Raw genomic sequence first — 72,089 nt, forward strand, 5'->3', positions numbered from 1 at the left:
GAGCTCCAGAGGCGGCTTACGACTTTACTTTTGTATTATCAGAAGGCGACAAACTCCAGAGGCCGTCCTGATGACGTCACTTTCGTACTATCGTAAAACAACCGATATCTCTAGTGGCCTTTTTCCCAGTCTTTCCTTCCGTGATCGGAAGGAAAGACAAACTCCCGAGGTCGCTCTCTGTGTGACGCAACTTCCTTAAAAACTCCCCTGCTGCTGACCAAGTTCCTCGTTGCCCCACTTTCGCATGCAAACATTTCTTTATTGATCTGCGAGCACCTATGCCGTGAACATGCCGTACACCTGGAGGTTTGCCGACGGGGAGCTGCCGGGGTCCAGCGGCTGCAGCCGAGGACATCGGTCCCCCAAGGGCTGCCCGGGCGTGTAGACGTACTGGTACGAATCCGTGCCTCCCATCCACGTGGGCAGCTTATCGCAGTCGATGTAGCGCGTGGCGTCGCCGGCCGTCACGTTGCGCACCCTCTCAACAGCCTCGACGGGCAGGAGACTCCGGCAGATCCGCCACAGGCCGAGCAGGAGCCTCGGAGGCTCCCAGAACAGGACATAGCCCAGGGACCTGGGACGATGGAGGAAGCGAACTAACCTCTGCACTTTGGTCGCCCGTTGATCGAGCGTTCTGTGCTCCTTTTCACGTAGATCGAGGAGAGGGTCCGTCTTAAAACCATGGGAAAGTTTGCATTTTAATGGCAGACACCTTCTGCGGCGATCGGTCGCAAGTGCGCATGCTCTGCATTTTCGCGTAGAGAGGAGAAAAGCAGAAGGAAAGGCGGAGACGTTAGCAGACGATCAAAGCTGACGACCCGCTCACAGCTCGTACTGCAAATGCGGCCCATAAACAGGCTCTCTAGAGATCGCACTGGCACGCTGGTGCCATCTATGTGCTGTCCACTGCATTTCACTAGATTTATAACCTCGTCAGAAATTCTTCAAGCGAAAAGCAAAAAAAAAAAAAAAGAAAAAAAAAATGAACCGCGAAAATAATGCGGGCAGACACTGAAAATGTACCGCGTGGGGACGCCGGAAAACCAAGCTCTGACTGGAACGATTATTGGGTAGAGGCAAAGCTAGCTGCATTTGTCTCCAAAACGAGCGCAGCGGAGACAGCCAGGGATGGTGAACCGAAATTTGGATTAAAAAAAAACAACAATGCTAGAGATGTAGGCGGGACGCAACAATCCTTACAACACTACTACTAAGACGATATCTCAAATGGACGGCCGTATTTTTGGAAAAAGAAGGCGATATTGAACCAGGCCGACGAGGCGCGTGACGTCAAGATACCTAGCTTCCTCCTCTCTTCGCTTCGCTCCCTCAAGGCCGCGAGGCGGAGAAGACGCGAGGCCGTTCCTTCTCCTTCTCGGAGAAACATGACGTAAACATTCCTGCAAAATGCGCCTCTTTTTTTGAAAAATATGATCATTCGTTCGAGATATCGCTGTATGAGGTATGTTTTGGAGTTTGTAGCATCCCGTTGCACGCTTTTGCCGCATGTTTTGGGGAATCCAGATTTCGGTTCAGCATCCCTTTAACCACTAATAGTTCCAGTCAGAGCTCGGCGTTCTGGCTCTCGTTTCCTCCTCTGCTTGAGTTTCATTCCCGCACGAGATAAATACCGGAATGAGCGCACTACATTATACCCCTGTCAGACGGGCTAATTTAGTTCACCTCAACCAAGCGCCCTTCAGCTCGCTGAATGTAGTGTTTCGGGGACACACGGGATAAATTAGTATCGGTCGCAAAAGATGGCAATAACGATGTTTAAAGTACTATAAGACAGCTCAGGTGTTAAAGTTAAGGTATACATGTCTCAGCACTGCAGTATTTAGTCTGTTTAATAAAGACCCGTTTCAAGACAACGTTCCGTTCATCGACGATATTACCCAATTGTATAATCTGCACTTGCTCTTTGTGTGTGTGCCTATTTTGTCGTATGTTTATGTCTTTGTAGTCACTTATCTTTATATTTATCTAGTTCTGTGGTTTTTTTTTTTTTCACGCTGCATTTCATTTTGCTAACTGCAATGGGGCAGAGACATTGTCAAGTCGCTGCAGCGGCTTTCTTCTCTGTCTCCTACTCTGTTGGAGAAAATAAGAGAAAAAATAACAGCAAAACGCCAATTGAATGATTCTGGTCAATCATCACGTTTTAAGATAGAGAAGAAGCTAACTCACTTGAAGTAGAGTGTGTTCTTCACTCAGGAATAAGCCGTGTGGCACCCTACACAAATGACACTATAAAGGCGAAATGCACTCCGTTGAAGTGCAATAAAAAAGAAAAAGTGAAAAACTCGAGGTGCATTTACTGGCCTAAAGTCTGCGCGTCCTCAGAAAGTAGCTCAACTTGCCATTCAAATCTGCGAAGCTTCGAAAGGGTCGTTCTGAAAGAGTCGTTCGATAGCAACATCTCGGTGGGTATATGAGGTACGCCTCGATAAAGCTACCCATCAGCGGCGAATTTTGATCGGCGTACCAAGGAAGGAGAGGTCAAGAAGAAATGCGGAACGGAAATTCGCCTACTTCTTTTACAGGGGTTCTGGTGACGTTTGTGTGTAGAGCTCTGATTGAAGGATAATGGGTAGACCTCAAGGCAACTTGCTTTCAGTTACGCTCACCATCTTGGAGTCAAAGTCAATCAGAACCTGGCGTCATTCTAACGTCACTGCAACCTCTGTGAAAGAGGCAGACGACTTGCTCTCCGCATCGATCATTCCATGAACCGAAATGGCGACCACACGGGGACGAATAAACGTTCCCAGCATCCAGTGACTTTATTTAGACGGGGATAAGATATGCGAACAAAGAAAACGAGCGTTGTGACTACGCATTTTGACAACCGTTTGATTGGCTCTGTCCGATGTAGCGTTGATTGCGTTTAAACCAGATTTATTGCCACACTTCATTAGATTATTTATTTGATTAATCGGCCTCGTTCATTTACACGCATAATACGCTTTTTTTAAAGTCGAAATTACATATTTTTTGTCTCGTTTTTGCATTTGCCGAATATGGGATAAACGGCGTGGCGACACCCTAAAGGGGGCGCGCCGATCCAACTAATGTTAAAGCCCCTGTATACGGAAAAGTAGCGACATCCTTTGAAGAATGCCGCCTGCTATCTTGGAGCGATCCAGGCGGCGCTAGCGTCGACGCGCGAGCGCGAAATAGCAAAATATAACAATAAGAGTGTGCCTGAGGCACAGGGACGGAGAAGGAATGGCTATGCTGTCGGAGTGCAGTGCATGCTAGGAGCTCATCTCGCCAATCAAATAACGCCGACTGTGTAACGTCACGGCTTTCATCGTCTTTCTTTGAGCACATACTTCGAGGCTGGTAGACCGTGACAGTGCGTTTTTGAGCCTGTGTGTATGTATTTTTCGTGTCTCTCAGACTTTGACTGTGCTCTGACTCAAGTATAGGAAGGCCGTCTGATATGTTGGAGCGATCCAGGCGGCGCTACAACCGACGCGTGGGTGTAAAAGAGCAAAGTACAAAGATAAAAAAAAGTGTGCGCGTCAGAGGAGGAGGGAGAAGATGTCCTTATCTTTCTTATTCAGGGACATTAACCAATGTTCCCGCCAAAGAACCCTGTTGGGAGCCACACCGCGGCGCGACTGTCTTGTCGCACGCTTCTCATTATCACTTCGCAGCCAATCAGATTCTGACGTTACTCATTGCGAAGGCCGAAGAAGGAATCGGGCAGCGCATGAACATAATAAGCCCTGCAATTCTTTGTCAGTGAGAACGGCAGGGCATATTACATGTTCATGCCCTCCTCGATTCCTTCTTCGGACTTCATTATTAGTAACGCAGCAATCTGCATTGGCTGCGGAGTGATAATAGGGAGCGTGCGACAAAGGCGCAGCAATCTCATTGGCTGCGGAGTGATAATAGGGAGCGTGCGACAAAGACGCAGCAATCTGATTGGCTGCGGAGTGATAATAGGGAGCGTGCGACAAAGACGCAGCAATCTGATTGGCTGCGGAGTGATAATAGGGAGCGTGCGACAAAGACGCAGTAATCTGATTGGCTGCGGAGTGATAATAGGGAGCGTGCGACAAAGACGCAGCAATCTGATTGGCTGCGGAGTGATAATAGGGAGCGTGCGACAAAGACGCAGCAATCTGATTGGCTGCGGAGTGATAATAGGGAGCGTGCGACAAAGACGCAGCAATCTGATTGGCTGCGGAGTGATAATAGGGAGCGTGCGACAAAGACGCAGCAATCTGATTGGCTGCGGAGTGATAATAGGGAGCGTGCGACAAAGACGCAGCAATCTGATTGGCTGCGGAGTGATAATAGGGAGCGTGCGACAAAGACGCAGCAATCTGATTGGCTGCGGAGTGATAATAGGGAGCGTGCGACAAAGACGCAGCAATCTGATTGGCTGCGGAGTAATAATAGGGAGCGTGCGACAAAGACGCAGTAATCTGATTGGCTGCGGAGTGATAATAGGGAGCGTGTGACAAAGACGCAGCAATCTGATTGGCTGCGGAGTGATAATAGGGAGCGTGCGACAAAGACGCAGCAATCTGATTGGCTGCGGAGTGATAATAGGGAGCGTGCGACAAAGACGCAGCAATCTGATTGGCTGCGGAGTGATAATAGGGAGCGTGCGAGAAAGACGAAGGAATCTGATTGGCTGCGGAGTGATAATAGGGAGCGTGTGACAAAGTCGCAGCAATCTGATTGGCTGCGGAGTGATAATAGGGAGCGTGCGACAAAGACGCAGTAATCTGATTGGCTGCGGAGTGATAATAGGGAGCGTGTGACAAAGACGCAGCAATCTGATTGGCTGCGGAGTGATAATAGGGAGCGTGCGACAAAGACGCAGCAATCTGATTGGCTGCGGAGTGATAATAGGGAGCGTGCGACAAAGACGCAGCAATCTGATTGGCTGCGGAGTGATAATAGGGAGCGTGCGACAAAGACGCAGCAATCTGATTGGCTGCGGAGTGATAATAGGGAGCGTGCGACAAAGACGCAGCAATCTGATTGGCTGCGGAGTGATAATAGGGAGCGTGCGACAAAGACGCAGCAATCTGATTGGCTGCGGAGTGATAATAGGGAGCGTGCGACAAAGACGCAGTAATCTGATTGGCTGCGGAGTGATAATAGGGAGCGTGTGACAAAGACGCAGCAATCTGATTAACTGCGGAGTGATAATAGGGAGCGTGCGGCACCTAAGGGGGTGCGGCGATCCAACTGATGTTTTCGCCAAACAACTCAGCTGGGAGCCGCACCGCGACGCCATTGTCTTGTCGCACGCTTCCCATATACGATTTTGATTTTTAAATCAACTCCGATACGTAGTTGAGAACAGTTTAAGACAAGCACACTCGCAGATTATTAGTTCAGCTGCATGAGGCAAAGAGCTTTGTGGATACTCTCCGGCAAGAGCGGCCTCCTTTAATCGTTCACGATAGTGTCTGCTGCGCTGAACGGACATTCGTGAGGCGTTGAAGTGGTCGGGACATGTGTGGCTTCTGCACTTGTCTGGATTTACAAGCCACGCCCTTAGAGTTTAATTTGGGTTAAAATTTCGCCTAATATTTGTCTTTCGTATCGGTGTACTCATCCATGCCTGCGTGGGTTAAAGCATTTAATTTTTACTTGTCAAAAATTCAAAGATTAAAACGGGCTAAAAAAATTAATCGCGATTAAAGCATTCATCGATTCATCGGTGGGTTAATCGATCAATTGCCCATTATATAGGATCAAATCAAATAAATGTCTTCCTCAACAAAAAAAAAAAGGAAAAAAAAAGGCACTATGTTTGTCGCGTCGGACGTGTTATAGGGCAGATGGACTGCACATCGGGATAAACAACGTCTGGGCACTTGGATGTCCGCCCAGATGGCACACGAAACCTCAACGCCATCAACAGCTGCACGTAATCAACGGAAACACGCACAACTTGGTCCAGAAAATGCATCTCTCGTAATTCTATCATGAAGTGGCTCCATACTGAGGACAACAAGGAGACAATCCTAGTCATAAAAACGAAGGTGGCCAATGTGCCTTTAGAAAAGTCGTATAAGCTTGCGCTAAACCCTTTCAATACACGACATGCGAAATGCACAGCGTCATCTAGTGGGGCGCCGAAGAACATGCTCCGTCTACCCGTGGGCTCCGAGACCCCGAAGCGCGCGCGCGAAGGCTTCGGCGCTGGCAAAAGCTAAGGCGCGAAATCGTAGTTGTGAAGAATTCTTTGCTCGTACAAGCACTCGAGCAGAGAAAGCGCTTTTAAAATCCAGGCGTTCGTGCCTTTGCCGGCACTCAGAGCCAAATTTCGAATTGTAGTGTATGTCAGACAAGCTGTCGTGGGTGAGCAAAGAACCCTCCCCTTTATTCAGACACCAGTGAATATATACAGATGATTGGGGTCATGTGACCAGTGATCAACAGTTCGCGAGGAATCGGCCCGTCGGCGCGTTATCAGGATGACACCACATCTTCCCCTTTTCTTTAGGTAGAAAAACATAACAAATCGGTCTTTGTCGTAAACAAACTAGTCATTAATTCCAAGTATTTTAGGAATCTTTATAACACGCCCGGATCGCGTCGTTACACCGTGTGACGCGGTTTCACCCGCTGGGGCAGTCTGTTGAGTGCTGGTCGACGAATGATCGGACGTGCAAGGCTCGCTTGGCGGTGTGGTCTCCCCAGACTTGCTTGCATCATTGGTGGTGTTGTCCGCGGGCTCGGCAGGTTGTTGACACTCAGGCTCTGCAGCAGGATCGTTGTCCGGCAGCAGAAACAGATGACGGCGGTTCCTACGGAAGGTGCCGTCGTTTGTCCTGACCCAGTAGGACCTTGGTGTGTCCCCGGGGCGAAGAATGGTACCCGTAGCGCATCTGTCTGCAGAAAGACTGCGCAAAAGTCTGGCCGCGTGACGCTTGTCAAAATACCTTTTTTTTTTGTTTCCGCCTATACTCCTCATCTCTATTCTTTTTAGAAGAGTTTACCGTGCGAGGTTTGAGTAAAGATGGAGCGCAAGGCACTCTTTAGCGAAGTCGTCGGCTCATGAGAAGTTGTGTTGGACTAAAACCTGTAGGCCTAGGGGTGTTCCTGTAGTTCAGCAGCGCAAGGTAAGGGTCTTCTGTTTTCTTGAGCAGCAGTTTTAGAGTCTTTACCATACGTTCAACCTCACCGTTTGCGTGCGGGTAGCGAGGGCTGGTCGTCACGTGCTTGAACCCGTACGCCCTCGCAAAGTCTTGAAACAAACCCGATGCAAACTGGGGCCCGTTGCCCGAACGCACGGTCTTCGGAATCCCGTGTCGGGCGAAGATACTTTTCAGGTGTTGAATGACGGCCACAGATGACTGAATCTGTCCAGCAACGCCATTTCCGGGTACCTGGAGTGAAAGTCAACAACAACAACGTACACCGCTCCTTTTACTTCAAATAAATCGACTCCTAGTTTCTCCCATGGTAGTTCTGGTGTTTCGGAAGGGATCATCGGTTCCGAGAATTGCACGCGTTCAGTGGCGAATTCTCGGCATTCGGACACAACTCTAGCTATATCTTCGCTGAGACCCGGCCACCAAACAGATTCTTTGGCTTTTTCTCAGCAGCGAACGATGCCTTGATGGCCTTCATGTAGCCTTTGAAGCATTTCCCTCCGTAGACTTCTTAACATGACAATTCTGGTGTCCTTTATGAGCAAGTCGTTGCAAACAGTAACGTTGCCACGCTGTGCCCAGTACTGCACGAGAACTGGTGGTAGCTTGTGCTTGTCTGGCCACCCTTATCGGCAGGCTTGAAGCAGCAATGATCATTTCTGGTCATTCTTCTGCTCCATACGTATTCGGTCTATCAGACTGTCTGATGCTGGCAGCCCCCGGATGATTGCGTCAACGTGTGCCGAGACGTCCCTCTCCAAGAGCATTCCCTGTGACGGTGCCAAACAGTTGCTTCTTGCTCGTGACAGTGTGTCTGCCGTGGCAATGGTTTTACCGGGAACGTGCGTGAGAGTGAAGGAGTACCTCATCAGGCGCATTCGGAAGCTTTGAATCCTTGGGGGTAGGGAGTCCAGTGGGTGGCGGCCCAGCAACGGAAGTAGGGGTTTATGATCAGTCTCGAACAAAAACGTGAGACCTCGCAGAAACTCGTCAAAGCGTTCTACAGCCCATGTTAGAGCAAGGGCTTCCTTCTCTATCTGAGAGTACCTCTGTTCCGTCTTCGTCAGCGACCTGGAGGCGTATGCAACAGGACGTCGCTCCCCGGATGGCCGATCCTGGAGCAGTACGGCGCCGAGGCCGTGCGACGAGGCCTCTGCAGAGACAGTTGTTGGGTAACTTGGATTGTACCGCGCAAGGCACCTTTCCGAGCTTAAGGTGTCTTTGATTTTGGCGAATGCTTGTTCTTGCTGAAGACCCCATGACCAGTCGTTATCCTTGCATAGAAGGCTGCGAAGAGGCGCTGTGCTAGATGCTACATCTGGGAGGAATCTAGCAAGGTGGTTAACCATGCCCAGAAGAGAACGAACTTCGACGGCATTTTGAGGCCGGGGGAGCTCTTTGATGGCCCGAACTTTCTCTGGATCAGGTCTCACTCCACTGGCGTCGAAGACCATTCCCAGGAACGACACTCTCCCAACAGAGAAGCAGCATTTTTCTTTATTTAGCGTCACGCCCTTCTGCTGTAGCCTCTCCAGTACCTTGTGCAGGCGACTGTCGTGTTCGGTCTTGTTCGCTCCGTGCACCAATACATCATCCATGTAGTTCAGGACGCTTTCTGAGCCTTCCAAAACTTGCGTGAATTTTCTTTGGAAAATTTCTGGTGCCGAAGTCACGCCGAAAGGTAGTCTCCGGTAGCAATACCTTCCATACGGCGTTATGAAAGCTCTTGACATGGTTTCGAAAGGTGAATCTGGTAGAATCCAGAGCTCGCATCCAGTTTGGAAAAGACACGGGCTTCATGGAAGTTGCCCATGATTTCTTCTACCGTTGGAAGCTGGTGACGTTCCCGCCGTACAAACTTGTTTAGGTGGGTCAGGTCGACACAGATTCTGACGTCACCTGAAGGCTTCTGCACTGGCACGATTGGGGCGCACCCCTCTGTTGGTTCTTCTACCTTTCGAATCATTCCTTAGAGCTCTAGCTTGTCTAGCTCTTTCGTTACTGCTTCTTTCATCGGTGTGGGAATCCGACGAGGAGTAGACACCACGTACGGGACGGCATCCGGTACTAAGCGTATCGTGTGTTCACCGGCCAGGGATCTCGTACCTTTGAACAGTTTGGGACACTTCGCTTCAACGTCTTTGACGCTCTCAATTTCGTCCAAGAATCGAACGATGCCTAAGGCATTAGAGAGTTTTAGTAATACGTATAGGACCAAACGCAGACCCCACACGTTAACGTTGCGTCCTCCACACTGCGCATGCGCCATACGTACGTACTGCGGCGAGCCTTGCGTACGTACGCTCGCTATCGATTTTTGCGAACGTACGTAGCGCTCCCCTGCGTGCCATCTCGTTGCTCTCGTCGCGCACGGGAGAGCGCGAGACTAGTGCAGTTTGAAAAATGGCGGCGGTGAGGCAAACCAGCGGAAGTGCTTCGCCCATTGTATGGGTTCGCTTTACCATTGAAGATGACATTAAAGGGACCATGAAATGACTTTTTTACTTTTTCCAGATAACTTTTACATTAAACCGTCAATGTTCACTGAATGCCGAACAGGCATCCGTTTTCGTCTCGGTTTATTAACTTCTACACAAAAAATTAATGAAATATCGACTTTTTCTTGACCGCAAAACAAGCCGTGACGTACGCTGCTTCCGGAACCGGAAGTTCTCTCGGCAGTTGGAGATGGGAGCGTTAGCGGCGACGAGTTGGGGTGTGCCGGTAGGTTTTACTGCGCCGATGTCACCGACGTATTTTCTGAATCGGCGCCTCTCATCGCAGCTGAGCGAAATTCAATGAGATACGTTGCGCTACAGCGACAGCATGGGACAAGTCCCATACGCCGTTATGCCTGTTGGGAAGTGCAGCGAGTCTTCCGGTGAAGACTCCAGAAGTTAACCAAATTGTCATTGTTGGTAAAAGGCGGCCAGTGTCAGTCGTTTGCAAAGCGACGTAGATGGAAACAAATTGCCGCGGCGTTTTTCGAGGTCTCGGAGATGCAGGAGCGAGCCGACGTTAAAAAAGATACGTTTGAACTACGAGTGTCAGCAAGAGCCACGTAAATACCTGTTCACACTCACAGCGGACGCGCGCGTTTGATGGAAGTGCTGTATTCGCGCTGTTGGTAAGCGCTTCGGGACCGATCTTTTACGATTGCAACTCGATACTGATGCGACAAAAGGCAAAGAAAGGTTGGACCGGTATTGCGCGTATACCTCCCACGAACTGTTACAGCTCGACAGTGACGTGCAGTCTGTCAGAATAAAAATGGCATACCAATAACAAAGTGTACATACCGTGTTACGAAGGTAATCCATACAGCGTTTATTTCAGCTCTATATCACACAAAACAAGAGAGAATTGACGGGGGTCCCTTTTCGACGAGTGTTCGTCAACCCTGCCTCGGAAAACAAGGGGAAGAGATTGACCTCACCTCTTAACCTAAAATTGAGGTCAGCGATCAAACTATAATACGGGAAGGGTCCACAAGGGTAGCGCGGGCATATTCCATTCAGCACGCCAGCCGGTCGTAGGCAGACAGACGGTCTTGCGACGAAGCAACGCTGCGCCGAGTCGGAGTGCCTGCTAGGCCTATATATCCTGAGAGCTTCGTAAGTGCGGGATTCGCGGCTGTTGTCGCTCTTCTCGGGTGTTTGTGGATCCAGCGTTCTTGTTCGTCGTGGTCTGTTTTAAGTACATTTTTTTCTTGCTGCTTGAAGTCGGCACGCGCGAGATGAAGACGTAGAAAGATAAACGTTCAGTCAGTCAGAGTTCTGAGAGGAAGGAAACCAAAGGAAATCACCGTTCTGAACTCGGCCCTGCCCTACTGCGCACGCGCAGTAGTTGCTTTGTTTACCACACGATAGATGGCGCTTGGCTCTCAGCATTATCAAATTTGTCAATTTTCGCCACACATCTCTAATTATGCTACAAAATGTGGATCTGAATATTATTTAACAAAACTTTTAGGAAACATTCGCCGGCTATTTATTGTTTACGATCGCGGTGCTGGTGAGGTAGGCTCTTACCCAATAGGCGACCTGGATTTGGCTGACGTGCTCCATTTCCGCGGATGCATCGTAGTGAACAGGCGAAGGAAGGAAGGCGCAAAAGAGTCCAGTTTTCTTTTAAAAGTTCTACAGCAAATAATTTTTTTTGGGCTCCCTAGTTTTGTGTTTTTGTGTTTCTTTTCACATCTTTTACGACGTGCGGTGGATGAAATTCGATTTTAAAATCATTTCATGGTCCCTTTAACCTCCTCAAAGAAGCACCCACAAAGATGGGTGTCAATAGCCAAGAACGTTGGCGACGCCGTCGAACCCAAAAGGTGTTTACCGTGCGGTCGGTAAAAAAAAAAAAAAAAAAAAAAAAAAAAAAAAAAAAAAAAAACGCGTATACAACAGGCACACGGAAACACGCACTTCCGTAACAAAGCTAGGAAAATCAGGGCTTTGGATTGGCTTGACCGAATACCCGCCTTGGATTGTTTGAAGCAGTTTACAGGAGCACATCTAGATGGCGCTACAAGTCTTTACGTATGCGTTCTTCTTCCACTGTACTAAAAGTGCGTATTAGACGCGCTCCGTAACGTTCCGTCGACGCAACGTTAACGCTAACGTAGGGGGTTTGCGTTTGCCCCTATACGTATTACTAAAACTCTCTATTGACCCCTGGGAACGTCCGCAATCTACGTCGTTCGCAGATTGCGGACGACGCAGATAGTCGGTCGTGAGCAGTTATCTTTCCAGGTGACGTTCGCGTGGAACTTGCCAACAGTGCGAATTCTTGCATCACTCGGCCCTCGAAGATTTTCTGCTTCGTCTAGAGAGCGTGGAACACCTGGAAACTTATCGCTGACTACAGTCACCTTCCGCTCCCGTATCAACTTTCATTCCAAGTTCCTGACCATTTATCTGCACAGTCGCGAAGAGCGCAGATAACGTGTTCTTCGACTGTTCGAGCGTGCCCAAGAAATGATCTCTATCGGGTGCGGCAATGACGTCGAGTTTCTTGCCGTCGCGTTTTTTGATGCGGCATGCTTTTTCGAAATGTCCCAATTTTTGACAAAAACGGCATTTTTCTCGTTGGGCGGGACAACTTGTCCTGGGATGCAGAGGACCAGCGCAGTAACTGTACCTCTTGCTGTTTGCAGTCCTTTGACTGGTTAAGGCTTCGTTCTGTCTAGCGGTCTTTTTCTGTTTCACGGCCGAAACGCATGCTTCGGGGCTTGCGGACTCTTGCCTTGCTAGTTCGACTTGTTGTTTCTTTACTGTTTCGCTTGTCCGAGCTTTCGATAGAGCTACGTGTACCGTCAGCTTTGGATCCATTTGAAGCTCTTCTGAGAGAGTTTGGTCCAAAAGACCGACTACGAATCGATCTCGGATAAGACGTTCTTTCATGTCCTTGAACTCGCAGCGCTCTGCTAGCCTGTGTAGCTCGGTCGCAAATTGGTCTACTGTTTCTCCCATTTGCTGTCGGCGTTGGTTGAAACGGGCGCTCTCGTACACCGTGTTCTTGGTGTGAACGAAGTATCCGTCTAACCTTGACTTTATCAGGTCGAACTTATTGAATTCTTCGTCTTTTACGCCTATCGAACGCAGAATTTCTCGCGACTTCCGGCCCATCGTATAAAGAAGAGTTCTTACTTGAACTTCCTCAGGTTTCTCGTGCAGGCCCAATCCGAATCTGTAGTCGTCGAGCTCGTCTATCCAGGCAGGCCAGTCAGCGGCGTTGTGGAAGTCGAACGGCTTCGGAGGCTTGAGTCTGCCATGTCGACGTGGCGCCGGCTGCTGCTGTGGTGGCGAGGTCGACGCTGCTTCGGTCGTTGCTTAGGGGCTCGTACTCGTCGTTAGCGGCATTCCGTCGGAACCGGTCGGAATCCGCCCACTTCTGACACCATGTCAGACAAGCCGTCGTGGGTGAGCAAAGAACCCTCCTCTTTATTCAGACACCAGTGAATATATGCAGATGATTCGGGACATGTGACCAGTGATAACAGTTCGCGAGGAATCGGCCCGTCGGCGCGTTATCAGGATGACACCACAGTGTACATCCGCCATACAGGTTGCGGCGAGAAACCAGCGAACGGTGGGGCGATGAGCACGCAGTACATGTGCAAGAAGAGCATAAAACAATACTAACCCTTAGCTCGCAGGTGTGTGTGAGGATCGATGACGGTGAGGAGTAGGCCTCAATTGTTACCGACAAAGCTAGGAAATTGACAAACAGCAGAAGTATGTCGCCGCAACTGAGATGGCAGCGCACACAATATTGCCAGAGGTTTCTAACAATTCCGCATATAGTCTATAAGGTTCCTCTGCGACATCGCGATAGAGCTCCATACCACAGACGCGAACTCAAGAATCGAACTTACAAATGCACAGGCTTGACAAACACTCAAAGGGACGACATTTTCTCGTCATTCGTGCAATTTCACCCAGAAGGTGAAGTCCCTGACCAACAATCCACGAAACATACAGGCAAAAGTTCAAACCAGAATCCACAAAAACACCAAGATCTCGCACATGACCTTCTCGCCGTATGCTTCCATCCAACAGTGTATATATAAAAACTATACTCTTTCCCTCTCCCTCTTTCTTTTTTACAAGGGACGTTACTACCGTCTTTTGAGATCCGCTCAACGGAGCAAGTGTCATTTTACACATGAATAGTCATTCACATTTTCACATTTACGGAACTAATTTAAATCATCGGCAGACATGAGCATTTCTGAGTTTTTTTTTTTAATAGGACGGTAAAGTAATAATAAGCACCAAAAACAAGAACGGTCTCAGATTAACACCTTTTGTCACGCCAGATGAAGATGCAAACGGCTTGGATACGCAGTTAGATTTTCGGTCTTGATTTGTCCGACTTCCCAAGTAACTTTCCAACCATGCATAGCACAACATGCTTAATCCATAATCTTTCAATTCAGAGCGAACGCTGGAGAGGAGATCGCCTCCTCTCCAGTCTTCGCTCTGCTAAACTCGAAAGAGGTGGGAGGAGCTTCCACTTTGCTCTTTACGTGTCACCAACCATAGGAGGTGTTGCCCTACCACCAACTTGCGTAAATGCTTTCCAGCGGAACCGTGCGGGCATGGAACTGCTCCCCCTGAGTGAGAAGGTAAACGGAGGTACAGAGAATACACTGTTGCCCTTTCCACATTTGCGCCTCGCTCTCGTTGTGCTCCATGGGCCTGCTCCTACGTCACAGTCACGTGACACGTGCCTGTGTCACCGCAAGAAAGAAGACGTTGGAGAGGACGGCACTTGTCGGCATAGGCCGAGATTGAACGTGAGGATCGGCTGCGGTTCTCACACAACGCAGTTCTGCATATAACGGTTTGATTGACGAAGCCAAACGCAGCTTGCAATATACCCTTTTGGAAATTACGCGCCATCTAGTAGTTGATTTGCCAATTGTTCGAGTTTCGCTATGTTTCCCGTCAGAGCGGCGCCTCAACTCGACTCAGCGTATACCGAGAACGAGTGGAGCGTCGGCGTTCAGCGAGGATTCGGATCCGCTTCGTGCCCAACAAAATGGCGAACGCCAATGTTGCCTGACGGCTCCTGAAACGTGTCTCCGACTGCTGTGCTTAGCGTCCTCTTCCGGTCGTGCATCGAAAGTGTTCCCGAATGACGACGCAAAAACCGGAGTGTCATGTTGTCGAATGTCGCGATCCTGGCGTTGGGGCGGAGAAGTTCTGGGGAAAAGCACGAGGGAACGCGATAGCACTCTCTCGTGATTTTTTCCCACAACGGTCGTTGTCGTCAAGGTGTGTCACGCTATAGAACTTCGGGAGAACAAGCGCCGCCAGGATCGCGGTCGGCGACAACGTTACACTTCAATGCCAATTTTTTTAGGACACGCGGTGAGCATCACCAGGCGGATACGCCTTCCGGGTACCATAGTTGGTGGGGTTTTGAAAAGGGTCTCCAAAGTTGAAAACTGGGCTTTTGGTGCAGCTAAACATTAAAACAGCGCAGAACGACAAAGACAAGAAGGAGGAAACAACCAAGACGGGACAGGCGCTGTACTTTTCCACTCGAAACGTAACGTCCCACCTGGGGTAGTAACACCTGAAGATGGCCGTCAGGAAGCGCGCTAGATCCAGCTGGCGTCTGTCCGCGGCTGCGCAGTCCACCAGGAGCGTGATGCGGCTGGCGTTCTGCTTGCGCAGCAGCGACTCCACCATGAAGATGAGCAGTCGGCGCACGTCCTGGAGGGGCAGCCGCCCGGTCTTCGACAGCCTGAGCAGGAGCACGTGGTTCCCGTAGCGGTCCAGGTTCATGGGGTACGCGAAGCCCGCGCTAAGGCAGGCTTCGGGGATGTTCGCCTCGCTGAGCTCGTGCAGGCGAGCCTGGGCCCGCCACTTGAGCGACGCGTCTGCCATCTTCACCGCGCGATCGAGGTCAAGCCTGCGCAGAAAACGGCACACTAAGTAGGCTAAGCATTAAAACGTTTCACGCTATTGACCTTTTTAGTGCCAGACCCCTTAAAGTGCCTTGATATCTCTTTTACAAGCAGCGACAACCAATACAAATGAAAAAGCACATTCCGCTGGAACAAAATGGCGCATTCAGTTCATAACCCTGCTGTGCGCCACCATTCGCTTCCTAAAGTCAGCATCGTCACGCAGTCGGCGCTTCAAAAAATGTCGCTTCTTGTACGAAGCTCTTAGCTAAGAACTCGAAGAACCCTTTCGAAATACTGCCCTCTGTTCGCAGCACTGGGACTTGCACAATGGCGGACTAAAGCCGCAACGTCACGGCACAATTTATGCGCTTGGTCAGATCAGAAATGTAAAAACACCCATAGAAAAAAATGGAAGCCGTGTACATTTCTCGGTAAAGCTTTAGGTAAAGCCGGATTAGAGCGCAGCTCTAATCCAGCTTTACCTAAAGCTTTACTGAGGGGATATTGACTCCCTGAGGTCACGTGACCTCAGGGGGGGTCACGTGACCTTAATGAGGGTTCACAAGATCTCAGGGGGTCACGTGACCTCAGGGGGGGGGGGGGGGGGGGTTACGTGAGGGTAACTTTCAAAACCCTCATGAAGGTAACCCTCGTGACCCTCGTGAGAATAACCCTCGTGACCCTCATGAGGGAAGCCTTTTGAGGGTAACTGACCCTCACAACTCTCGTGAGGGTAAGTCTCGTGACCCTCGTGACGGTAACCCTCATAACCCTCGTGAGAGTAACCCTCGTAACCCTCACGAGGGTACCCCTCATGACGTGATTATGGGAAACTACCCATAATGCAACGCGCGGTTACGCCGTTGCATGCAACGCGAGGTTACGCGGCTTGTATGCAACGCGCATGCAACGCGAGGGTTGCATACAACGCGCATGCAACGCGCGGTTACGCCGCTTGCGTGCAACGCGTTGCATGCAATCTTTCCATGCGCGTTGCATGCAACGCACGGTTACGCCGACGGCGACGGCGACGGCGACGCCGCTCAAGCCAGAAACGGGCGCCTAAGGGCTGCGCGTTAAAAAAAAAAAAAGATGAGCGCGCAGTTGCGTTGCAGTTTCGACGCTGTTTGATTGGTCGTTGGCTCCCGGCGTTGGCTGCGCTCTGACGTTTGCTATCTTACGGAATGACTTGCACGTTCCACGATGTCAGTTGTTTCGCCTTTGTGCAGCGGTTCCGACTTTCTAATAATCTGCAAGCACCTTCCGAAAGGCGTCTATTATACCTCTTCAAAATAAGCTGTCAATTTTATGTTTACGTGGGGAGCAATGTTTTTTTTTGTAGTAACACCTGTTCGCTGTATATGCAAAGTTTTGTTTAGGGGACTTCTGTCTGGGTTTGCTCTTTCGTTGTTTCAGAAAGGTGAATCTATGATGTCCAACCTCGCACTTTATGAAAAAACTGAGATCTAGAAATAATATTGAACTAATTTAGTAATAAATTAGCTAAGAAAAGTCCCAGTTCGGAATACAAAAAAGGTGACTAAGGTCACTCTAAAAGTGCATCCCCAGAATGCCAGGGTGGAATGCCACATAGCATAGTACCGTCTCGAAAAGTGCACTTCAAGAATAAGTATTAAGTTAGAGTCATGCAGATATCAATTAAATTTGAGCCCATACTCTAAAAAAACAAACAAAAAAAACTCAGTTCTTGAAAGGTTCTTCGACGTCCTAAGAACTCTTTCAGCTCGTGAACAACTCTTTCGCCGCAAACCTTATCGTCCTCTAAAGCACTAGAAAGGCAAATGGGCGATGAATTACTTTTTCGCCTCGAAACAGGGACTTCCAAAAAAAAAATCTTGCAGGTTTTTTAACAATTTGCATCCTAGAATAACATTTTAGAATGCAATATATGAACAACGCGATAACTTCTAAGAGTTATTTTATGACCATATATTTTTTTCAGAACGCATCAGTTTGTCCGCGATAAATAAACGTACTTCAGATAGCACGCTACACTTCTTCCACGATGGACCAAACTTTGTGATTGACATGCGAGAATGAAACCCGGAACTCAGAGGGCCGCGGTCAGACGACTAATACATCGTACAAGACAGTCTGCCTTGTATGACGCTCCTTTCGTTGGTCGTACAAGAACTGTGTACAAGTGTCCGAATCATGAATACGTATATGACCACGTCGGCAATATTCCTCAAGGTAGAAAACGGGACATTCCAGCGGGCGGGGGTGTACTAAAGATTAAGATTGGAAGAAAAAATTTAATGGAAATATCTACTCTAATTTTAAATCGTCACCATAGTGCACTAAGCCAGTCACACTCACAGTTCAGTTGCATTCACTCATTTGGAAGGTCCTGCTTTGGGTCATTCGTTGGTGTGGGCGTATTTTGCCGACGACTGAAGTCTCATAAGCAGGACTTTATCCTGCAAAACTCGGTTGTAAAAGTCGACGCAGTTATATGGGGGAAAAAGAATCAGGAGCGGACCTCAAAAAAGGGACTGTCCCGGCCAAAACGGAACGTCTGGTCACCCTATGTATGACGCAAACATTAAGGCGGGTCACAAGAACTCGTCACAAGTCCAGTCGTCACTGCACAGGCCAACTGGCGATAGGTGATCTAGTCCGGTGGGCCGACTCGTCACAGGATATTTCGTTCGAGAAAGTATTGCCATTCCGGAATACTCGTCACGAAAAAGACTCGTATAAGGACTCGATTTTTTATACAATGTGACGAGTGAGATTTCCCCGCTAAAGATCACTACTTGGGTGTCGTAATAGGATCAGTAAATATCTTAGCATTTGAGTTACCATCAACAATTTTACTTTGGAGCGAAAAAGAACGTAGCTACATTCGCGGAAATACCACGTCGACTCAAAATAATTCGCCCTTTTCAGAGTTTGGCCACGATCGAGGCGCGCCTTCTCGGCAATCGCTCGAAACACTTTTGGGGGCTTCGACGTTCGCGCCAGCGACTGGCGTGTTTCCCGGTCCGTGTGATTTTTATGTGTGTTCTCCGGCGGCGTCGCTCAGTCTTTCGCCATTGTGCACGTGCCTTTCACTCGGCGCTTCGGGTGCATCTTTTCTTTCAAATGACTTCACAGTCCCGCACCGTGATGGTAAATCTACACCCCCATTTCACCAAGCGCGACGCGCGGAAGATGCCTACAAATCACGACAAGCCAGGAATCTCTCTTGCGGCGGCTCTGAATAGTGCTGTGTGCGGCCTCGAATGTTTCTTCTCAAAGTCCAAACACAATGGCACACCCTACTGCAATTCAAAGATAACGCTAGCTGAGAAGGTTAAACACACAAAAGGCCCCGAAGGGCGTGTTTATTATATGCCACCACAAAGCTGTTTTGCGAGAGGGTAGCAGCACGACAAAAATGAGCATCATGTTCGACGCGTCTTCACACGGACCGAACTCCAGATCATCGAACAACAACCTTGAAAGCGGTCCGAACCTGAATCCAGACCTGGTGGCTCTACTCCTGAGGTTTAGGAAATATCGGGAAGCGCTAATTGCAGATATCGAGAAGGCTTTCTTCAGATCAGTGTACACGAGGAAGACCCTACGCGTTGCGGTTTCACTGGTATAAAAAGTCGCCTCAACTTGCGGGCTTCTAACTCTAATTCCCTCAGACCCTGCTTCCGGATGAATATGACACAACAATACTTCGCTCTCGGTAAAAGGGTTTACTGACTCACTTATTGCCTGTTGGGTTTCGGGATCGGGGAACGGCAATCAGCGAGGCCTGGGGAAAGTTCGCTGCCACTGCTGCTTCTCCAAGTCCCAGCGGTGGCCGTCCACACCGCGTCATGGGGACGTCGTCGTCCAGGGTCGCTGTTCGGTCCGTTCGTCGAGTCCGCCACTCGACGAGGCACCCGCACTCCCCGCGCCATCGTCCGTGTCCCCATCGATTCCCGCGCCAGCGTCCTCGTCTCCGGCCACAGCTGCAAGCTTGCTGTCCGCCGTTTGCGAGAACCGCCGTCCGAGAGAGGGACTTCTTTGTCCCGCCTCCCCTTTTCAAGCCTTGGGTCCTTTGTTCCTTAAAGCCAGTCACGTGACGTCAGTTGGCTAGGGGAGCGGTGTAGCCGGACGTTCTGGTACGCGAGGCCATGGCCGCTCCCCATGGCCGCCGCTTCCAATGCACCCTCCTCAGAATTTACGGCGCTCCGTGGGGGCCGCAAAGTTAAAACTTGAGACCAGTGTTGCTGCATCTGTAGGTCATCTTTAAGTTAGAGCTGAAGAAAAAAATCTGGCCACGGCGCAACGCCGATGTACGCTGGGAGCTAGAGCCGGTTTGCTTTCGTTTTTGTTTGGTCGGAGAAAATCTAGCAACAAAGCACATCAACAAGGCGGCGGTATTGTTTTGGTTTGACGCGGTTTGCGAGCACATGTAGCGAAGGCGTGACCGAAGAAGTGCCCCTGTGATGGTCCCGGAAGACGGAAGATATCATTCGTAATCGTCGTGTGTGCTTTGAAAGCGAAGGGAGTCACAGGGTCCACGAGTGCGCAACCACAAGCCAAGGTCCACGACTGCGCTCCGTTGACTTCGGCGATCTCGTTCTGTTTGGTGCAACTCGGCGATGCGACAAAAAGTTGAAACGTTCGTGGTGTGTGGTGCGGTGCTTGGAGGTAGAATCCCATACAAACACGAAGCGTAAATTGGTTGTTGTGGGGTTGAAATTCAACGGGTTCAGTTCTGTCGTCGTCAGCTGATCTGGTCCAGCTGGTCCAGGAGGACGCAGCGAGCGCTTTTAAAAGTAAATTTTCCTTCGTTCCGTTTCAAAATGTGGACGATTCTCGACGCATACCGTTAGTAAAAAGCTGCGGGCGTTTTCAGCAAAATTGCGTCGTTTTAATTGAACGATGGACTCCTGGTTATTGTCCTAGACCTGCTGTTTTTATGCTTCGTTTTGTTGGCGTTTGCACAGCGACGCACACCGCCCGAGTAGATGATTTGGTCCTGCAAGCGACCGGTCATTCAGAATTTCAGGGAAACTTAAGTCACCACCGATATTTTCTTGTAAATCTCGTGTGGGTTTGTTGCGCTCATCATGCGGTGTGAATAAATTATGGCAACGTTTCCTACCTGCCTACGGATGCATGAAGTGAGACCATTTTTTGCGTAGTGAACATAGCGTTTTTTCTTCATTTCGGAAAGAGGTGTTGGTGAATTTATTATGGTACAATCACTTGAGAGTTCAGAAATTGAGGACAGCGAGCATGCTTTCCCAACTTTGTCTCTTTTCTCTCTGGCATTGCCCCTAGTTTTAAGTTGCAGTTTCAGTAGACATACCTATACTAGCAGGTACAAACTGCACTAAAGCAGGTAAAAGACTGGTAGGTCAGGGCGGTGCGGACTCCGTGTTTCGCGCTTTTCGCAAGGTGACTAGGTAAGTGCTTTTGCGTGGTATGCGGAATACGCAAACGATTTTGTTATGCCTGTCGGTTGCGTCTCTCCAGCAAAACGAATAAGTTGATCTACAAAGGCGCAATCACAAGCCAAGATTTTCGATAACAGTGCATTTGATTCGGTGGTTCGTATAGTTGTATTTTACCCTGCTCTCTGCAACACCCTGTCATGACGAAGAGCTGGAACGTTGACGGTTTGTGCTGGGCTACCGGTTGACCCAAGGGCAAATCCGGAACTGCGTTTTTTTTTGTTTATTTTTGTTCTTTTTTTAGGGAAGGAGGTGGGGAGGGAAAAATTAAAGCAAGATAAACAGGACTCCGGTTGCGCCTTTTGTTTGAACCGCCGCAGAACTACACTGCGCCGACGGCCCCTAGATGTGCGCCGCTTCGCCGACTTTTGGTTCTAAGCCGTGCTTTGAAGCCGCCGCCGCGCATTTCAGTCTCGGTTGAAGCGACGGGGTGGTTCTCCAAGTTCAGAGTACAAGTGTGCCTGCTAGGGTGCGACCTACCCTATTTCAAACCCTCGTCCTTGAGTATCGAGCCTTCTACCACCTGGCAGGCCGGTAGACGGTTTTATTTCGGAAGATCCACCCTTGGTGACATCTCTCTCCGAGAAGGGGGGGGGGTCGACTGTTTGGAGAGGGGGGGGGGGGGGCGGCCGCCCCCGCTCCCCCCCCCCCCCCCCTTCTTGGGTCCGCTCCTGGGTTGACAGAAGCCCGCGTCGCCTGCATCGGCACTGAGTGCACTTGGGCTGTTGTAGTGGCTCTAGGCTGTTGATGCTCCAGCCTTTCATCCACGGCTTGCCGCCAGCTGATCCGGCTGCTCGACGGTGAGGAAGCGGCGAAAGTGACCTCTGAAGTAAATGTACATCCTTGTTTATCCAGTTATCCGGTGTCAAAGTGTGGGAGGTGTCCAACGCGTACTGAGGGCGGGAACTACGAGCGTTTTTCTTGCTTTCGTAACCGAAACCAGAGCAGCGAGATAACTGCTTTGCATACTCCAAAATGATGGAAGCAATAAGTCGCCAAAAACCCGTCCTTAGGGTTTCAAACCAAGTAAACAAGACAAATAAAATTAAACTTCGTTGTCAGGATGATTTATGTAACGAACCATATACTTAATGAATGCAGGAGGATTTATGTAACACAGCAATATATTCTCTTTCCAAACCAAAAAAAGTAAAACTCAGTCCGCCGTATATGGCAGCAACTTCTTCGCTGCAAAACCTATGCTGTCAACGTAAGCGGTTTTAACATGGCAGCCTCCGCTTTGCGCCAAAGTTCCCTTTCCCTCCTCCCCCCCCCCCCCCCCCCCCCCCCCCCCTGCCCGAGGCATGACGTACCTCGGAGGCAGGGCGCGTTAAACTTCTGCCGGGATTTGGGGCCCGAAGGGTCGGCGCGGGGGAAGGCAGCCGAATCTCCACAACCTAGATCAGCCTACCCCAGAAGTCGAAGTCCGGCGTATGACAAGGGTAACCTTCGGTACCGCATCCAGTCCTTTCCTATTGGGAGCAACCCCACAGCACCATTCCAAAGTTTTGGAAAGCCAGCTCCCACAAGCAGCAGAAAATCTGGAAACAAAAGTCAGTATATGTTGGCGACCTTTTGACCGGCACAGGGAATCAGGAGACGGCCCAGCGGTTCTACTTCGAGGCGATCGAAATATTTGGAGCAGCTGGAATGAATGTTCATAAGTGAGGCTGCAATAGCGCGGTTCTAAAGAAAATGCTGGAGGACAACGGCTCCGAAGAGAAAGCCCATGGACAGCTGACGGGAGCTTTTAAAGTTCTAGGTATAACGTGGTTGTCCAAGGAAGACAAGCTGTCGTTTACAACAGAACAGGTGGTCGAATTTATCAGTCAACGCAGCACCACCAGGCGATTCGTACTCCAGACCACGGCGCGCCTCTACGACCCAATCGGTTGCCTCTCCCCTTTCGTGGTGCCTGCCAAGATCTTGTTTCAGGAGATCTGGAAGCGGAACCTGCTTTGGGATGATGCACTGCCCGGAGAAGTGATGGGAGACTAGGACAGCTGGTTTGACGAGTTCACCAAACTGGGGCAGATAAACGTACCCAGGTGCAACGAAAGCGTACTGAGCGGCATCATAATCCACCAAAACGTTGCATGTGTTCTCGGACGCCAGCACTTCCGCCTGTGGCTCGATTATTTTTCTTTCCTCAACTAATGACATCGGGACAAAGAAGGGGACAATATTGCTAGGAACATGCGGGGAGACTGGAGCTCATGGCAAGCTTGATCATGCTCGAAATCCAGGTGAGCGAGGTTCACTTTTGGACGGATTCGATTATGGCTATGCACTAGACAAGAGGAGAGACATCCAGATAGAATATGTTTGTGAAAAACCGAGCCCTAAAGATGCAAAGAAACTCAGAGGACGCAAAGTGGCACCACTGTCCGGGTAAGGATAATCACGCAGATTCGATGACCCGAGGGTCGACAGCTAATCGACTGCTTTCTGCTTCACTCTGGTGGACCGGACCAAGTTGGTTACATCTTCCAGCGAACGATTGGCCCAAAGAAATTGGTGGTGTGCTTCCCACGACAAGCTCGAGGAGAGCTTGCCGTGGGAAGCACGGCGGCAACGCACGCAACATGTCGTCTAACCACTTCCTTGTTGTCATGCAGGTTAGTAAGAAGCGTTTTTTCGAATTCAAGAGCAATTACGTTTGCCTTGTAGTGCTGCCGTGCCCTGGCTTGTTATTATGTATTGTTGCCGACTGTGCTTACTCCGTACGCTATGTATTACTGCTGTTGGCTGGGGACGTCGAACTTAACCCGGGCCCGATGACGGATGCTCAGGCAAAACAGTTCGCTGAGATGCCGAAGCTTCTCCAGGATCTTTCGACGCGCTCAGTCAAGATAGAAGAGGGCCAGTGTAGCCTGATTCAGACGGTTAACGAAATCAAAGCTAACCAAACACTAATCGAAAGTAAAATTGAAGTAATTGACCGAAGAATTGATTCTGTTGAGTCGGTAACAACTGATATCCGGAAAGAACTCACTGAGGCACGCGAAGTAATCAAATCTGTGCAAGAAGACAACGCGTCTTTGCAAAGTCGCTTGGATGACTTCGAAGATCGGTCGAGACGCGAAAACCTAATTTTTCACGGGGTAACAGGGGATTCAAGGTCGGAGACGTGGGCACAAACAGGAAGTAAAATTATTGAAATTCTATCTCGTACAGTTGACCCCCAGATAACCTCGGAGAGCATCGATCGTGCCCATAGATTGGGATATTTCTCGGACGACCGATGCAGACCGGTTATCGTGAAATTCGCGTCGTACAAACTAAAAGACAAGGTTTTATCGTTCCGTTCGACGCTGAAAAACGCCGGGACTACAGTGAACGAGGATTTCTGTCTGGCGACACGACAGGCAAGAAAGAAACTTCTTCAATTCGGAACATCTCAAAATGCAACCTTCAAACTCCGGTACAACAAACTTCTTATTGGCCAAACAAGCTACTTTTATGATCCGCTTACCAATAGTGTACGACAAGCAGACCTGCGCAGTGGCGGCGTGTCTGCACCCACTATCGCTGTAAATAACCAAACTCAAAATGCCAGTCATGCAGCACCTACATTGTAGCATGTTGCGAGGGGTGGTGGCCCTATTCAGACATCGTCCTCTGCGCAACTCTCGATTCTTTTTACAAATATTAGGAGTGTCATCAATAAACGGGACGACCTTTGTTCAATAATTGACTCATCAAATGCTAGTTTTGTTGTTTTGACAGAAACTTGGCTGACAAGTAAGATTTGTAACAGTGAAATTTTGCACTGTCAAAAGAAGTTTAATATCTATCGGCAAGATAGAGTTGATAAAAGTGGCGGCGGTGTTATGATTGCTGTGGCTGATAATGTTTCTTCATTTCTTGTAAACGTTGCCACGAATCTGGAGATCCTGTGGATCTGCTTTTGTTTAAATCATCGTAAATATGTTTTGGGCGTTTGCTATCGTGCTCCTTCGAGAAGTTCTACCTTTGTGTCTGACCTTCATGACGTCGTGAATGCTGTCACAGTCCGTTTCCCTGACGTCCCAGTCTTACTGTTAGGAGACTTTAATTATCCGAACATTACGTGGTCAAACGACGGCCCCTGTTTAAGTACCTTTTCCACAGAATCCAATGACTTCATAAATCTGTGCGCCGATTTTAACTTCACTCAAGTTGTTGCGCAGCCTACTCGGGTTACTTGTTCTTCGGCCACGGTGCTGGACCTCGTGCTGACGACGTCACGCGAGCTTATATCGTCTCTCACGTACCTACCTGGTCTCAGTGATCATTCATTGCTCCACTTTGATTTTGTTGTTCCGGTGTGTCGCTCTCCAGTGCAAGTAAAACGGATATCTGACTATGCCCGAGCGGATTTTGGAGCTATTAATCATGAATTGGGTACTTTTTTAAGCGATTATCTGCGTAATTTTTCTGAGCGTTCTGTTGAGGATAATTGGATGTTGTTCAAAGAAAAAGTTGCCTCCCTTACAAATAGATATATACCTGTACGAACTGTACGTAATTACACTCACTCCCCATGGTTCAACCAGACGCTCAGAAGGCTCTCCAATAGGAAAAAAAGAATGTTTCGTGCTGCAAAGTTATCCGTGTTTCCCAATGCAGAGCATCGTTGGGCAGCATATTATTCTGCTGCAGCAGTGTATAAAACGTCTATTGCCGAAGCCAAGCGCAGTTTTTTCGAATGTACCCTACCCACTATGTTGCGCAACAACCCTCAACAATTTTGGAACGTCGTAAACCCTTCTGAGAGGCTTGACGTAGTGCTGAACAACGAGGATGATGAGACGATAGCGGCGAATGAGTGTGCAGCTGTGCTAAACGAATTATTCACAAAATCATTTTCGAATGTAACCACTAATTCCTATCCGGATGTTTATGAATACAATATTTGTGCTATGAATTCCATTGATATAGAATGTGCCGGTATAGTGAAAGTCATCGCTAACCTTAAACTATCGTCATCGTGTGGAATTGATAATAATAACTCGAAGTTTCTCAAAAACACAACTATGTATTCCTCTACTATCTTAACAAAGCTATTTCGGCAATCACTCGAACTCGGAAGCCTTCCCGAGGACTGGAGGGTGGGGAAGGTGATTCCTATCCATAAAGGTGGTGACAAATCCAGCCCAAGTAATTATCGCCCAATTTCCTTAACAAGTGTCCCCTGCAAAAGTTTAGAGCACATAATCTATTCGCATCTCGTTAATTTTCTTAATTCCCATACATTCTTTTCTCCTGCTCAACATGGCTTTAGAAAACTGTTCTCATGCGAAACTCAGTTATTAACACTTACGCATAACCTTCACGCTTGCCTCGATCGTTCATCTCAGGTTGACTGCATTTTTTTAGATCTCTCTAAGGCATTTGACAAGGTTTCACATAGGCTCCTTTTGTATAAACTCAGTAAACTGAACATTGACTCTCATGTTTTGACTTGGATCAACGCCTTTTTAACTAACCGTTCTCAATTTGTTCATGTTAATGGCATTAACTCGCACCCCTCTCCTGTGACTTCTGGTGTCCCCCAGGGTTCAGTACTCGGCCCTCTTTTGTTTTTAATATATATCAATGACCTTCCTTCGCATATCTCATCCTCAGTTGGTCTCTTCGCAGACGATTGTGTCATCTATTCTGAAGTAACTAACGATTTTGACGTTCTTGCACTCCAGTCTGACCTTGACAATATTTCTCGTTGGTGTGATAAATGTCAAATGGAACTCAATATTAACAAGTGCCAATCCATGAGAGTATCACGTCAAAATAACACCTGTCCCTCGTACCATATAAGAACTGTTGAGCTGGAATCCGTGTCCTCATTTAAATATCTTGGTGTTCATATCACTAACAACCTCTCATGGAACATTCATATTGAATATATAATTAAAAACGCTAACCGCATGTTGGGCTTTCTAAAAAGGAACTTCTCTCTTGCCCCGCTGTCCTTAAAACTACTTCTTTACAAATCATTGGTCCGCAGCAAACTTGAGTATTCTTCCGCTATCTGGGACCCCGGTATAACGCTTGCATTATCATTAGAAGCTGCTCAAAACCGTTCTGTTCGTTTCATACTGCATAACTATCATCGCACATCTAGCGTAACAGCAATGAAAACTACCCTAAACTTGTCTGACCTCTCCCTACGTAGAAAAATATCTCGTCTATGTTTATTTCATAAAATTTACCACCACAATGCAAATCTTCGTCAGCATCTGTTAACACAACCATCATACGTCTCATCACGTTTCGACCATCAAAATAAAGTTGGCATCCCTCAGTGTCGCACCTCAAGCTTTCATCAGTCTTTCATACCCATGACATCACTGGACTGGAATCGCCTTCCCGCACCTGTTGCCAGCATAGCCGAGAATGCCGGATTCAAAGCTGCACTTTGCGAATATTTTTTTGATTTTGGTTGACAGTGTTTTGTTTTAACAATGTTCTGTTTTTGGATTTTTATGCTTACCCGCCTAATTACTGTTTGTCTTTGTGTGCAATTAGATGTGTGTGTCCACTCCCCTCTATAATGCCTTCGGGCTCTGAGGGAATGAATAAATAAAAAAAAAAAAAAAAAGCTTTGACGGCTGCAGTCGCTTTAGTACCTGACAGGTCCGTGGAGTTGATCGACATCTCGAAATTCAGTTCAGCTTTGAGACTATACCAAACAGGAGCCTGGATGCTTCGGTTTGTACATAACCTTCGATCATCAATCAAAAGGACTAGATCGCTGAGCGCCGAGGAATTTCAAGCAGCACAAACCCTCTGGATAAAGAAATCACAAAGCTCGGTGTTAGCCTCCGAGATTCGTTGTGCCGCTGGAAAAAGGGCAGTGCACCTGGCTCAGCCTTGCGAAATTTCCACGCATTTGTCGACCAAGAGGGAGTGCATCGGATCAAAGGCCGTATCCAATCAACAAACCTGACTCGTGATGAACGTGAACCCATCGTGTTGAACAACGAGCGTATCGGTACTGCACCTTGCTGACGATCGACACTCACCGACAGATGATGCACGAGGTGTCACGAGACACTGTCATGCAGCTGCGCGAGAGGTACTGGATCATCCGCGGAAGACAATAAATCGATCTTACCAAGCGTTCCACGCATGCGTGACGCAGCCATAACTGTAGTTTGTAGGAGGCAGACGCCAGTTCACGAGATAGCTCATGCCGCCTCGTGCTCTGCTCGCGCAGACCTCCAGCAGGTTTGCCGCGCGTGCAGAAAGACTACAGCTCCCACGATGCATGTCGGCAGCGGTGGCGTACTCAAACTAGCTGTGAGGCGGGGAGCAAAGTAGGTTCTTTCTCGGATGTCGAACTGACGTTACAGTAGTCGAGCACATTATTGCTCCCCATCCAACAAATGAATATGTCTGTGCCACAGTAGGACTTGGGAAAACCAAACTGACTATAATCACAGCCTATATCCAACCGAATGTCCCTTTCGATTCAGGAAGACTTGATCAAATTTTGCAAACTACTACAACCCCTCACGTCGTCTGTGGAGATTTCAATGCCCGCAATCAACTTTGGGGCAGCAGAAAAACAACGTCACGAGGAACAGCTCTTGCCGACCTCATGGAAAAATATGGGCTTCTCTGTCTTAATGACGGAAGTGTAACATTTCTAAAAAAATGCGAAATCAGGAAGCTGTCTCGATGTTTGTTTCGCACCCAGTGACCTCTTGAACAAAATGTCCTGGCACACGGACCTTGAAACGCGAGAAAGTGACCATTATCCAATACTCATGGCATTAGAAGGAATACCCTCAGGGAAGAAGCAACTACAATCCATCAACTGGGGCAAATATAGAGAAATCGTAAACCAAGGCATAACAGCTGCGACAAGTGATGATGAATTAATTCCAACTTTATCATATTCCCTTACTGAGGCAACATTTTTTTCCTTTGTGCGTCAGGTTGAAAATGCATGCGATGAAGAATACTTAAGACTACGTGCTTTAAGACGGAAAGCAGAGCGGAAAGCTCTTCGTACAAAAGACCCGATAGATATGCGAGCTTCACGACGGGCACAATTACACATTCGGAGACATCTCGAAAAATTAGCAAAAAAGAGGTGGAGGGAGATATGTAGAAATCTCGATGTTCGTAAGTCATTTACATACATATGGAAAATTATCAGAGGTCTAAGGAGAAGCCCCCAGCAGCGATATCCATTTAAAGCACTCTCACTACGTGAAAATCAAAGTGAAGTCGATACTGCGAACAATTACTGCGCTTTCCTAACAAGTGGTGGCATACATAGTAGTACTATCTCGACTCCGGGACCTACCACACCTGCTGCAACAAACGAAAGTCTAAATTTGCTCTTCACTATTAATGAGCTAAATGCAGCAATTCAAGGTGCAAATAATTCAGCGCCAGGTAGAGATGGTATTACGTATAACGCCGTGGCACACCTATCCCAACATTCCAAACTCAGACTTCTTGAATACTACAACAATTCCTGGATCAAAGGAGCCTTACCACAAGAGTGGAAAATTGCGAAGATTGTGCCGATTTTGAAGCCTGGTAAGCCGCCCACTAGTCTCGAATCTTTCCGACCCATTGCACTCTTGAGTTGTATAGGAAAGCTAATGGAAAAAATGGTACTCGGTAGAATTTCATGGTTTTTAGAACAAAACAAATGTTATTCAGAGCAAATGAATGGCTTCCGCCGCGGACGGTCATCTACAGACTGGATCATTGATCTTACAACGAGTGTCGAAGAAGGTAGAGCCAAAGGTCACACGACCACTGCACTGTTTTTAGATATTACAGCAGCATTTGATTCTGTTCAGCATGAGGCAATATTAATGGCTCTCGCAGATCTAGGACTTGGAGGACGCATTTATAAATGGATATACGATTATCTCAAGTGCAGAAAAATTTACATTGATACTTCAGAAGGAAGTTCCAACTATTTTGATGTTGTCAAAGGAGTACCTCAGGGTGCAATACTAAGCCCCACTCTATTCAACATCACACTGATAGCATTAAAAAAGCATCTTCCCCGAAGAGTTAGTATTAGCATATACGCTGATGACATCTGCGTATGGTCTACTTCCCGCTCTAGGCTAACTGTAAAGCTGCGGTTGCAAAAATCTCTCCATATATTGGCAAGTTTTCTAGGTTCCAAAGGCCTCCAGATCTCTCCCAAGAAAACAGTTGCCATGGCATTTACGAAGAAATCTAGGAAAGAGTATCCGATCTTTTTAGGCGGACATACAGTTCCTTACGTCACAGTACATAAATTTCTAGGGATCAACATTGATCGAAATCTCTCATGGACGAAAAAAGTTAATTCTCTAAAAAAGCGAATCACGGGAGCAACCAATGTTCTACGCTGCCTTGCAGGAACAGCTTGGGGATGTAACTGCAGATCAATGCTTCTACTGTACAAATCTCTGTTTGAAGGACTAATAAGGCACTCTATTCCACACCTAACAAATATAAGCCTAACGAGTAAACGACAGCTTCAAGGTACGCTTAACAAATGCATTCGAATCTGCCTTGGTCTACCAAGAGGTTCATCTGGACCTGGCACGGTAGCAGAAGCCAGATGCCTTCCTTTGGAAGTATTACAAAAACAAGAAATAGTACGAATTCATTTACGCCATAAAACTCAGCATAAGAATCACCATCTTTCTAAAATACACATAAAACGTCCAAACTCCAGCTATGGGGATACTTTAGGTCGAAATATTGACAATATTCCAAAGCAGGCAACTTTTACTGACTACTCCAAAATACCTCCGTGGACGCTTCGAAAAATGGATATTAAACTAAACATCCCCGGAATCCTCGCAAAGCGCCAACAGAGTAGCTTAGTTATGCTACAACTTGTAATGAGTTACATATATGAAACTTACACTAGAACAACGCACATATATACCGATGGCTCAAGAACGGCGACGACTTCATCATCAGCATTCTTCGTTCCATCGAGATTTCTTGCAAGATCTTGTCGTCTAAACCATCATACATCATCAACAGCCGCTGAGCTTCACGGAATTAAGGAAGCAATCAAGTATATATGCCAACAACCACCGCAAAAATGGACCTTATTTACAGATTCGAAATGCGCTTTACAGTCGCTCAGTCCTATTGGAAAGAAATCAATGTATTCGATTTATTCCCTAGAAATAGCTGAGTACCACCACCTAGCATTCGAATACGGTCACCAAATAACCTTTCAATGGATACCAGGACATTCCGGTATACGGGGTAACGAATGCGCTGACAAATCAGCCAAGAGGGCCCACCAGCACATCTCAACACGAATGGTTCCTTTTACGAAAGGCGATTGCACATCTCTGGCAAGACAAATAGCAAAAAGTGCACGTGAGATGCTTTGGTTTTCACCAGATTCTAACTACAAATTTCTCTATGACATAGACCCTTTATTAACAACACAACTACCAAGCGATCTACCACGAAATTTAGAAACTCTTATACATAGACTTCGCCTCAACTGTGCGTACACGAAGAACTATCGCTTTAAAATAAAACAACGCGCGGCTCCGGACTGTGAGAAATGCGGTGCGCCGGAAACCATCAGACACATTCTACTCACATGTCAAGCATATGAAAATGAACGCAAAGTTTACAAAAATTCTACGAATGCTCTAGACTGTAGACCTTTTGATCTGCCAAAGCTTCTCGGACCTTGGCCTGCTAAGAAACATCGAACAGCCCTAAAAGCTCTCTTTAAATTTCTCGAAGACATTGACTTGCTGACAGTGCTTTAATTATTTTTCTCATCTTTCTCTCATATCCCATCCTGAAACTAGATACTATAGCGTGTATATATTTTAACATTTCATCTCATCATCATTGACCCTTTGTCGATCGTCTTTCTGTCCCCCCTCCCCTTCCCCACCACAGAGAAGCCTGTTAGAGCGCAAAGCTCAGACTAAACTCTCTGTTTCAATAAAGATATTCTCTCTCTAGATGTGAGATCGGTCTATTGGTGAAGAAGGTAACGCATGCTTGCGTTACCTGCCAGAGGTTCAGTGCCACTCCTGCCAACGCTCCATAGCAGGCACGAAACCTTTGCCGGGTGCGAGAACCACGCAGGCGGACCCTTTTGAAGAGATCGGCATAGAAATTCCGGAAACGATGTACGTGCGAAAAAATGAACTAAAGCGTAAATCATACATCGCTTTGTTTACCTGTGCTGTCACGCGTACGGGGCACATGGAGCTCGTCCCGGACGTCTCGACAACAAGCTTCTGGCTTGCATTTGGAAGGTTCGTGTCGCGAAGGGGTTTCTGTCGCGTAGTGCACTCAGACAATGCGTTGCCCTTCAAGACGGCATCCAGAGACTTTGTCGAACTCTGGAAGACGCCCTGACCTGAGGTGAAAAACCACTTCGCCAACGCGAATATTGAGTGGCGCTGTATTGTTGAGCGGGTGCTATATGGGGAGGCTTCGCGCGACCCGTCCGATCGGTAAAAGTTGGGCTCAGGAAAGGTGATAGGTAAGAAATGTTTGGACTCAAAAAATTACACACAGTCATGAGCAAGATCGAAGCCGTGGTAAATTCACTGTCACTTACGTTTGTCTACAACGAGATCGACGATGGCGAGTCGCTCGCTTCGGCAAGCTTTCTCACGGGACGAAGGCTGACGGCGCTTCTGGTGGCGGAGATAAAAGACTTCGCTTCGTCACCTGAGCTGCACCGCCAGCTTTGGAGACATAGAAAAGAGTTTCTTAAAGATTTCGGGAGACGTGGCGAGAGCACCGATTCGCCTATAAAAGGAAACAACGGAAATCCGTACCCATTGAGGTTGGACAGCTTGTCCGGCTCACGGAGCCGCTTCCGCGTTTGCACTGGAACATAGGCAGGATTTAAGAAGTGCTTTGGGGTCGGGATGAAAAGATTCGTTGATTGTCGTGCGTTGAAAAAGGTGACTGTTGCTGAAACGATCGGTACAATCTCTCTATCCGATAGAAGCAACTCAAATTTAGAATGGGTTCGAACTCATTCGGTGGAGAGTGTTTTGCAAATAACGTCAAATAAACGTATGTTGGCGTTGGACAAACCGGGAGGAGAAGCAGAAAGGAAGAAGTTTGCTAAGCCGCGCTGGCACGTGCGCACGGGACAAAAACGGAAAGAAAAGAAGGAACGGCGACGATGAACGTGAACGATTGAACGTTTTGGCCTTGTAAGCTTTGAAATGTCGATGTATTATTCACAGCTTTGTGAATAGTAGTGTTGTTCGTTGTGTTGGAATGGATCGAATATTGTGACGATCCACAGCGACTGCAAGAAGTGCGTGAGAAGTCAACAGAAATAGTGTTAATATGAGTGACCCAGGAGAGATTAGAGGTGAGATGCACACCAAGGTACTTGTAGGAAAGTACAAAGGGGAGGGGAACCATAAGGCATATATAAAGGACGTGACTGAATGCTTTTTAGTGAAAAAAAGGAGATGACGTTTTAAGATGTTAAATTGCATTTGCCATATGATACACCATTCAAAAACCCTATTAATATCATTCTGGGGAACGTCATAGTTATTTTGAATGTTGACGTCTCTGTACAACACACAATCGTCAGCAAAAAGGCGTATGTTAGATGGCACAGTTGTTGGAAGGTCGTTAATGTAGATAGCAAAACGAAGGGGTCCGAGAACTGTACCCTGTGGGACTCCAGAGGTCACATCAGTAGTGTAAGATTGAAAATCACCAGTTACGGCAAATTGTTGACTAAGGGTTATCAAGTTACAAGTCCAGGAAAGTGTTAACAAATCTAAATTAAGAGTGGAGAGTTTGGATATTAGGCGACAGTGCACTCTAAGAAAAAATGGAGGAAAAAAGTAGCAACAGCGTGTCTTCCTCCCTTCTACCGACGCGCCCCCAAGCGGACACGAGAAAAGGGGAGGCACTAAACGTTTTTCTCCTTCTCCAGGCAAACGGGAGAAAGCTTTCGCCCTCCCGACTCATCGTCTTTCGGTTTCGTTTTTCGAGCAAGCCGCGCACGTTGTTTAATAAATAGCTGTTGAGTTGATTGAGCTTCAGCGGCAGCGAAGGCCGCCTGTAATTCCGTCTTCTAGTCTAAACGTGCAGAACATTTCGCTTGCATTGACGTTTTTATTACTAATTTTATCAAACGAGCAAACGAAGCCGCTAGAAACAGCAAAGTTCCGGAGCAGTGCCAGCAGCGCCACGTACACTGGGGGATGGCCGTCTCCGGATTGCGGGACTCACGCGGCACGGAACTACAGTAGCGAAACCACGCGGAACTGTGTTGACGTTTTCGACGTTATGGAAACCGCAGGAACTGCGTCCAAGATAGGCAGGTTTTGCTGCCGGCTGCCATGGGTGCCTTCCCCCCGGAGTTCGGTTCTGTTTTCCGATGCCGAGTGCAACCGGCGTTCAACGTGGTTCTGTGTTTGTGCGTGTCAGCAACATAGCTGCAACATCGTGATGGCAGTGTTGTGGGTTGTGAACAGAAGACAGGAATTATCGCCGATGTGACCGTGTGTTCGCGTATCAGTGGTGTAACAAGAAGATAAGATCGTAAACTGTTGGGCATTGATGCCGCTGGTCGGGCCGCGATCAGAGGGGGCGGGGTGTCGCAGGTTGACATTTCGCTTTACATTAAAAAGTTTAATACCACTTGAGGGATTACGTGAAATCCATCAACGTGCGGATAGTCATGTTGGAACGCTGGTCTGAACAGTAGAAGCTCCTATCGTAAAGTGGCCAATGCGACTGTTGGAATTGTCTCGTCCCCGAGAGCGATTACGCTCTGGGGCAAGGACTGAACAGTACGAAATCGTGACGGAAAGTACGTACATTTACAGTATGGAATTTCGGCATTAAAAAACAATAGTAGGTAAAATCTAGAGAAAAAAAAGGCTATTCTTTATTTTGCTGTTTAAATATACTACGGTTCCTGGAGAAACTGCCCTCCGTGGCGCGCTGGGATGAGCGCTAGAAGTTTTCGGGCTCGCCACGGCGTAGCTCCGTACACTTAACACCAGCCGCAAATCGCGGCTTTGACTGCATTCAAGTTGATCGAAAAGCGATTTCTCAGCCCGTGAAGCATCACTTCCAGCTGAGTGAGTATCCGCTCTAGAGAGATTAATTCAAGATGGCAATTGCAGCTTTGCGCGAACAGCACAAATAGAAAAACCAATAGAAATACAGGCTACGACGTGCCGTGTGGGGAAACAAACTCATGGCTTTGAACCGCATTGGAGCGGCTTGATTTATTGCTTTCAAATACTTGCGGCATGATCGAGCGTTTACTTTTCAATAAGAGATTCATCCCCTGAGCCATTCGAAATACTCTCAGAGGTATGACATTGCTGGGAAAAATCAACATGCTGGGAATATTTTTTTATTGCTTAGGGAGTCACCGAAAAGTTCCGTACGTTCAAAACGACCAGTATAAAAGACGGAAACGCATCGCACGGGTATAGTGTTTAGGGATGCCGCGAACCACCCTAAGTTCGAATTCGAAAGGTTTCGATATTTTCAAACCAAACTGATGTTCGATTTCGAACAGTTTCGATATTTTCGACCGTAGAGAGGTTCGAATTCGAAAAATTCGCAACTTTCCAAAATCGTGGGGTTTCGAACTCGAAAAGTTCGAAGCTTTCACGGTTTCTAAAAGTTCGGGTTCGATTATTTCGAATAATTGTTTACTTGAGGTTCGATAAATTCGAAGATTTCGAACTTTCCTAGTTTGAAATTTGAGAGATTCGAATGTTTAGAATTTCTTAGGATCTAAAATTCGAAAACTTCGAACGTTTCGAATCTTAAAAACATAAAGGTCGACAAATTCGAAGATTTCGAATTTCTTTCTACATAAAGTTTGAAAAGTTCGAAGGTTTCGATTCTCTTTTACTGCTAAATTCGAAAAAAAAAAACTTCGAAGGTTTTTGATTTTTTTGAAGTCCAAGTGCGCACAGTTCGAAGTCCGGTTTTCATGTTCCGCCACAGTTTCAGTTTCAAATAACGTTTTCACGCCTCACTGGTTTTCACGAAATCAGGTTTAGAAAAGTTCGGGTGTTATATTTAGACTGCGCGAAGCTAGTCAGGACATTAAATGAGACGACGAGTGCCCCGGATGTGCTGGAATATTTGCCAGTGCAGTGACATGTAACAATAGATCAGTAATTGTGACCGCCAGCCCGGGGTGGTCATTAACGTGCATTACGAAGTAGTGATCCTACGAACGCACTGTTTAACGATACTCATCCAGTTCGAAACGGCCAGGGGCAGGCAGGTGATTGAGGTTGACAAAAACCTTGAAGTGATCTGGCAAACTGCCCCCCTACCCCCTTGCATGCTGGTAGTAATCCGATCGAACGCCGCCCGAGTGATGCTGGCATATATTATGTTTAGTTAGTACATGATGCAAAATCCTGAGACTGGGAATGAAATTTGAAAGAAAAAGTGTAAGAAGACAGAAAAAGGGGGACAGGACAACGTCTCAAACTCAACTCAGCTGATAACTCAGCTCAGGAATAACGTCTCAAACTTAACTCAACTGAGTTTGAGACTTTGTCCTGTCCCCTTTTTTCATTCTTCTTACACTATTCCTTCTGAATTTCATTCCCATGGGAATGAAATTCGAAAGAAATACGGGATTTTGCATCATGATCAGCATACACCAGCTCGCCTGCACCTTGACAATTTGCTTTGTTTGTATTTGCTTAGGAGGTTTATTTTTTGGGGGGCGAAAGAAACGTCGAGCAAAAAGCACAGAAGCTGACGCAACTTGAGGTCGAGGAGCGTTCTACCATACCAGTGGCGTCGGAAGAGGAAAGGCGGGGGAGGGGGGGGGGGGGGAGGGAAGGGGGGGGGGAGCTCCAGTCTCTCCCCTGCCCCCCTCCCAGATATTTCGGACTTTAAAAGAAAACAATACGGAGGAAGAGGGCATGGTCGAGCTTATTTTAATCTGAAATTATTTGTGCATATGTATAGACTGTCGCTCTTCACTGCATAAAATATCGCGTAGATGGTCACTGTTAAGGTCGGTTCTCACATGCGGCGAAGCGCTGATGTAACGCTCCTCATGTGCCGTCAGGTACTTATCGTATGCCATGAGCAACAGTTTTGACGGTGCGATACAAAGCTGGTGAACGCTCCCGTCGGCACGTGCTTAGCACGAGGTCAGCGATATGCTTGTAGCGCTCCGCTGCATGTGTGAACTAGGGTGCCCAGTGTGAACAAGCCTTTAGAAACTCGTTGTGAGGGGGCACTACTCTACTCGTCACATGCTCGGTGGCTCGGAAGTTCAAAGCTATGTCTTTTCGACCTAAATAACTGTGCCATGGGTAAAAAATAATCAATAAATAAACATAACAATAAATGCAAAAATAAATAGCTGGAGAGAAAAAAAAAACTATCAAGAACCCGCCGGAGGTGTTGTATTCTTGCATATTCAGAGGCCCAGAACTATGAAACAAGGTTCTCCTACCAAAATGTGTACAGGCCAAAAGAAACACGTCCCAAAAACGTAAAATAAGAAAAAAAATTTTTTTTTTATGACGCGTTAAACTTGAACAGTTTTAGAAATCTTCCCCCATGAGTTAATTTATTCCTCAACGTGAAAAAAAAAACAATAAATACATTATTTTGTATTTTACAGATGGTAATGATATGTAGTGTCTCTGGTGTTAATTTGAATGCGACACCCAAACAATCTAGGCGAAAAAAATTACAAAGTGTAGGGCATAATTGTCCGTAGGTACATGTTTGGATATTTATTCGAAACTCGTCTTGAACAACAATAATCATATCTTAAGACGACACTCACCTAGGCTATATATAGATAATGCTTAAAAAGTTTAACATCTCTACCATAAATAGCTTCGGCTATAGATCGCTTCAAATATAGCACTAACGACAATTGTCAAAAACCTGCCGTGCTTCCTCGCTCCTTCGGGAATCTATTTTTCTAAAACCAAGCATGCCAGATGATCGAAATAAACGGCATTGTCTTTCGCAAGGAATGCGGCACCCCATGTAAAATTGCGAAAAAAAAATTACGAGTGTACCTCACTGCTTGAATCGAAATGAAACCGCCCGCCGGTCTTTCGAAGTTCGACGACTTCGAACTTTAACCCTAAAAGTTCGAAGTTCGTCGAACTTTTCACTTTTCAGAAATCGAGAGTTCGAAAATTTTCGAACTTGTTAGATTCATAAGTTCGAAAGTTCGAAAATTATCGAATTTCTTAGCGTAGGATGTTCGAAAGTTCGAAAAACTTTGAACTTTTTAGTGCAAGGAGTTCGAAAGTTCGAAAATCATCAATTTTTTAGTCTATCAAGGTCGAAAGTTCGACAAGCATCGAATTTCGCAGAGTAATAAGTTCAAAAATTCGAAAAGCGTTGAACTTCTTAGTTTAATAAGTTCGAAAATTCGACTCCCGTTGAATTTCTTGATTTTGAAAGATCGAAAATTCGAAATCTTTTGAACCTTTCGAACTGCTTGATTCGATCATCGAAACTTCGATTCGAAAAAAGTTCGCGGCATCCCTAATAGTGTTCGGGTTAGTGTGGTGTTTCGTTGTATTGATATTTGTGTGTGCCTTGTATGTGCTCAATGTATGTTCACCTGGTGCTTGTAATAAGCGTAATGTGTGTATAGTAGGGGGCCCCCGGGCGCAGTAGTGGCCTGAGAGAGAGAAGTAAATTATTTTTTGTAGAACATGAATTGGGCGGTATCTAGCGCCACCTAGCCTAGCTACTTGCAATTACTCTGCTTGACCCCGCCATCTGGTGGCCAGCGATTTAACCTTCTTTCACGCTACGCGATAAAAAGCGGCTTCGAGTTTGTTCTTTCGAGAGCGGCTTTCGGTTTCGCTGATTGAGTTTGCCCTTCTCCGTGATGTGCGGTTGACGAAGGAATTGTGACTCGAGGAACACCAAAGGTAAGACGCAAAGTGCGCGAAGTAACTGGGTATCGGTTGTCTCCGTTTAACATCGCAGTGCTGTCGACGAGAAGACTGAGTAACTGCTTTCGAAACGCAAGTTTCTGCACCTGTGGGGGGAATCTGGCCTCGGAAATAAACACAGTTTGCGGAAAGCTCGTGTTACGCTTTCATTTGCTGCTGTTCTCGTCCCGTACAAGAGATGTAGCGTCCTCGTCAAGCCTTATTGGGCTCGATTTGCTCGATTCGGGGCCGCCATATTGAGATGCAAGCGACGGAGGAACTTTGCTCCCCTGCTTCAGGGACGAAAGTTTCTCCCTTTCTAAAGGAACATAGGTTACAAGACCGTTCCTCCCCTAAGGGAGGACTATCCATACTATTTTTATCTAAGAGTGTGGGGAACGCGATAAAATGCTTTTGAGAAGTCTAAGAAAATAGCGTCGGTTTGAGAGTCAGAGTTGGTGTGAAGGTCATGGGTGAATTCAAGTTTTATATTTATTTGAGCGCAGCGCCCTTCGCTTCTGGAATACGGTTCTCGTCTGACAAAACACTCGTGTTGGCCCGCGACTCACATGTTTAGTTACAACGTGATGTATCTTTGTAGATAGGGACGTATAAAAAGGAAAGGCCGGGGGGGGGGGGGGGGGGGGGGGAGGGCGCGCCACGGCAGGAGTTCGCTAAGAGCGCTTCGTGGGGTAAGGCCGGTTCTGGTTACCTCATAATAGCGATCGAAACTCCTAATTCCAGTGATAGGAAGTTTTCGTAGACCGTTTTCCCACATCGGCTATCTCTCCGGAACAAAGACGCCACTACTGCACATGCGCGGCGCTAGCCTTGCTTGCTGAGTGCCGGATTTCGTAGCGGGTTGCGGAGAACTTTGCGGGACAGCGGGAGCCATGTAGGATAACTCCACAATCTCTGTGTTTTTCAGACCCTGACAGCGGCAGCTTTTACCATAATAGAGACCTTTTAGTAGATATGGCTTGCACTGACGCAGTGATGGAAGTGCTGCGCCAATTGCGCCAAATTGCGCCAAGGACGCAATCCTGCTACATGTAGCGCCAAATTGTCATTTTACCGAAGAATTGCGCCATGCCTGCGCCGAGATGAGATGTAGCAATAAAAAATAAAAATTGAAGTCTTATCAGAGCGCGTGGCGGTACGGCGGTATTTTCCGCGCCGCAACTGTTACGCAAACCGAAACTGCGAAAGCGCATCATCATTATCATCATTGAAAAGAACAACTTTAGCAACATCTGAGACCATAGCCACAGAGGCTAAGCGAAGAACCATCCCGCTGAGCAGCGTATTTAAAAAAAAAGAAGAAAAAAAAGGCCGAGCTTGCGAATGTTTTTAATGTTGGCCCGCCCTGTTCCCGTGCGCTAGCTACCAGTGAAGTCAAAGCTAGCGCGAGCCCAATGCTCTGTGCATTCCTGACTCGCGCGTGGGCTCGTGCAGTGTGGGCACCGTTACGGACTCCATGCGCGCGCTTGTAGCTTCGGCTGCGCTCGCACCGAAGCTGAAACGAAGTATAGTTGAGTTGCACTAAACTCTGGATGTAGTGCTGGTAAAGCCTTACCGTCCTTTTCGGAGCACAAAGCACTGCGCGACTCGCGCGACTGCGGTGCCTGCTGCGCGGGTGTTGCTTATCTGCAACGCATCGGTGCATGCCAAGGAGCGCACTCAACGGGTTAACTCGCCGTGATCCGATCGTGACTTCGCCAGCACATCGAAAAGGAATCGGAATTTTTGAAGCGAATATCAGATACCGCAATATTTGAAGCTGCTGCCCGAAAGACAACTCTAATCTGAACTAAAACATTCTATAACAGTGAGGGTTGTTTGATGCTGCTGCAGATACCTTAAAAGAAGTGCAGGCTGATAAAACTAAATATCCTGTACCATCAGAACTCAGTGCGACATATATCATTGTAATTTTTTACCTGACGAGCAGATAAACTTTATTTAAAAAATTGCGTTTTTGTGTTTACTTTGTTGAATTTTATTATCCTGTCTTAAAAAGGCGACAGGTGCTGTGTTCCAATAATAGAGATGGGCTTTATATAGCAATGCAGCATTATTTCATTTTCAAGTAATATACCAACACATGCCGGACCCTGCTCCAAAAGGGCCACTACCTGCTCCAAAACAACATTTTGCCTGCTACAAGGCCTGCTCCAAAAGGTCAAATGGCACTTCCATCACTGCTGACGTCAAATTGCGTACTTTTGGCCACCATAAAAAATTGAGAGGGAACTCACTTTTGTAGGAATTTTGAGTAAGGAGTTAATCTTCTATAACGTTCTGGGGTGAGAATAGCGACGTCTGGACAAATCTGGGAGACACAAGAGCGAGTCACCCCCTGGTAATAGGGTGACTCTCTCTCTTCTCTCCGTCTTCTCTGGCGGCCATCGGAGCACTCTTCGGGCGGGCCTGGGTGTGAACAGCCCGTTGGCGCAGACTTTCGCGTTGCTGGTTGGAGCTCGTGCTATCACTTTGAAAGGTAGATTGAGCACGCGACTGCTAACAGGGAGATTTCGTAGATCGTCTCTTTCGTCCCGCAACGCTCTCCAGAACCCGCTATGGGATCCGGAACTCTGCAGTGAAGGCCAGCGACGGGCATGCGCTCTAGCGACGTCTTTGTTGCGAAGAGCACAGCCGAGTATAGGGAAACGATCTATGAAAACTCCCTAATATTGCGCTTCTCCGCTGCCAAGAGATTGCATGTTTTAAAGGGACATTGACAGGCTATTTATGCTCGCCACGGGTTTTATTTGTACATGACATATGAGAGCCTAATCATCCAGAAAACAATTCGCGTATCGAAATTTGTTTTCTTTTCGTCCGAAAACCGACCATCGAGAACTAGCCGGTTCAAGTCGCTCTCACTCTCTTTTCCGTGGTCACGTGCCGTTTTCTCACAACCACCAAATATAATCGAAGTCGCGGGTCATCAAAGGCACCACACACAACATTAAAACTATAAAACAAATACAAAACCCATTTTTTTAGGCTTCTAAAAAGCTGTAAATACGTTGATTGGTAAAACAAAACAAAAACAACGTATGACAGTCACGTGACTTCAGCCACCTATCGCCTCCTATATTTTTCCTTTCCCGTCGAATTTAGGTTTCGAGCCATTGCATTTTTTTTAAACTTTATTAAAATATGCGTGTAACTGTAGCAATATATTGATTGGGTACACTTTTGACACCATAATGAATTGCCTGGCAAAAAATAAAAGATAAATTTTGTTGGGTGACAGTGTCCCTTTAGGGATGGACCGTTGCAACACGTATACACCTCCTGCATGCATTGGATGATGAGCGAGTTATCCTCCATTTTTTTGTCGAGTGATTATGTATTTCACGCTGCCGTAGTGTTACCAATAATTCAAAGCTTTCACGAATAGGCAAGCAGCTCTCGGTGCACAAAAAAGAACGGTGCTTTGGACCACGACCGCATTGGACAGACGTCGCGGTGTCTAAGGCATCGTCGACCCAAGTGCCGCCTTTGGAATTCGGCCTCGTAGACGCTTTGTAGCAGATGTGCATGGGCGCAGCCATAACCGACCTTAATTTTTTGTTTCCTCTTATTACGTTTACTTCATTTCATCGTGACCACAACTGGGCAGGTTATTGCCATTTTAGATTCCACAGCGTCCTTCTCCCCAGCACTGGCCTTTGTGGAAGCTCCTCAAGGCCCACTTCACTGGCTCGTCACCTGGCTAAGACCGCAGTAATCTGGCGCATTTGCAAAGAGTATGTGCCGTTGCCGTGGATTGTGCCGCTTAGAAAATTCGACTTCGGCCATACTTGAATAAAGATGTGTAGCCACGAGGCAATGAAGCTACGTTAGATTTGAACTGTCAGACTTTGTTTCTGAGATCGCAGGACACTGGGCAACCAGTATGTCTACACGATGCACATTTCTTCAGTGAGGTGCAATTTGTCGGGTACAACTTGTAGTGCAAAGGGACTAAAAACAAGGGTTCTAAAATTAGCGGCTGGGTGTCAAATGCAAAGGATTGGCACTTAGTCCCAATGACCTAATGGTCCTAGCGGTCTAAATGCGGGAACGGTATACGGTTAGAGGTCTAAATGCAAGGGCGGGACGGCTAGTCCTTGGAGTTCAACTTTGAGGGACTAACGGTTTCTTCCGCCCCTGTATGTCCTTCAGGAGACTAAAGGGGGGGGGGGGGGGGGGGGGGAGAGAAGCGAGCGCATGCATTTGCTCCTCAAAGGACTATAGTCGCGCTTCTTTCTTTTTTTTTTTTTTATATAGAGTATGGTGCCGTACGCCGTACTCGGAGTGGTCGTCTGGCCAGACTGTATCATCGATTAACTGCGTATTTATGTTTCCTGTATTTTTCTTTGTTTATCTACTTTCACGTGTTAGCCGTGTTATTCTAAGGATAGACATTGCTAGCTTTTAAACACGTTTAAATCGTGCCTGTGACGCTCCCCAGAGGAGCAACCACCCTGTTACAAAAAGCCTTTGCTGGAACTGAATACTGAATACTAAGCAGACGACAGAGTGTGTCGTCTACTTGCTGCACCTATCGGGAGAGGGCGCCAAAAGTTTAGAGTCCGTTTCGCCATATGACTGCATACCCACATGCAGCTGAGCAGAGTCACGTCATGAAAGGGCGGCGTTTGATTGGTCCAACGAGCACGCAGCTTCTATACCGCACTCTGAGGTTAGGGGTGAACAAAGTACGCATAGGTTGCAAGTGGTGTCGCCATTGCTGGGCACTGACGGTTATTTCCACATACTGGTTGCTTCGCAACTACAACTTGAGCGGTGTAAAACTGACACGGTAAACTGAGTGCTCCAGGCGCATAAAATACTGGCGTGGCCACAAATGCTGTCACATGCAAGCTATGCAGAGACGCTTCCCGGCAGCTGTGAAACGGCGCAGCCATAACCGACCTTCACTTTTTGTTTTCTTATTCCTGTCGCATCACTTCATCACAAGGGTAAGAAGACAGGGCATTACCCTTTTAGACACTGCAGGGTCCTGATTTCCAGACATCCTTTGTATGTTCATCAACACTCGGTTCAGCAACTGCCAACTGGATATCTGAGTGAGACACGAGAAGGTCAGCAATGGCAGCCCCAATCAGGCGAGCGCGCGTCCATAGTTCTAGAGCTTAGAGCACACATATAAGGACTCGCTAGATACCTGTTGTGCACGATGAAGCGCCAGCAGTACTCGTCGCTGCTGAGCAGGCGCTGCTTGTCGTCCGGGTGATAGCAGGCCGTGTCCTTCCTGCGGGCGTCGCTGAAGAGCCTCGCCCTGAAGGCCTTCATGTGTTCGCTGGTGATGTAGTAGCGGCTCTCACCGAACACGTCGGGGTACGGCGGCTGAGGAGCCATGGTCTATGCCGACCCTCCCCGCTGTGCTCGCCGAGACTTTGTCTTCATCTTCTTCGCTCACCTTTCTGCCATTAGCCCAATTCCTATCAGCTGTCAACATTATGCACCGCAAGCGACCAAATAGAAGGTACCATCTTCCACCCGTGACGGAGGTTGTCACCTGCATTCGCTTGCATAGATGCGACGCGCATCGAATTTTGATTCGGCTATTTTGATTGGTATGATTACAAGAGGAAGGAGTACGGAGTGAGTGTGCGTGTGACTGGACCCTGCTCAATTCGATGAGCTATGACCGCATTCATGTGATCCGCACCCGTAGGCTGGGTTTACTACATCCAACAGACCACGACCTACTGTAATCCTGACCTGCACACGGAAGAATGTGCCAGCGCGCATCTATGGCCGCGGCCGCAGCGTTTCGTCATGCTATGACTCTGCGGCGCTGCCTAAAGACCTTTTTTGTTTTTGTTTCCTAGGATATCCGCATATCAATCAAGGGCACGCAAGGCGCGGCGGCCTTAAAGGGATGCTGAAGCGAAATTTTGATTTCACAAAACTACGAAGAAGCGCTAGGCGGGACGCTACAAACCGAAAAGCATCACCCATAAAGCGATATCCCCAAGGGATGGTCGTATTTTTGTGAAATAAAAGCGCGCTGGAACAAGGCCAAAAAGGCTCGTGACGACGCGATTCTCGTTTCCTCCTCTTCTCGCTTTGACTCTGCGAGGACGCGAAGAGGGAAGGAAGGAAGGCCGTTTCCCCTCCTTTTCAACCAATCTGCAGGAAACGTGACGTCGCGATTCTCACTCAGTTGCATCATTCTCACTCAATCGCATCATTGATTCTCATTCAATCGCATCATTATTTACAAAAATACAGTCAACCGTTCGAGATATCTCTTTATAAGTTGTGTTTTGTGGGTTGTGGCGTCCTGCTGAACACTCCTGCTACCTTATTTTGTGACATTCAAAATTTAGTTGAGCATCTCTTTAAAGCCTTGGGAAAAGTGGCGCCATTCGTTGTTGTGGAAATCCTCGAGACACGGGCCGCGCGCCACTTCCAGGAAGAACATGGCGTCTGAAATCTAGCTCAGTGCTGCGCTAAGACGCTTTAATCACGCGCCAGATTGAGCCGCCTAGGAGCCGCCATAGCCGACCTTCTCTTGTTTTACCGGAATGCTGAGCCCCTGAAGCGGGCGCTTACGAGCCCCACTACATACACAAAATGCCAGGCTACCCCTCCTGCCCTCACTGCGGAGGATACCCATCCAACCAGCATACACTCTGGGAATGCATTGGATCCCACCAAAGCCGACAGCAATTTCTCTCTCACCTACCCCCTGAACGTACGCCAAGCAGCTGGGAGGAATGGACTTCTCCCCCTTCAGAACTTCAGAGGCTGTGGTGGCCCCCCCTTGTCCACCACATTCGCAATGTGCTGGATGGGACGGAGACTGCCCCGACCGCATAGGCCCGGACTAGGGCTGGGATATGGAAAGCTCCATTCCCCCAATAAAGTTTACTCTCTCTCTCCACAGAGGCCTATGCTGGGAAGTGATCCAGAGGCACCTAAAGTGGCGATAACCTGTGCTGCTGTTGTAATGATGAAGTGAAGCGAACGGAATAAGAGGAATGTAAAACTGAAGGTCGGATATGGCGGCGCCCATGCACAGCTACCTGAAAGCGTCTATAGCTATAGCTGCGCTGTTCCGCAATGATCTTCCGAAGGGCTGCACGTTGCTCGTGCCTCCTGCATCAACGCACCTTCGGCTACTTTTAAAACATCACGGGGCTTTAGGTGGCCTTTTCTGGTCCTGTCCTGCTCTCCTCGCGTGTCTCGCGCAACCGAGTCGTCAAAAGGTTGTCGCTTGACAGATTCGTCACCTGAGGTGTCGGCTTCCAGCATCGTGGCTAATTATGAATGATTCAAGAACGCGCCTTTTTTCGACGATGGCACAAGAGCAGTCGGGTCTAACAAAAGGCCTTTGCGCTTCCGTGCCTGAGATATGCGCTTTTTCGATACAAGCAAACATGAAAGCGATGTACCCTGCTGCGTGCTACTGCTACTGCAGCTTGTTGGCTCCACGCAACGGTAGGTGTTCCTGAGAAACAGATATCCCCAGCCGTGCACCGTGCAGACCATGCGCCAGACAGGCTAATACTCCTATCAGAGGGGAAAGGCACGGGTATAAATGTCATTTTAATCGAATGCCATTCACCGCTCGGCGAATCACCTCGCGATACTAGTTCTCCACGTGGCGGGTGCACACTGCGGCGTGGCGTATTAAACAAGCGGATCGGCCGAGCTGTAATGTCATTTTGTTAAGGCGGCGGTCCCACGGTGGAAACCTTGAACAAGCCATTAGTTCAACGACTAGAGGGCGGCTCTCATCCGTGTGGCCAGAAAACTGTACTCTTAGAAAAAAGGGTATGGATAGTCCTCCCTTAGGGGAGGAACGGTCTTGTAACCTATGTTCCTTTAGAAAGGGAGAAACTTTCGTCCCTGAAGCAGGGGAGCAACTAGTTCCTCCGACGCCTGCATCTCATTATGGCGGCCCTGAATCGAGCAAATCGAGCCCAATAAGGCTTAACGAGGACGCTACGTCTCTTGTACGGGACGAGAGAAGCAGCAAATAAAAGCGTAACACGAGCTTTCCGCAAACTGTGTTTATTTCCAAAGCAAGATTCCCCCCACAGGTACAGAAACTTGCGTTTCGAAAGCAGTTACTCAGTCTTCTCGTCGACAGCACTGCGATGTTAAACGGAGACAACCGATACCCAGTTACATCACGCACTTTGCGTCTTACCTTTGGTGTTTTTCGAGTCACAATTCCTTCGTCAACCGCACATCACGGAGAAGGGCAAACTCAATCCGCGAAACCAAAAGCCGCTCTCGAAAGAACAAACTCGAAGCCGCTGTTTATCGCGTAGCGTGAAAGAAGGTTAAATGGCTAGCCACCAGATGGCGGGGTGAAGCAGAGTAATTGCAAGTAGCTAGGCCAGGTGGCGTTAGGTATTGCCCAATTCATGTTCTAGAAAAAATAATTGGCTTTCCTCTGGCCACTACTGCGCTTGGGGATCCTCTTCTATACACACATTAAGCTCATTACAAGCATCAGGTGAACATACATTGAGCACAGTCACGGCACACACAAATATCAATACAATGGAACACCACACTAACCCGAACACTACACCCGTATTCTGCGTTTCCGTCTTTTATACTGGTCGTTTTGAACGTACGGAACTTTTCGGTGACTCCATAAGCAATAAAAAATATTCCCAGCATGTTGATTTTTTCCCAGCAATGTCATACCTCTGAGAGTATTTTGAATGGCTCAGGGGATTAATCTCTTATTAAAAAGTAAACGCTCGATCGTGCCGTAATTATTTGAAAGCCAATAAATCAAGCCGCTCCAATGCGGTTCGAAGCCATGAGTTTGTTTTCCCACACGGCACGTCTTAGCCTGTATTTCTATTGGTTTTTCTATTTGTGCTGTTCGCGCAAAGCTGCAATTGCCGTCTTGAATTAATCTCTGTAGAGCGGACTCAGCTGGAAGCGATGCTTCACGGGCTGAGAAATCACTTTTCGATCAACTTGAATGCAGTCAAAGCCGCGACTTGCGGCAGGTGTTAAGTGTACGGAGCTACGCCGTGGCGTGCCCGAAAACTTCTAGCGCTCATCCCAGCGCGCCACTTGGAGGGCAGTTTCTCCAGGAACCGTAGTATATTTAAACAGCAAAATAAAGGGTAGCCTTTTTCTTTTTCGATTTTACCTACTATTGTTTTTTAATGCCCTAAATTCCATACTGTAAATATACGTACTTTCCGTCACGATTTCGTACTGTTCAGTCCTTGCCCCAGAGCGCAATCGCTCTCGGGGACGAGACAATTCCGACAGTCACATTGGTCATTGTACAGTAGTGATTGGAGCTTCTACTGTTCAGACCAGCGTTCCAACATGACTACCCGCACGTTGATCGATTGCACGTAATCCCTCAAGTGGTATTAGGCTTTTTAATGTAAAGCGGAATGTCAACCTGCCACACCCCGCCCCCTCCGATCACGGCCCGACCAGCGGCATCAATGCCCAACAGTTTACGATTTCATCTTGTTACACCAGTGATACGCGAACACACGGTCACGTCGGCGATAATTCCAGTCTTCTGTCCACAACCCACAACACTGCCATCACGATGTTGCAGCTATGTTGCTGACACGCACAAATACAGAACCACGTTTAACGCCGGTTGCACTCGGCATCGGAAAACAGAACCGAACCCAGCACGGAAGGCACCCAGGCAGCCGGCAGCAAAACCTGCCTGTCTTGGACGCAGTTCCTGCGGTTTCCATAATGTCGAAAACGTCGACACAGTTCCGTGTAGTTTCGCTACTGTAGTGACTGTAGCTCCGTGCCGCGCGAGTTTCGCAATCCGGAGACAGCCATCCCCCAGCGTACGTGGCGCTGCTGGCACTGCTCCGGAACTTCGCTGTTTCTAGCGGCTTCGTTTGCTCGTTTGATAAAATTAGTCATAAAAACGTCAATGCAACCGAAATGTTCTGCACGTTTAGACTAGAAGACGGAATTACAGGCGGCCTTCGCTGCCGCTGAAGCTCAATCAACTCAACAGCTACTTATTAAACAACGTGCGCGACCTGCTCGAAAAACGAAACCGAAAGAAGATGAGTCGGGAGGGCGAAAGCTTTCTCCCGTCTGCCTGGAGAAGGAGAAAAACGTTTCGTTCCTCCCCTTTTCTTGTGTCCGCTTGGGGGCGCGTCAGTAGAAGGGAGGAAGACGCGCCGTTGCTACTTTCTTCCTCCATTTTTTCTTAGAGTGCGGCTCGTGCAACTAGTGTCCCTCCTCCGCTCTTAAATTCCTTCTTTTTTCTGCTCGCCCTTGCACGTTCAGCGCTCAGCGTGTGCTCTCGCTGACACATCTACCAGCAACGTGCAGTGATGCGAGCAGTGCCCAGTTAGCTTAGAAGTGGAGCCCAGCTAGCTTATCTACCCGAGCGAGAATGCCTAGTTCGGCAAATTTTGTTTTTTGATACTAGCTTTGTTCCGCGCTGCAGGGTTGGCAAAGCGATTTCGTTAGGGGCTCACGAGTCAGTAGCTATCGTTTTAACTACTCAAGAATTGAAAAACAGATTCAATCTATCAGTGAAGAATGTTATCAAACTATAAAGAACAAATATGAGACATGGCTTGTCAGCATTTCGGGAACAAAAACAGCTTTTGCACGACATAAAGATTCAAATTCGTTTTAGGTGTAAGTCAGAGCACAGCCGACTTAACAGGTCAATAAGGCCAATCACGCAGAGCCAAAAAAACAAAAAAAAAACAAAAAAAAAACACTACGTCACGGAGTTTAATATCGTTTGGTGCGTTTTTTGTCGCCGGCTAAATTAATCGAGCGCCAACCATGCACCATGGCCATGCGCCTTTGGTATGCGTGTTCGTGCTTGTGTATACTTGGAGTCCTTGACTACATTTTGATTTATGATAAAACAAACAACAGCAGAATTTTTTTTTCAAGACTCATAATTATGATAATAGTTTGAATAAACTTGATTACCAATTAAATGACCTTATAAATAACTACCCCAATATTGTTGAAATTGTACACCAACGTCGAAAAATCCACATGTTCAAGGAAAGAGTAAAAGCGTATTTCTTAGCTTCAGTGACCTAAGCTTTAAAAGGATTCCGCGAATGGCTAGCGAATTTTAAAGTGTTTTTTTATATTGCTTTTGATATATTTTTTTCATTCATAATTTTTTTTTGCTACTTTGATGTTGAAAATAAAATAAAATATAGCAATGTCTTTCGTGTATCTTTATATATATTCTCTGTTTTAATGCAACAGAAAGGAAGCATTTTACGTTAACGCTGACATGGTATGTTAATGAATGTGATCTCGATGATGTCGATGTGAATGATTTCTATTTGAAACTTTTGAAGACGTTGATATGAATTATTGTGATTACGATGCTTAACTAACGTAAATTTTATTCTTTTTGTATAATTGCTTTTTTATGATTACACTAGTCCTGCACATCGTTGGCTACTTTAAAAAATGCTAATGGCCTCGTACGTCAGAAGACATTTTAATAAAAGATAATTTGCCCCATTACGCCAAAGTTCGGCGTCGTCGGCGGCGTGACCGAGCGATGGTACCAAGAATAGCCGACGGCACAAAGAGCAAAATACTTAAAAAAAATTTCGGATTGAGGTCAAATTTACCAGAAAGGTTCCTGTAAACTTTGGAAACTTTGGCTTTGGAAAGAAACTTTGGCACATGTCGGTCAAGGTGGGAATCAAACCCGGGCCTCCGAGGTGCGTGACCGGCACGCTTTCCCGAAGCCAAAGCGGCTCCATGGTTCTGCATTACTAAAAGTGTACCTAGTGCGTGCGTCATTGCAGACGTCACGTCGGAGCCATTTGGCTGACTAAAGGTGTTGCCTTCTGCGTGTGTCATTGGGCACGTGATGGCGGAGCCAATGGGGAGAAGGAGGCACCACATCATGTGTGTATAAAATGAGTGCGCTGCCTCCCGCGCGTCACACGCCGATTCTGCAGAAAGAACTTTAATGCCTCTCTAAAACATAAATCGACAACCATTTCCCCAAGGGACTACGGAGCGGGTTTCGCTTTTACAGTTCGGACATGCATCTTGTCCTTCTAGTCTCTTTTCGCTGAGGGCAGCCTGCAGTTTTTTTTCTGTGCGGAAAGAGCTGCAGACAACGCAATCAAGAGCGGAAGGGGATGGCCGCCGCTTCGGGAGGCGCGTCTGCAAGACCTGGCCGGACATATCAAATTCCGGCCTTACCGGCAACTCCGGGACGGCAGCACCGGAAAAGGGACTGCCACACCAGCTCTCCACCCGCGTCGGTCATGTCGGATGAAACTTTCTCCGACGTCGAGTCATGCATGGAAGAAGAGGTGATACGCTTGACCAGTGACAGGGACGACACCGACGACGGTTTCATCCCGGTAAGGTCCAAGAAAAGTCGGCGAGCCTCGCCAAACAGCGGTGACACCGTGGTCTCCTGGGGGTCTCGCACGTCATCTAAAAACGCGGCCAATGGACACACGGGGCTGTTCCGACCGACAGACAAAACCAGCGTTCGGGCACTCAGCAGACCTCATTTGAATGCCCTCTTTGGCTGCGTTGCTTCCCAACAAGTCAAGAAGATAAGGGTCAATGGCAGGAAAAATTTGATAGCGGTCGACGTCCTGACGGAAGAAGCTGTGCCAGCGCTTCTTCAAATTCAAAAAATCTGCGAGACGCCAGTCGACGCACGCGTACCCTGGAGGGTCCGCCACATTGCGGGAGTCGTCCGTGATGTAGACCAGGCACTGACGGATAAAGAAATTCTCGAAGCCCTGCGATCCCCGGCTCACCAAGTCCTCGACGTGAGGCGTCTGGGGAAGAGCTCCGCAGTCCGAGTCATCTTCGCAGGCAAAGACCTGCCGCACTACGTCCACATGGGGTACGCGCGTCACCCAGTCACGCTCTATGTGGCGAGACCACTGCAGTGCTTTCGATGCAACAGAATCGGACACGTGGCAGCGTCCTGTCAAAAGGAGCAGACGTGCGCCAAGTGCTCGGGCAGGTATGAATCCACGGCGTGTAACAGTGAAACTTCTCGCTGCATCAACTGCGGAAAGGGCCATGCAGCAACTTCCGGCCAGTGTCCAGTCCTGAGGAAAGAACGCCGTGTGTGCAAGATTCGCGCCAGAACGACGTACACCCACTCGGAAGCAAAAGCGGCTATACGCAAGCAGAACACCGGCAAGGGTCACCGAAACGCTGTGCAAGCAGCGGACATAGAACTTCGAAAGACGAGGTCCCAACAGAGGCTATCCTTAACAGATTTCCCGCCGCTGCCAAAGAGTCACACCGAAGGGAGGGAGAAAAGGAGGGACCATGATACCACTCACCCTCCAAAGAAGAATCACAGCCGCGGTCTCCGGCCTGACGACACTACGCTGGAGGACAAGGGCCGCCGCTATGCTAATGTCGCACGAAGGGCTCAGGGCAAAGTTCCCGCGACGATGGAGAGAGCTGACGTCGCCTTGTTCCGAATAGTATCACACTTGTTTCGCGCACTATATAAGGCAGCTTGCCCAAGCACGGGGCCACACACCAGAAGCAAAGTTCGCACTGGAAGTTCTTGACGCCGTCAGCGAAAGTCTCGAGGCTATCGCCCCACAGTCCGTCTGAGCACGCACCATGCGCCCACAACACCAATCTCTCACAGCAGTAACCCGTTGTCCTAAGGAAGAGCCCCACCCCAGGCGGAGTGACGTACCAACTGTGCTGCAGTGGAATTGCCGAGGCCTCTCCGTCAGACACAGTGAGCTCAGCCTTCACCTGCAACGCTATCCCAGCCCTGTGCTGGCACTCGCAGAAGCTGGGTTACCAGGGAAGCAAACTTTACCTGGATACGTGAAACTTACAACGCAATTCATACCAAGTTTCCTCCATGGGAGCGCGGCTCTTTTTATACGACGAGGGGTGCCTCACGTCCCAGTTGACACCAGCCGACTGTGTACATTATCGGCGGAATTCGTGGCCGCAAAAGTCAGCCCCGGAAATCGCTCGCTGCATGTACTCGTCGGATACGTACGTCCCGATGGTACGCCGTTGCCGACGAAGGACATTGTAGAGTGGTGTAAAGGCAATGAGGGAGACCTTTTACTGTGCTGCGACTTCAAGGCGCACTGCGAGGCATGGGGAAGTCAGAAAAACAACAAGCGGGGAGTCGCCCTCAATCAAATGATAGAAGAGCTCGGACTGGTTGTCGCGAACAACAGTGCGCCTACCTTCTTCAGGCCCACTCGAACGTATAGTGTCCTCGACGTCACAGCCCACACACCATCGCTGGAGCTGACTTGGGAAACAGCACCAGATACCAGAGAAAGTGACCACTTCCCCATTCATATCACGATAAGGGGGTGCCAGACGGCCCGAAAGGTGGCGCGATCGTGCACGAAGTGGGACGTTTTCCGTGCATCCTTGCACCTCACCCAAACAGACATCCCAGAAGCCATCGTTCACGCGCTGCAGGCGGCAACGCGCACGTCCCGTGTCTAGGAATGGCTCCCCAAACCGGACCTTACTTTCCTCAATCTCCCAGCGGCACGTACCAGGGCGCAGAAGAAGTACCGCAGGACAAACAGTCCCGCGGATAAGTCCAAGTTCAACAGAATATCGGCCAAGCTACGAAGACACGTTAAAGCGCTGGTTAGAAAGAGATGGAAGCTCATGTGCAAAGACGTCAACGCACCCTCTCCCTCGCGAAGTTGTGGGCGGTACTGGGGCAATGACCTGGAAACTTCGGACAAGACGCGCTTTGCAAGTCCTAGTGCTTGCGGCTAACGTAACACTCGCGGATGCAGCAGAGAGACTAGGCGCACTGTACGCTCCCGTAGAAGCGACGGAACGGCCGCTGGCACCCGACGCTGCGCCTGGGCTCCTAGATGCCCCTTTTACTGCACCGGAACTCCAAAGCGCCCTCCGGCGGTGTCGTAAGAAGACTGCAGCTGGGCCCGACGGGATCCCTTACCAGGCGCTCACGAACTTAACGGACGATGCACTCGAGGCCCTCCTCACCTGGTTCAACTCCATATGGGACTCTGGTGTCGTCCCAGAAAAATGGAAAGTAGCAACGGTTGTCTACTGAAGCCAGGGAAGCCCCCAGACAGAGCTGAGCCTTACCGCCTGATCTCGCTGACCTCGTGCATAACTATGCTGTTCGAAAGACTTGTGCAGGGGCGCCTTCGGTGATACCTGGAAGAACGTATGTGTCTCCCGGAGTGCATGACTGGCTTAGGAGAGGGCTGGCAACACAAGACAGCATCCTGGACCTCACGAGCGACCTTGAGGAAAACAAAAACAGGCGGAGAAACACGGTGGCAGTCTTCCTCGACGTGGAACAAGCCTACGACGTCGTGCTGCCATCCACTATACTCCGGAGATTGACTGAGATTGGACTGATCGGAAAAATTTATGTCGTCCTGGCCAATTTTCTTACCGCACGCAAGATTCAGATTCGAGCTGAAGGCGCGGCATCCTCGTCAAGAATGCTTCACAGAGGACTGCTTCAGGGAAGCGTGCTAAGCCCGATTCTCTTCAACCTGGTTATGGCCCCACTACCGCTCTCTCTTCCTTCGACGCCTCTCCCGGTTCAGGTGTCAATTTACGCAGACGACATCTGCCTCTGGGTTACGGGCATCTACACCACGCAGATCCACCGCAGCATACAAAGCGCCGTTCAAGCGGTCGACACTTACCTGACCTAATCGGGGCTATCCCTCTCCCAGGATAAGACAGTCTGGATGCCAGTGCGCGGAAATGGTCGACGTTTTCGCCCCCCTGGCGTCAAACTGACAGGAAAACCCCTCACGTGTGGGAACAAACAACGCTTCTTAAGAATTGTCATCACAAGTCGGCTGCGCTGAGCACAAGCAGTGAAAGCGACAACCGCCGTATGCAGGCCGGCCATGAACGCTGTCCGCCACATGACGGGTACCACATGGGGTTGCACAGAACGGACCATCACTAGCGCCTAGTCTGCGCTGGTGACGTCTAGAATCCTGTACCGGCTTCCTTACATGTTCCCGTCCCCGACGGATATGGAGAGGCTGGAGCAAGGGCACAGACACGGGCTACGTACAGCACTGGGAGTTTCCAACGCGGCCAAGAATGCCGTGGTACTCCAGGAGGCGGGCGCAGAGCCGCTTACAGTCCAGGCCAGAGCCAGAAGACTCTCCCAGTTAGCCCGGCTATCTACGACTCTCCCAGGCAGGTGGTTCCTGCACCGAATCCAGGCAGGAAAAAGGGTCATGGCACGACACGGTAAAAGATTTCCTTAACATTGCCGGCCCGCTACCGACGATGACGAGCGAAGCAAGGGTAGCGCCCTGGGAAGTTGCCAAGGTATCTAGCGAGCTACGGATCAAGCGCCTGCGAGGCAAAAAAGGTGGACCGATCAACGCTCTCAGAGAAGCTGTGGGAAAACACATCGAAGAACGCTACGGTGGTTGGTTGCAGATATACACGGACGGCTCTGTAAACAAGGCTAGAACATCCAGAACGGCAGCTTTCTACATCCCGGAGTTAGCCCTGGAATAGTGCGGCAGGCTACAGGCGCCTACATCCTCCACGACGGCCGAGCTAGTGGCTATTGACAAGGCTCTCCAAGCGGCTGCCCAGCTGTCACCTCACCGGATGGTGCTCCTCACCGACTCAAGGTGTGCCCTCCAGAAACTGGCCAATGCAGAGTGCGCGGATCCCGCGACCACTGCAGCAAGACGAACTCTATCGTTCTTGTTAACCCACGGATCTACGGTATGTTTCCAGTGGATCTCAGGACACACTGGCATTAAGGGCAACGAACGGGCTGACAGTCTGGCCGGTGAAGCTCACCTAGCGCCTCGCACTGTCCCCACACCACCACACCCACAGCAGGCGGCACTCAACGTCCACTGGCACCTTCAAGACAGCAAGCCAAAACCGGCGCTACCAAGAGGTGCGCTGTCCGGCCTATCTCAGGCGGCGCACTCTTGTGCGACGCCTGCGCACAAACACGGCCTACACGAATGCTTTTCTTACGAAGATAGGTAAGTGGTAGTACCCGCTTTGCTCCCAGTGTAACTCCGCAGAGACGGTGGAATACATTCTGTGTGTCTGCCCAGCATATGAAACTCAACGAGCAGCACTGCGCCAAAGACTTTTCAAGAGCGACTTCACCACAAATGACATACTTGCACCCGACGGTTCCGGACGAAAGTGCCAGAATACCCTGAAAGCCATGTTGGCATTTCTACGAGACACAAAAACCATAACCCGACTGTAATTTTTTTTATTTTTTTTTATTTCTTTTACGTCATCTGCCCATGCCAGTTACCCCGTGCTAGGCTAACCTAGGTGACGGTTAAATTCAAACGACGAACACACACACACACACACACACACACACCAAGGGACTACCAGTGTTTTCACATTCCCACACGTAAGCAGTCTCATCTGCCTGTGTCGAATTTTCTTTTGTGTTCTCTTGCCGCATCCCCTCAGACACATGCATGTCTGGAATTAAAGATTATTATTATTATGAATGCAGATTGTTGGGCTAGTCGGTACTGGGAATTTGACGTCATGATGGCGCTTAAGACGAGGACAAAAGGGAGACTAGACAACACGGAGCGCTCTTTGTTGTCTAGTCTCCCTTTTGTCCTCGTCTTAACCGCCATCATGACTTCAAATATTATTATTAACTCACGCACACTTGTTTTTGTAATATTTATTTGTATTTTTACAACATGTACACTGGAGAACTGCCATGCGGTCCGGATCATCTAAAGTTCAGTATGTCTTCACGTTCCTATCACCGTCTGCACGTTCACGTTCCAATGGAAAAACACTTTAGACCGTCCTCTCCTTTCAAACGACAGCGAACCGTAGACCACATGAAGGTATATGCACGCTGTCTTCACAATAATTGCATATAAAATAATAATAAGCCTCTAAAGACTTATAAACTGAATGGGTGTTCAGGCTCAATTGACTCAGTGGAAGCAGGAGATACAATTGCTCAACATTGTAACCGGGAGAAAACACTGACTTGTTATGTCTAATTTACATATTTCGATTCTACTTGAAATGATCAGTTTCGTCGTCGAGCACCGCAGTTTCCGCCTACACGTAGAAGACGTAGAAGATTTGTTTTATTCAATACCTCATGACCAACTGTTCGTAGCTGTAAAAGAATGTATCGAAGAAAATGGTACAGTGCCCTTCCAAAACAAATCCGGCGTACATCTTGAGTCATTCTTGGAGTTACTGACATTCCACTTAGCATCCACCGTCGTCTCATTCAACGGGAATACTTACCTGCAAAAGAAAGGAATTTGCATTGGATTATGTGTGGCACCAGTGTTATGCAACATCTTCTTATCCAAATGCGATCGGGCCATCGCCCAGCGGGTATCCAACAACCAGGTATCAAGAATATACAGATATGTGGACGATTATCTCGTGCTACTAAAAAACAAACCTGATGTAAATAACGAGCAACAAATCAACAATATACGTTCAATCTCCACTGAAAACGCACAAGGACTCAACTTTACACACGAGCTACCGACAGGCGACAGCCTTCAATTTCTTGATCTACAGATTATATTCCAACAAAACCACACTTGCTGGATGTACATGCCACGCTCAAGAAAACAATTACTCCAATATGAGTCCTCCCACTCAAAACTCATTAAAATGGCTATAATCAAAAATTCTCTTAGCGAAGCCCTAAAAAAGTCACGTGACCACACGGCAAGACAGAGCTTTGAGACACAAATAAACCGACTCAAGACCTCTGGTTATCCAAGTACCGCCTTGTACGATATAGTAGAAAAAATGATCAACATTCACAGACAGAAAGAAAAAGCCAAGAACAAAGGACAACGCCCGGCTGTAATACCCTACATTCACCGGGTATCACACAACATGAAAAAGGTGGCTGCCAGGTATGACATCCCTGTCGTCTTTTCAGCACCAGACAAGCTAAAGAAGCTTTGTCCTGTGATAAATTCCCCACAAGACCGCCGCAAAGAATGCGGCCAGAGGCACAAGCAAACATATATACCTTGCCAAAGCCAGGTTATATATGAAATACCTTTCACCTGTGGCAGAGTATATGTTGGTCAGTCTGGCCGGTGTGTTAACACCAGGTTACGTGAACACGCTGCGTCACTCAAATCAACACCATCGGGGCATCTCGCAGTGCACGTAAGAGACTGTCACTGCAAGCCGAAACTTACAGAGACAAGGATCCTTCGAAGGTACCGTGAGAAGACATCAAGGGAAATATACGAGGCAATGGCCATAAAAGAAAAGGAGAACTCGTGTGTCAGTGCACCATCAGTGGCATTAACTGAAAAAGAACTTAACTACCTTAACTTTCCTACTTAAGGTGGTTCGTTTGGTTCACTGTGGACAACTTCTTCCTTTCTTTCTGCTAATTTTCAGTTTTTTTACGTAACGCCCTCTTCCTTTATTGTTATTTCTCAGTTCCCTATACGTAACTTCCTCTTCCATCGAGACAATTTCATTTGGGAATTTTTTCATACCGAAAAGAAAGACGAGAGAGAAACGCTACCTCTTTCTCGTCTTCTGTGTGATTATTAAAACGACAGTTGTGAGTTAGCGCTTGTACAGTCAGTTTGTTCTTGACCTTCGCGCTATTTATTTCGAAATATGCGTATCCAACTAGCCCACCTTAATATTTTAGTAATATTATTTTCTCGCCGAAACGGTGTTACAATCTTCAGCTCTCGGCGAAGTGGCGTAGTATGAGGATTCGCTAGCATTCGTGATCTGGCGAACGTGAATCCGAAGCGCGATGCCGTCTGCTTGTTCCTGTTAAGAAAACGTTTGTGCAAATACACCGTAAGTAATTTTTTGTTAGATTTTTAGGCAGTGGAAAGTTAAACTATTCTAAGAGGCGCCCAGTTTCTCCAACGTGGTTGAGAAATTTAGCCCGCCGGTACGATGCTCATCCAGATTGAAGTGGGTGGCGGCGTGGTTTGAGTCGATGATTCCTGGGTTCTGCAACGCAAGTTTTCACTCCGCATTATTCTTCTGACGTGTTTAGGTTTGAAGCCGAATGTGCTAATGAACATGCGCTTGCCTCGTTCTGCAGTTGGACGAACAATGGCCGGGCTAGAGTAGAGTTCCCGCACAGGCTCCCTATGGGAGCCACAGTTGTGCGTTCATCCCCGTAGCGCCGTATTTCCTGCACGGCATGTTGATCCCGCTCCTCACGTGACTGAATTCGGCGAATAGCGGCGCCACGCGTTCAAGGCGCGCGGCGCGCTAAAAAGCAGGGGAACGTATTGTCGGGGCGCGTGCAACGTCTACTTTCCTGCACGGCATTTGATCCGGATTCTCACGTGATCGGATCTCGGCGAATAGCGGCGCGGCGGCACGTGGAAAACACACGCGCAACTCTGGCTCCGTAAAGGTGTATCCACACGACGGACCAAAATGCTGTTTTGGTCCGCGGGCCGGGCATCACGTGATCTTACGTCACCGCTTTTCGAGGTCCGCCGGCGGTCCGCGGCCCGCGCTTGTGAGAAATGCCAAGCGCTTTTTTCGCCCGGACCTTGGCGGCGGACCGAGGCGTTTTTAGTATAATTGAAGTGCTAAGTCTGGCAACAAGCAGACTTTTGTTGTTTGGATTGGAATCCAAATCCAAAGTCGTTTTCTTTTGGCGCCAACTGTTGAAGACGAAGAAGACGAATCTTTCGTTGTGCGACGATGCAACTTTTTACTTCATCGCGCTCGTGGAGCCATTCCCCGCTCTGTGGGACAATATTCGCGACGACTACTCAAATAATCATCTAAAGATGTCCCCGTGCCTTTTTCGCTTCACTTAAGTCCTTCTCGTCCTCAATAGTCAACGCCAGGGCCACCGCGGCCAAACGTCCCTTTCGTTCAACCTCCATCTTGGCTCCTTACAAATAGCCTCAAAGCAGCTCGCTGCATGCGTTTGGCCGAGCTGTGAGGTCGAGGGTTAGACCGGCCCGTTCGCTCTGTCGTCTGCTCTTTTGGTCCGCCGTGTGGATGCTCATTGCAGCCGGGCGGCCCGCGGGCCGCGCATCACGTGATCAATCGGTCCGCGGCCCGGTCCGTCGTGTGGATACACCTTTAAGGTGTATCCACACGACGGACCAAATTGTTGTTTTGGTCCGCGGGCCGCGCATTACGTGATCTTACGTCACCGCTTTTCGAGGTCCGCCGGCGGTCCGCGGCCCGCGCTTGTGAGAAATGCCAAGCGCTTTTCTTGCCCGGACCTTGGCGGCGGACCGCGGCGTTTTTAGTATAATTGAAGTGCTAAGTCTGGCAACAAGCGGACTTTTGTTGTTTAGATTGGAATCCAAATCCAAAGTAGTGTTCTTTTGGCGCCAACTGTTGAAGACAAAGAAGACGAACCCTTTGTTGAGCGACGATGGCGGCATGGTGCGACGATGCAACTTTTTAGTACATCGCGCTCGTGGAGCGATTCCCCGCTCTGTGGGACAAAAAATGCATGCCCTTTTCGGTTCACCTATGTCCTCCTCGTCCTCAATAGTCAACGCCAGGGCCACCGCGGCCAAAAGTCACTTTCGTTCAACCTCCATCTTGGCTCCTTACAAATAGCCTCAAAGCAGCTCGTTGCATGCGTTTGGCGGAGCTGTGAGGTCGAGGGTTAGACCGGCCCGTTCACTGTGTCGTCTGCTCTTTTGGTCCGCCGTGTGGATGCTTGTTGCAGCCGGGCGGCCCGCGGGCCGCGCATCACGTGATCAATCGGTCCGCGGCCCGGTCCGTCGTGTGGATACACCTTAAGAAGCCTATACAAGAACTCTAGAGGGAACAGGCGCGACCCCTTATGGCCTTTGCACGGGGAGTAGTTACTCCCTGCGACGGGAACTGGAAGGGGTTGCTGAAACCCCACCGCACCCACAACACTTTAATTCCTTGTGAGAGGCACCTCCTCCTCGCCGTGTTGTTCTCTTTGCTCCGAGGTTGATTTGGAGAAGTGTCTAGAGTAATTAGGACCCACAGGTTATGAGGCCGTCTGGCTGCAGGGACTTATGCAGAACACCTCTTTTTCCTTTGTCTCCTCAGAAAACGAGTTTGTATTGATAAGCACTTAATTATCGTAAGCCAAAATTTATTTCAATCGGCTCACTACAGTTATTTTAAGCAAGTATAATTGCACACATTTTCAATCGCGTGGTCGGGGAACAGTTGTTCAGGATCGCTCAGGCGGTGTTGGGCATAGTAAAGCCTCTTCATGTTTCAAAAGTAGTTGAACGTGCGCCGATGCACGAGGCATGTGCAACGTGCAACCCTTGGAAAGTTCATGGCGGTACAGCGCAGCACTGACCTAGATTTCAGACACCATGTTTTTCCCAGAAGTGGCGCGCGGCACGTGTCTTGAGCATTTCCACAACAATGAATGGCGCCACTTTTCCCAGAATAGAGGGCTTTAGGGCATGGTAGAGCTCCTGTATAGGCTCCCTGCGGGAGCCAGACTGGCGCGTTCATCTCCGTAGCGCTGTCTCTCCCGCACGGCATGTTGATCCCGCTCGTCACGTGACTGAATTCGGCAAATAGCGGCGCCGCGCGTTCGAGGCGCGCGGCGCGCTCAAAAAAGGGGAACGTACGCCGGGGCGCGTGCAACGTCTACTTTCCTGCACGGCACTTGATCTCGCTCCTCACGTGATCGGATCTTGGCGAATAGCGCCGCGGCGGCGCGTGGAAAACAGACGCGCAACTCTGGCTCCCGTAGGGAGTCTATACAGGAACCCTAGGACATGGTATACGGTCGCACCCCCACGCGGGTAAAGAAGTCCCATGGCTCCCAGGCGAGAGTGAAGGACATAGGGAAAACCGCGTTCTAACCCGGCGATCGAAGAACATGGCAGGGCAGCACTGAACATCTCGCTTAATTTTATTTCACAACACTGATTGCGGGGAGTCCCAAAAATGAAAGGGAAGCGCGAGGCGCGAGGAAACTTCACGAGCTGTGGTCATAGGCCGGCTTGCTAAAGAACAGAGTCTCAGCCGACACTAAGTGAAAGAAAGCACTGGAAAGGGTGGGGCGCGCGAGTGTCTTGACACGCTACTTGAGTCCCGCTGAGCTCGTGGGCTGGCTTTGGCAGTGCTTTCTTTCCCCAGTCTCAGCTGAGACGCGGTGTTTCTAGCAAGTCAGCCCTGGCTGCTTATCATTAGTGGCAAAGGGCAAGAGTCATGGTTGGTGTAAAGCGCAAAGTGGAAGCTTGGGAGTCGTTGCATTATTAAACCAACACCGTGAAAGTTGATCGTCTGACATTATTCTCATTTCAGTAAATGAAATAAAAAGTAATCCAAAAAAGAGGACCTCTAGAGAGGGTTTCGCCCATGTGCGACGCTTTTGATAGCGCACTTCATGGGAAAGGGGTTTATTAGACCCTTTTCCTGAGCCTCAGATTTGAGCCTCGATCACCAGCTGTCGGTTGCCTTACCGTGAGGCCCAGTCGCTGTGGTTTGAACATAAACCCTGACAACACCCGACATCCTCAGGACGTCCTCAAAAGGTACAAACGTCCTCACGGTTTTCAAGACATCCTCAGGACATCCTGAGAACGTCAGTCGCTGGATCATCCTAGAAACGTCCTTCCGAGAACTTACTGAGGACGAAGGATACAAAGTTAGAGGTAATATATACGTCCTCAATTTGATTGCGTTTTTTAAAAAAAATAAATGAATGAAATGGCGGTAGTATACACAGTTCATGTTTACTGCATTTCTCTTACAAATTGTTACATGTAGTTGTGTAAGTTTAGGACATCTTTTAAATATAGTTTTGATCAAACAATTGTTTAATAAAACCACGACGCACTACAATTATTATTACTTTTGTATTTGGGCAGTATGTCGAAATTCAGTTCCATTGGCTACACTCAATATAGGTGGCGCAAGCTACCGCCTACTACAAGGCGTACCGTGATTGCAATTATTCACCCATCCGAGAGACCCAAGCAAGCTAAGCCAAGACAGGACAGAAACAGAAACAGCCTCGAGGTTGATGATGGCTTGATAATTTGGATGCTTGGGCTAGTTAGTAATTCATGCTTGGATGGAACAGCGCGGATACAGCCACACTTGCAGGCACGCAAGAAGGAAACAGACTCGCAGCGCTGACTAACAACTCAGTGATCTATTTCTCCTTCTTCAAATCGTCATCTTCTCCTCCTTCGCCGTTAATGAGAACATTCTAAATTTTTAAACACCAGAAACTAAATAGCCAATAAATATTAATAAATAAACAATAAATACATAAATAAATGACAACTAAAAATAAATAATTTTTTTTTTAGATTTGAAAATAAATTTTTAAGTTTAATTTTTTAATTATAATTTATTTTAAAAAATTACATTCTAATTTTCTTTTTATTTTTTTTTATTTTTCGTTTTATTTATTTTTAGTTGTCATTTATCTGTTTATTTATTATTTACTTATTAATGTTTATTGGCTCTTTGGTTTCTGGTGTTTAAAAATTTAAAATGTTCTCATTAACGGCGAAGGAGAAAAAGATGACGATTTGAGGAAGAAGAAATATATCACTAAGTTGTTAGTCAGCACTGCGAGTCTGTATATCCGCGCTGTTCCATCCAAATTGATGATGGCAGCAATGCAAGGCAGTGACGAATGTTATCTTTTTTTTTAAAGAAGTATTGAAGAAGCCGTTCGCCGACTTGGAGGCATTTCTGGAGTTTGACTCCAGTCTATCTTCGGATGAAAAGAAAAGAACGCTTGCGGTATGAAGAATTCTCAATCTTGTTATATTTCCTAACCTTTGACTTAATAAGTGCGTCTATGTGATACAATAGATTCTTTTTAGCTGCGTCAGTTCACTGGCCTTGGTGGCAGATCTATGGGGTCTGCCACCAGGAACAAGCTTGGAGGTCCTGCTTAGCCAGAAAGTGGCTGTCAATTTCAGCTGGGTAGGCCAGACAGGCAAAGGAAAGTTTCGGGATCTCAATGTGGCAGACATCATTTACAATAAGACACTTTTGTTTGTCGTGTGTGAGTCATCTAAGTTATTCACTAAACTAGTTATGTAAAATATTGCACAAGGGCCTTGTCGGGTTCGGAGCTATCGTCAAATGCAAATCGCATCGAATATTCTTGCCCTGATGGTAAAATTAAGTAAGACTGATTTTGCATGAAAACCGACAAACTAACCTGACTCGGGAGTGGGGGAATGATACTATTTTCTGAATATAGTTCTGTCTAAATAGGTAAAACGTTTGCTGTGTGTGTCAGATAGACATGTATAGTTGCGCGTTATCACTAAGGAACATAATGTTTTGGAACATCTATTTTTATTGACATCAATTGCGATTTTTTTAGACCATCTTAGTTTTCTGCTGTGACTATCATCACAAATCAATGTTTCAGGGGTAGTGAAAGCAAATGTTGAATGTGCAAACAAAGCTGACGGGGACACCATCATCAAAGTGTGATTGCGCCACGCTGGAGAGAAACTGAAAAAGCTACAGTCAAAAGTCGGGGATGTTCAACATGATGGTAAGTTTCTTACATTACCTGCTTTTATTATTAATGCTCATGGAAATAAGTTTTTTTCTAGATCCCGCTGACTATTCGGACTAGCGCTGGCCAAGATGAGAAGCCAGACTACATGTCTGGTGCAGACATTGAAAAAAAGTCATGTATAAAATTTGCTCTCCAATAAAGCGTTTCTTGAACAGTTACCTCTGTAAGAATGAATGGCATGATCAAGCTCATAGTTACAGGTTAAGAACATAGGGCAAGGAAAGACGCAGAGGAGAAAGCAGACGGGATGCTAGAGGGAAGAGGTTTTCTTTTCTCTTCAGCCTTCCGTCAGCTTTCTTCCCCCTTTCCCTTGGCACTATGTTCTTAGCCTCTCACTGACTAGTAATCATGAATTAGTGTGGGAATTTCACTTTAAAATAGTACACAACATTGAAAATCTTTCTGCAGGCAGCTCTTCCAGGCATGTTCAGGTTCAAACTCCAGTTGGAGAAAACCTAGAAACAATAAAAATGAAAGCATCCTAACAGCTCAGTGAACAGCTGCACCTGCAGTGCATTGTCCTAAAAATGTACTAGAAACATCCTCGGCTGCCCTTTTGAGGACGTTCTGAGGATGTCCTGAGGCCGGACAATAGGACGTTTTTAGGATGCTTCCAGGATCATTTGAGGACATCCTCAGGACGTCATAATGTCCTGAAAAGGCTGTCCTGAGGACATCCTGGGGATGTCCAAGTGTTGTCTGGGAAGGCTCATACACTGCCCCATTTTCTTACGTTAAGTTACGTTACGTGTAAGTCACACAAGCATTCGTGTCTCGATTGCCGCGTGTCATGCTTTCTCCTTGAACTGGTAGCCTCGCTTAATATGAAGCACAGAGGTCCTAGTGACTTCAACGTAATATTCGTAACGTAACATAACGTAGGAAAATGGAGCAGTGTGAATCAGCCTTTACACTCTCCGCAAGTTGTCTACGAGTAGAGTAACGTAAAAACTGAAAATCTCAAAGTCCTGCACGATGGTAAACAAAACAGAACCAGTGCGGTTGGGAAGCTGGAACCTTGAAATATGTATGTTTGTTTACCTCAAAAGAATACTTCAAAAAAATTTAAAATATTCCAGTCGTATTCAAAAATAGGTTGCATATGATCCACAATATCCGTAAATGACAATCGAACGTTTGTATTTTGAGCCTGGTAGCTGTATGTTTCGCTATAAACGGCCCACTCTGACAAGCGCTCGGAGAAGGCTCAGCGGAGACCACGTGACATCCAACGCAATCGTGACGTAGGTCATCTCGGGACGGGCAAGGCTACGGCGAAACTGACGTCGAGAGGATGGCCTAGTCGTTCCAGCCACCGAAGCGGCTGCTTTTGTAGGAATCTTGAGTCAAGGGTTAGTCTTCTATAATCTTGTAGGGGGACAATAGTGACTTCTGCGACACCCAAAAGGCATTCTCGGGAAGAGGGGAGTACCTCCTTCCCCTCTTCTCTCGTCGTGGCCGGAGGCGAGACATTCACTGTCACTAGCTGTCAAGGTTCCTAGACGGGCATTACAAGCGAGGCGTTAGCGACATCCACCAGGTGCTCTTTGCTAATCGTTTAATTCGTTATAAAATTCCTTTTCGAGACTTTTTTAACAAGATATTGGTATGTTCCTAGTGATGCTGCTCCTTTGAACACATATAGACCAAAAAATGAGCGCCGAATTTTCGTTGTCGTATCCCTTTAAAGTAAAGGAAAAAATAATTCCCCTACGTCGTCGCTATCATATAGACGCTTTACGCACGCGCCAAATTATAGCCGCCATAGGTGACCTTCTTTTGTCTTACCCAGATGCCGAGCAACTGAAACGGTAGTTGACGATCCTCTACAAAAGCCGATGCTTTAGAAAAGGACACAGTTGAATCTAATATGGCAATAACCTGGCCTGCTATGGTAATGGTGAAGTGAAATAAACGAAATAAGAGGAAACAAAAACTGAAGGTCAGTTATGGCGGCGTCCATGCACAGCTGCTGCAAAGCGTCTATATAGCTCAATATTTGCACCTTTCGTGGTGTCGGAACATAGCGGCCAGCATTGAGATAGCACTCCAGGCATGCATGCGAGATAGCACTCCAGGCATGCGGCCACGACCTAACCACCTGTTGTTCGTCATCCAGGTCCTGTCATCTTGGGTTCTGCGGCCAGCTGATGACGGTGGATTTACAACGTTCCCCGCTTCGTACAACGGTTGGGATATTATCGACGAAACAGCTTGTTCGGACCACGTCGGGGCCTGCGGATTCCCGTTGGTTCTAACGGCCGCCGGGACATTTCATCTGGCAACGCCGTTCTATGTGCGTGTAGCCCCAGTGTCATCAACATCACCGGAACCTTCCTGCAACGCCCCTTTTGCCAACCTCGTCAGTGGGCGAGATAGCACTCCAGGCATGCGGCCACGACCTAACCACCTGTTGTTCGTCATCCAGGTTGGTAAAGACCGTTTTTATTTTGATGTGAAAAGCAATAATGTCTGCCTGGTAGTGCTGCCTCGCCCGAGGGCCTTCTTGAAGTGTGTTGCCGACTGTTTTGATTCGCTCTGTCTTATTGTTCTTTTGCTGAGCGGTGACGTTGAGCTCAAACCGGGTCCGTTTTCTGAAACTCAGCTTGCGGCAATTCTCGATGGCCAGAGGGCCCTTAATGCCAGCATATCGTCGATTGGAGACAGATTGGACGAACATATTCGCCAAACAAATCAGCGGTTATCTTCAATTGAAACGAAAGTCGAGAGATTTTCGCAACTTGTCCCCAACCTCGAAAGATGTGAGAACTTAGTCAAGGACCTCGGATGCAGGGTTCACTCCTTGGGTTCCAGGATTAGCTACCTAGAAAACGCGGGCGAGCGAAACAATATTGTCGTTTACGGGGTGGCCGAGAGTGAGGCTGAAACGCCCGCATTGCTAAACGAAAAGGTGATTTTAGAAATTTTTGAAAAGAAACTTGATATTAGGCCGTCGGTTATAGAAAAAATTCACCGGCTTGGGAGATACTCGGCGGAAAGAGCACGACCGGTGTTAGTGCGTTTCTCGTCCCTCGATGAAAAAAATGCTATCATGAGAAAAGCATACAAGTTAAAGGGTACGTTCGTGTCTTTGTCTGACGATTACTCATTGGAAGTTAGAGAAAAGCGACGTCATCTTTGGGCGTACGCTAAAGCTAAAAGGGAGGACGTAACGAACAAAGTAAAACTAACGCATGATAAGCTTGTAATCAACGGAAAAGTGTTTACTTGGGATACCGAGACCGAGCAGGTTGTACCCGTGCCTGACGCCCCTCTGATAAAAAAAATAGTATCACGGAGGGATGTTGTTTTGATGGTCGTGAATTGCAGAAGTGTAAAAAACAAAATAGAGGAATTGTCCGGTTTGATCAAATCTGTACAGGCTGATGTTATCCTTGGGACGGAGTCATGGTTGGATGACTCAGTTCCTGATCATGAAGTCTTTCCCAGCAATTTCAATGTTTACAGAAGAGATAGGTCGCTGCACGGAGGAGGAGTTTTTTTGCTTATTAGTACCTCCTTACAAAGTTAACAACTAGATATAGCTGGAAATACAGTTGAGTCAGTGTGGTGTCGGGTCAGACTGCCTGATGGTTTTAATCTTATTGTAGGCGTATTCTACAGACCCCCAAGTTCTGACCCCACTGTTTTATGCCAAGTTAGCGATCTGGTTTCTAGTGTTTCTAATGACTGTGTGCTACTTGGTGGGGATTTTAACCTTCCAGATATGATATGGAGTGACGAAATGTGTACCTGTGGATCACTCAGTCGTTTAAACCGTGATTTAAAATGCATGGTTGACACTTTGGGCTTCACACAGCATGTTCTCACACCTACGCGTGGCTCGAACGTACACGATTTATTATTTTGTAACTATCCTGGCATTGTTAAACGAGTTGACGTCATTCCTGGTATTAGCGATCATGACGCTATTGTGGCCACGCTTAGCTTTCAATCTCCCCGTAAAAAATTGAATGCAAATCGAAACGTATTTCTGTACGCAAGGGGTGATTATGAGGGTATCAGTTCTGAACTTCGCGAGAGCTTCCTTTCTTTCGAATGTATTGCCGAAGAAATGAGTGTTGAGGACGTGTGGATGCTTTTTAAACAGAGAGTTATTAGCCTCACAGAGAAATACATTCCGAGTATTGAGGTAGTAAGCTAAAGAAAAGAGAAAAACCATGGATCAATGGTGGTCTATTAAGAATTATTAAAAAACGCAAGCGTGCGTACGCAAGATATAAAAAGAAAAGTTCGGCCTCAAAGCTCCAGATATTAAAGGAATTGACTACGACGTACAAAGAGACCGCAAAAAAATCTAAACAGGATTATCTTCAACGTCTTGAAGACACGATGAAAACTAACAATAAGCAGCTCTGGAAGTTTATGAAGCTCTGTGGTAATGATCAGATGGGAATACCTGATATAATGGTACATGGCGAACTACTCACTGACGCAGGGCAGAAAGCTTGCGTTTTTAACAATTATTTTAAATCAGTCTTTCTGCCTCCAGAAGATACAACACTAGAAATGTGTTCAAGCAATTACGATGTGATGCCACCCGTAGAAATAAGTATGGAAGGTGTATTTAATCTTTTGGAACATATCGATGAAACCAAAGCGATGGGCCCTGATAAAATTTCCCCTCGGGTTCTAAAGAGTTGTGCAGACGCAATAGCGCCTTACCTTTTCATAATATTTAACAAGTCATTACTTAATGGAGCTTTGCCAGGGGACTGGAAATTAGCTAATATTACTCCTATACATAAGAAAGGTCCCAAAAATGATGTCACGAATTACAGGCCGATCTCCTTAACGTCGGTTTGCTGCAAGTTGTTTGAGCACATTTTATATTCCCAGATAATGCAACATCTCACGTTTCAGAACTTTTTTATTGATTATCAACATGGATTTAGAAAGGGTTATTCTTGTACTACACAACTCACTGAATTTTATCATGATCTTGTTACTACCGTTGATAGGGGTGAGCAAATTGATTGTGTGTTTCTCGATTTTAGAAAAGCGTTTGATACAGTATCGCATTCCCTCTTAATCCAAAAATTGGCACTTTTGAATCTAGATACTTCGGTACATAATTGGATACAGGCATATTTGTGTTCGCGTCGGCAATGTACGGTTCTAGATGGTGAAACATCAGATTTTGTTGAAGTTACCTCTGGCGTGCCACAGGGGTCGGTACTTGGACCTTTGCTGTTCTTAATATTTATAAATGATATTCACGTTGGCGTGACCTCTCAGCTAAGATTGTTTGCTGACGATTGTGTTGTATATAGATGTATAAAAAAACGATGAGGATTCCACACAACTGCAGGCTGATTTGGATCAAATTGAACTCTGGTGCAGTCTATCAAAATTGCAGTTAAATGTCAGCAAATGTGTACATGTCACCTTCACCCGCAAAAAAAAAATAAACTTCACACTCAGTATTATTTAAATAATGAACCACTAAAAAGTGACGGTAAAGTAAAGTACCTGGGGGTGACCTTATTAGCAGACTGCAAGTGGAATGCGCAAATTGACGATGTCGTCATGAGGGCGGGACGGGCACTCGGTTTTATCCAGCGTAATCTAAAAAGGTCTACACAAAAAATAAAAGAACTTGCATACCTTACCTACGTTCGACCTCTTACAGATTATGCTTGCACTGTGTGGGATCCTGCTCAGCAAAATCACATAGACGCTTTAGAGAGGATCCAAAATCGTGCGGCACGCTTCGTCCTGGGGCTGTACGACCGCTTTTCGAGCGTCACGGACATGAAGAGTACATTAGGCTGGGATTTGCTGACATTCAGGCGGAAAAATTTGCGCTTAAAATTTCTATATAGCATTTATAATAAACACACTGGTATTAACGGTTTTCATTACCTTCTACCCCCTTACTATATTTCCCAACGTAAAGATCACATCCACAAAATACGCGAATATTCCACCAGGACCGAACTGTGCAAAAATTCTTTCTTTGTTAGGACCATTAGGGATTGGAACAATTTAAGTGTTGAAACTGTTTGTGCCGCAAATGCAGCAATGTTTTTTTCTATGTTGTTCGCCCCCTGCAATAATGCCTCAACGGCGCTGCAGGAGCTACCTGAATAAAGAATAAAGAATAGCTTATTTATAGGCACTAGATGTTTTTGAGAACTTGGTTGTGACCCTTTTGACGCGCTTCTTGTTTTTTTCCTCGCAAGACTACTGTGACTCACTGCAAAAACGAGGAAGTAGCACGAGGAAATATTTGAGACGAGAATCCTCTGCTGGAGTGCACCCTCTGCGTGAAGGACAGAATCAGCGTTGTTGTTTGTTTGTTTGTTTATTATGGGGTGTCGGGAAAGGGGGAAACCAGGAGATGTGTGGGCCTCAATTAATGGGCGAGTCGCTACCTGGTTGTTGGGGAAAAAGGATAGAAAGAGGGAAGATGAATATTATATACAAAAAAGATGAGTTAAAAGGTCAATTTTTTACAACTAATCTAGTTATAAATTTCCGCCCAGTTAGATATCAACATAGTTCAGAGCCTTTGGTTAGGGAGCGAAGTGGAAGCAAATTACAATCTATCCGCCAGCCCAGTGTCACGAAGAAAGCGCAGAAGAGCGCGGAAGGCTTTCTCCGCTGTTCCTCTGGTTCCTCTGAGGTTCAAAATTTCTGTAGTAGTTCCATATGGTAGGCCAGATAGTGTGTAGTGATGGAAAATAGTTCTTTTGGCCTCTTGATGTGTGGAACAAACCAGAAGGGCATGTTCTGTGTCCTCTGGGTCGCTGCAGGTGGGGCAGTTAGGATCCGCTTTGCGACGCATCACGTGGAGCCGCATAGCAGTGTATGGGCAACCAGCCCGTAGCCTGTGGAGAAGGCTTGCCTCAGCTTTAGGGAGCTTGCGGGGAACCACGGGGGGTGGCCTCCCCGTTGCGACCCCAGGATGTGGATGCCGTTCTGTGAGGATCTCACGGATAAATCGATGAGCCTCGTTGAAGCGATCCAGTAAGAAGGTTTCAACTGGATCGTCATGTGCCTTTGCAGACAGCTGGTCAGCCCGTTCGTTGCCAGGAATCCCGACGTGAGACGGGATCCATTGCAAAGCAAGGCACCATCCCATGTCTTCAACTGCCGCTGCCTCAGACGCGACTCTCGCCAGCAGTGGGGTTGCATTATGAAGTCTCTGAAGCTGCTGAAGAGCACCTCTTGAGTCTGTGAGTACGACAGCTTTTGTTGGTGACGAGGTGTTCTTAATAGACTCAAGAGCAGCCCAGATGGCAACGAGTTCTGCCATGGTTGACACGATACAAAATTTAGCCTGCCCGATATATCATAGCCCATTTCTTGAATGGTAATCCCTACCGTGGCAGTCCGTTTGGGGAGGTTAATTGAGGCGTCTGTATAAACATGAATCCAACCTTCATACACTTCGGCTATGCGATCAAGAGCGATTGAGCGAGCAACAAACCCTGGGACATTCGCCTTGCGCTGTGGGATTGGGAGCGTCGCATCTATCTCCAGGGGAGGACGCGTGGAATGTGGTGGTTGAGGAAGGATAAATTCGCTGGGAGCTCCAACCTCAAAGTCAAGTCGTCTTGCTTGGCACCCGAGGTGAGAGTTTGGCGGGGTAAAGAGATGTTTACGGAT

At 47.7% G+C, this 72,089-nt stretch overlaps 1 protein-coding gene across 1 annotated transcript; it reads right to left on the reverse strand.

Annotated features, from left to right (window-relative positions):
• Nucleotides 1–276: 276 nt before the first annotated feature.
• On the reverse strand, nt 277–44,305 carry LOC120844380 (motile sperm domain-containing protein 2-like). Its single transcript, XM_040216143.1, has 3 exons — nt 44,112–44,305; nt 15,210–15,563; nt 277–574 (listed from the first exon to the last, which is right to left on the reverse strand). Exons 1-3 carry the CDS (start codon nt 44,303–44,305, stop codon nt 277–279), a joined length of 846 nt encoding a protein of 281 aa, XP_040072077.1.
• Between the last annotated feature and the right edge of the window lie 27,784 nt (nt 44,306–72,089).

The sequence above is a fragment of the Ixodes scapularis genome, unplaced genomic scaffold (assembly GCF_016920785.2).
Source record: "Ixodes scapularis isolate PalLabHiFi unplaced genomic scaffold, ASM1692078v2 PGA_scaffold6__148_contigs__length_123643588, whole genome shotgun sequence".
Taxonomy (NCBI): domain Eukaryota; kingdom Metazoa; phylum Arthropoda; class Arachnida; order Ixodida; family Ixodidae; genus Ixodes; species Ixodes scapularis.

Excerpts from the sequence above, each read along its gene's own strand:
- LOC120844380 (XM_040216143.1), bottom strand. The coding sequence starts at position 44,305 with ATGGCTCCTCAGCCGCCGTACCCCGACGTGTTCGGTGAGAGCCGCTAC. Across the intron at positions 15,564-44,111 it reads CGCTTCATCGTGCACAACAG|GCTTGACCTCGATCGCGCGG; the intron begins GTATCTAGCGAG and ends TTTTCTGCGCAG. Across the intron at positions 575-15,209 it reads TTCAGGTGTTACTACCCCAG|GTCCCTGGGCTATGTCCTGT; the intron begins GTGGGACGTTAC and ends CCATCGTCCCAG.